This window comes from Bidens hawaiensis, unplaced genomic scaffold (genome assembly GCF_021521415.1).
Source record: "Bidens hawaiensis isolate Kalapana, Puna unplaced genomic scaffold, B.hawaiensis_p1.1 tig00004733_1, whole genome shotgun sequence".
Lineage (NCBI taxonomy): Eukaryota > Viridiplantae > Streptophyta > Magnoliopsida > Asterales > Asteraceae > Bidens > Bidens hawaiensis.
This window is the reverse complement of record NW_027491292.1, coordinates 1638465-1710553: the sequence shown is the minus strand read 5'-3', so window position 1 is coordinate 1710553 and position 72089 is coordinate 1638465. Positions and strand designations below refer to the sequence as shown.

Below are 72089 nucleotides of genomic sequence, written 5' to 3'. Positions count from 1 at the left end.
ACAATACGAAACGACGATCGACGAGGTCCGGTGACCAGAATCTGACGGGTGCGGACGGTGACGAAATTGATAAGCGCTTGACGGTTGGGAGTTTGAGGCGGAGGCGTGGTGGCCAGAGGATCAATTGAATTAGGCGGAGGCGGTTGCATGGTGGGGAATTGAGAAGGTGCTTCCATGGGGAATTGAGAAGCCCGGTGCTGCCGTGGGGAATTGAGAAGGTTTTCTTCACTTTGTACATTTAGCATGTAATTTTGATTTGTATTTGATCTTTATCCTATATATATATGTTATAAGGGAATGTTAACGTACAAATGAAATTAGCGTGTTAAATGTGAGAATCAAGTACAGTAATTATATATACAAGTAGAGTAATTATGTAATTACTCTATGATATAATTACATAATTACTATATTTGATTCTCACAATTTGCACGTTTATATTTAATTCAAATCCTCTCTCTCTCTCTCTATCTTTATATATATATGTGTGTGTGTGTGAGAGAGAGAGAGAGAGAGAGATTTATTTTGAGAACCACTTTGAGTTTTAAGAACTCAACGTAACAAAAAAAAAATTTTTGAATTTTTTTTTACACATACTAATATATGTAGGTTACATATACGTAACAAAAATTACAGAATTTTTTACACACCGAGTCGACTTATTACATATGTGTAACGAACATTTAAATTAATGTAATCACTGTACATCTTTATTCTCTCTTTTACTTTAATTTTTAATCACATTTAATATCAACCACATAATCTAATCTATTTAATTAAATGTGTGATCAAGAATGAAGTTCTTAAGTTCTTAAAACTTAACAAGTTTCTCAAAATATCCCTCCCCTATATATATATGTGTGTGTGTGTGTGTGTGTGTGTGTACGCGACACTTCGAACATTTGATTTTTAGAAACCAAAATCATAATTACACTCATCTGTCCGTCCCTCTCCCTCAATTCGTCTCCACCACCACTCGTTGAGATCAGGACACCTCCTTCACCAGCACCACTTCAATTGAATTGAACTGAAATACAACATTTGCAGACACCCACTTGCAGAACTTTAAATACGTTCCAGATTTGTTCATATGATGAAATCGATTGTCTATTGATGATTTCTTGATGATTACGAGATTATATGAAGTGATTTTAGCGTTCAATTTCGTGTTACAGATAGTTTAATTTCATATCTGAGCTTCTGAACGTTTAATTTCATATATGAGCTCTGATTAGGGTTCTGAACTTCTGAACAGAACTTCTAAACTTTTTTGTTCTGAACATTCGTTTTTGGTCAGAACGTTTAATTTGAACGTTTAAAGGTGTTCGTTTTTTTGTCAGAATGTTTAACTTGAACGTTTAAACGTGTTCGCTTTTTGTCAGATCGTATTAACTTGAACGTTTAAAGGTGTTCATTTTTTGTCAGACCGTTTAACTTGAACGTTTAAAAGTGTTCATTTTTTGTCAGAGCGTTTAACTTGAACGTTTAAATGTGTTGGTTTTTTGTCAGAACGTTTTAATGTCTTTAGTTTTGTTCTGAACGTTTAAACGTGATATTTTGAATCGTAATCAGAGTTTGATTGAATATAATATTCTGCAATTTCATAGTCGATTGATGAATCTAAATCCTTCTACACATCAATTTGATTTATTAAATCATCATTTTTTGATCAATTTGAAGATTCTTGATGTTCAACGACGTTTTATTTTGATTTTGGTTTTTGACTTTATAGATTTCATACTTTAAGCTCTGATAGGGTTTAGAAATTGGATGAGATAGAGCGATGAGTTCATAATGGATTTGTAATCGACGAATTTGATCATGAACTAGTTTGGGTTATCTACGAAACTGCCACCGCGTGTTTTTTAATCCAACGCTCTGGAAGGTCGCGTACGTAATGTAAGATAAGATATTATTGTACAATAACCCACCCCTATATATATATAGGGGTGGGTTCTAGTGAAAACTCCTCTTAAAGAGAAAACTTAAAAACTCCTAAACACTTTTAAAAAACTATTTTTAAGTTTTTTTTTAAATTTGTTTTTTTTTTAAGTTTCTTTTTTTTTCCATTATTCTTATATGTTGTTATTGGTTCAAAAAAAAAAACTTGTCGGTAACCTCGTCGGTAATATGTAATAGTGTGCATTGCATATATGCAAAAGTGTTTGTATTGCATAGAATATAACACTATTGCACATATTTGATACACACTATTGTATATATGCAATATAAGACTAATACACATATCGAATACACAGTAGTACGTATGTGTAATACAACATTAACGCACATGTGCACCACATCGACTTTTATTTTATTATTTTTTTTCCATATAATACAACACTACTACACATATACAATACACAAATATTGAATATATGCAATAAAACACTATTAAACTCAAAAATACATGGTAATACACATGTGTAATACAACGGTATCGCACAGTAATACGTATGTGCATTACAGCGGGTTTTTTTTATTTATTTTATTTTTTTTATATTTTTCGAGTGAAATATAAGAAAATATAAGAATAATGGCTAAAATAGAATTTTGAAAATATTTTGTTATTTTTAATTAAAAATAATTTTTTAGGAGTTTTTTAGTTTTCTCTCTAAATATGAGTTTTCTCTTGATCCTCTTCCTATATATATATATATGTATGTATGTATGTATGATATTTTTTCATATATCCCCCTACTAAGAGCTCTTATTACATATTTACCCAACTCTTAATAATAATTACATATTTCCCTTTATCTTGTAAAATTACCCATTTACCCTCCTTATAACTCAATTATTATCAAATCTGCCACCATCTAAATCTGAAAAGATAGATCAATTTCTTTCATTTCAACCATGGCTGGAAAACAAATCCCATAAAACCTTATTCAAACCATTGCAATTTCCTAATAAATCTTGTTTCATACATCCTAAAATAAAATTCCTACAACCGATTCTTACGCAATTTTCAGTTCTATCCTGTAAGCGCCGCAGCCGCCGTAAGGCATTATCCATCATCGTCGCCCCTATGTAAAGCAGACGCCGCTTGCCACCGGGAACCAGAAAGAGGCCGTCGCAACCCTTTTTTCGTGCAGGCCAACACCACCCGAAACTAACCGTCTTCGTTGCCGCTTCCGTCTCTGTCTTCTATTTTCAAGGTAGACGTTTGGGTGTGCCGGCGGTGAAGAGATGAGAGAAAGAGGTGTGTCCGCACTCTGCAACTTAGGTTTAGTTTGTGATTGTGTATTTGCATATAGTTTCAGGTGGCGTATACGCATATGATTATGCGTGTGTGTATTTGATTTAAAGAAAAAGAAAAGAAAAGAAGAAAGGTAGAATCTTCGATTATGTTATGGTTCTTATGCTTTGTAATCTGATGGTTGAGTTATTACCTGTATATGATTTTAGGAATTTGATGAGAAGAAAATATTAAAAAGAAAAAAGAAACCATTAATATGTCATAATTTCATTATGGGTAAAATAGTAATTCAATAGAAGTGATTTAATGAAATTGGTAAATATGTAATATATATGGTTTAAAGTGGGGAAATATGTAATTAACTTTTAATGTTGGGTAAATATGTAATAAACAATTTTAGCAATGGGATATATGTAAATGCCCTATATATATATATATATATGTTTAAGTTCAGAAAAGAAATGAGATTACTGCGAAAAATGCGAGAAATTAATATAGATCACTAGTTTTATTTTAGGTTTTAAATGTTTAAAAATAAATGAAAAAAATGCAAATACAACAATAAATGCATTCTCTCTCTTCAATTAATACAACTAATATAACCTTAATAAATTCCTCTCTAATTAATATACCTAACTAATTTAACTATATTAATTAAAAAGATAAAAACACTAATTTAGTTATTTATATAATTTATTTACCCCCTTTTCATTTATCCAACAAAAATACAATTTATTCATATAATATTATTTCTTTTTATTAAAAAACAATTTATTTCCACTCAATTTATTAGCATATATCAACACGTAATTTATAATAATAAATATCAAAACATAATATTTTTTTTCAATTGATATACTTAGAAAAATTATTGTGATAAATAATAATAAACATAATATCATTCAAATGTGTCCATTAAATATAAACAATAAATATACAGGTCACACAAAATTATATAACCTACATTTGGTTTGAGCAATAAAAATATACAAAATACAAAAAAATATACAACTTACATATGTAATTCGACATCAACAATTATATAAACTAGACAAAGATACGCATATCCTATACGTGTGTAGGTTATATGTTTTCCGAGTGTAGGTATTATGTTTTCTTATTCTTAGAACAAGTGTATGTTATATGTTTTTGTATAGGTTGTATATTTTTTATTGACATTTAATGCTAACATATGTAAGATAGTTTTTTATATTATTCATCCTAATGTACCTGCTGATGGATATTGATATATTGAGTTGGAAGAAATTGGTTTTGGATAGAAAAAAAATTAATGTATGAATAAATTGTATTTGTGTAGAATAAAATTTTTGAGTGTTATATGTTTTCTCACTTTTAGAACAAGTGTAGGTTATATGTTTTTGTGTAGGTTGTGTATTTTTTTTGTTGATATTTAATGCAAACATGTGTAATATAGTTTTTTGTACTATTCATCACAATGTAACTCTGTGTTGATGGATATTAATATATTGAGTTGAAAAAAATTGGTTTTGAATAGAAAGAAATTTTAATGTATGAATAAATTGTACTTGTGTATGATAAAAATTCAAGAGAGAAAAATAAGTTATAAAAATAAATGAATTCTTAATATTTTCCAATTATAATAAATTTGATTAGTTATATTAATTGAAGAGAGAGCATTCATTAATACTTTCCACATATATCTTAATGCATTTAAAACCTATAATAAAACTAGTGATCCAAATTCATTTCTTACAGTAATCTCATTTCTATCATGAACCATCCCCAATATATATATACACGATTTTATCCCCCGTATTACGGGGGTTGTTTTATATTATTTGTTTTTAATATTTATATATGTATATTTGGATTTTAATTTTATTTATTGCAAGAAAGTTAATAATTAATATATTTGAGGTTTGATGATAAAATGGTTTCACAAATAAATGATATGTTATAATCCGGTTTAAAAACTATCTGGGTTTGCTTGAGAGAATGGTTGTTTTACATTTTTTGTTTTTTAATATTTATTTTTTGGATTTTAATTTTCTTTGTTGTAAAAAAGTTAATAATATATTTAGGATTTGATGATGAAAGGGTTTCACAAATAAATGATATATTATAACCCGTTTAAAAGCTATCTGGATTTGGTGACCCATGACCCGCTTATGTTTTTTACTATAAAATTGTTTATTAATTATAAATAATATCTTTTTCTTTTTAAATTGGATATTAAATTTTAGTATATCCATATTTTATAGGATTTTCATATCAAATAATTGGTAAGATTAATTTTTAATTTAATGAGATGTTATAACCCGTTTAAGAGCTATCTGGTTTTGATAAGACCCATACCCATGAATTTGGGTTAAATCAATAAGAGACATCCATTTAAAAATTAAGCAATCTGGTGGCTTCCATAAAAGGAGGGAGCGGCCACATCGCGACATGTAGGATTTTAGGGGTTGCGTTTATATATATATAGGGTAAGGTTAAAATGAAAACCCACTTGAGTTGTGAAAACCCACGAAAAACCTATGTAACATCGTTTTTTTTTGTTACATGTAATATATATTGTAACATTTAATACAAAACATCGAAACATCAAAAAAAAAATGTTTTGCAATTTTTTAACATTTTTTACTAATTTTTATATATTTTTTTGGAGAGAAAAAAAGTTATATTTATATTTAAAATTTTTATTCACTTTAATTGTGGACCACAAAATTTAAACATTAATTAAAAACATGTGGTTAAGAATGGGTTTCTAGAGTTTTCATTTTATACTTAGCCTATCTATATATTTATATATATAGATATACATATATGTATATATATATACGTATACGTATACGTATATGTATATACGTATATGTATATATATACATATATGTATATATATGTATATACATATATGTATATACATACAACTATTATATGTATTATATATACATATACGTATATGTATATGTATGTATATGTATACATATACCTATATGTATATACATATATGTATATACATATATATGTATAAATATACATATATGTATACATATATACCTGTATATATATACCTATAGGTATATATGTATATACATACGTATACGTATATGTATATACATACGTATACGTATATGTATATACATACGTATACGTATATGTATGTATATGTATATACATATATATACGTATATGTATATGTATATATATACATACACGTGTATGTATATATATACATACACATACACGTATGTATACACATACACGTATATATATACATACACGTATATGTATGTATATACGTATATGTATATATATATACATATATGTATACATATACGTGTATGTATATACATACATATACGTGTATGTATATACATACATATATACGTATACATACATATATACGTATATGTATACATATACGTATATGTATACATATACGTATACATATATACATATACGTATACATATATACATACATGTATGTATATACATACATGTATACATATACATACATGTATACATATATGTATATATACATATATATGTATGTATATACACGTATATATACATATACGTGTATGTATATACATACATATACGTGTATGTATATACATACATATATGTATACATATACGTATACATATATACATATACGTATACATATATACATATACGTATACATATATACATACATGTATACATATACATACATGTATATACATATATGTATATATACATGTGTATATACATATATGTATGTATATACATACATATATGTATATATACATACATGTATATACATACATATATGTATATATACATACATGTATATACATATATGTATATATAACATATATATGTATGTATATATACATATATGTATGTATATACATACATATATGTATATACATACATGTATATGTATGTATATATATACATACATATATGTATGTATATATGTATGTATATACATATACGTATGTATATATATGTATATACATACATACATATATGTATATATGTACATACATATATACATACATATATGTATGTATATATATACATATATATACATACGTATATGTATATATTTACACATATATGTATGTATATACATACATATATATGTATATATATACATACATATATATATGTATGTATATATATATATATAGGCTAAGTATAAAATGAAAACTCTAGAAACCCATTCTCAACCATATGTTTTTAATTAATGTTTAAATCTTGTATATATATGTATGTATGTATATATATATATATACATACATATATATGCACGTCTCGGTCACCGAGGGTAATATGCACGACGAAATGTCCTGTGGCGCTGAGCTCCAACTCGAAACAAAGCGTGATGGTTTGTTGTATTACCTTAATCGTTTGTAGGTTTCCAATCGTGACGATCTTCGTACTTTCATCATGGACGAAGCTCATAAGTCGCGATACTCCATTCATCCCGGTGCGGATAAGATGTATTTCGACTTACGGTCCACATTTTGGTGGCCCGGTATGAAGAAAGACATTGCATTGTACGTCGCAAAGTGCCTTACTTGCGCTAAAGTTAAGGCCGAGCATCAGTGACCATCTGGTTTACTTGTGCAATCGCACATCCTGATTTGGAAATGGGAAGATGTAACCATGGATTTCGTGTTTAAACTCCCAACCACTCGAAACCGTCACGACAGAATTTGGGTTGTTGTTGACCATTTGACTAAGTCCGCGCACTTTATTCCGATCAATGAAAAGTTCTCGGTTGATCAACTCGCTCAAATCTATGTTCGACGTATCGTGTGTCGTCATGGTGTACCCTTGCGTATTATTTCCAATCGTGATAGTCGTTTTACTTCTCACTTTTGGTCATCCTTGCAAACCGCGTTGGGAACTCGTTTGGACCTTAGCACCGCCTATCACCCTCAAACCGATGGGCAATCCGAGTGAACGATTCAAACGCTTGAGGATATGCTTAGGTCTTGTGTTTTGGATTTTGGTGGAAACTGGGACTCTCACCTTCATTTGATCGAGTTTTCCTATAACAATAGTTTCCACACAAGCATCGGTATGGCTCCATTCGAAGCACTCTATGGTCGTAAGTGTCGTTCTCCGATTTGTTGGAATGAGATTGGTGAAACCCAAATCACCGATCCCGAACTTGTCCAAGAGACCAACAATCGAATTGCGCAAATTCGACAAAATCTATTAGCCGCTCGTAGTCGCCAAAAGAGCTACGTCGATAATCGTCGACGACCTCTCGAGTTTGATGTTGGTGATCGTGTCCTTCTCAAGGTATCTCCTTGGAAAGGTGTTGTTCGTTTCGGTAAGAAAGGTAAACTATCTCCTCGATATGTTAGACCTTTCAAAATTCTCGATCGTGTTGGTAGCGTGGCCTATACCCTTGAACTTCAGCAAGAACTCGCGAATGTCCATCCGACGTTTCATGTGTCGAATCTTAAGATATGCTTAACCGAGGAAAATCTCCACATACCACTTGACGAAGTGTGCATCGATGAATCTATGCACTTTGTTGAGAAGCCGGTGGAAATCATGGACCGCATGGAGAAACAGACCAAACGTAGCCGCATACCTTTTGTAAAAGTTCGTTGGGAATTTAAACGAGGCACTGAATTTACTTGGGAGCGGGAATATCAAATGCGAACTAAGTATCCTCATCTGTTTGATACGGATTCTTTAAACTAATTTCGGGACGAAATTTTCAAAAGTAAAGAATGCTGTGATATTCGTCAATTTTCGGTTCGTTTTTGTATTTGTAAACCCGACCCGATGGGTCGTTTCGACGTATTAAAATGTTTTGATAAAGTGATTCTCGACATTTAATATTCATTACTCATTGTTCGTTATTATTCAAGCGTTTATAAATTTTTGAGCCTTAAAGTAATCGAGCCGTACGCGTAAATAATCCAAAATCGAGAACTATATAATTAATTATAAAGTTTAGGGTTAAAAATATAAACTTGAAAACTTTATTTAACATAAAAGATATTTATACTATCATTTAAAAGTTCTTTAAACTTCAGGGACTAATAGTGTAACATTTTAATTCAAATTATATTAAAATAACAAAACCTTACCTAGCCCCTCCCGTTCCCCCTGTCCCGTATTTCCGGCGGGCCTCCGACCACCGGAATCCGGCGCCGGAGGTGGCCGCCACCCCTTAAAACTTTGTTTTTAAATCAAAAAAATTATATAAAAGTTAGTAATCGTTAATATAGCATCCTAACGAACTAATTAATTGCGTATTAACGCCGCGGATTGCCCCGAAATCCTCGCCGGAAATCCGGATAATCAAATCAACGAATTAATGTGAAGACGCTCCTCCACCTAGTATAAATAGACGCCTAAACTCATAAACAACTCGCTCATTCTCTCCAATCCCCCTCTAATACACAGATTTCTCTGTAATTTGGAGCTTCTTTATTTTATTTTCAATCAACTGGGTTCCGACCAAAACAAAACATATTAAGGTAATTGTTATATGCTTGATAATGTCGTTACACCAATAAACAAAACCCCTAAACTAATTGAAACGAACATGGAACAGATTCCTCAATTGAATAATTAGGGTTCATGTTCTTATGATGAAGAAGATGAATCTTAAATACTACATTTATATATATTTTCTTATACCTAAAATGAATTGATCTTGTAGTCCAACTGGTTAAGGCTGTGATGTTGTAAACACCAGACCCGGGTTCGAAACCCGGGTCAAGTGTCCTTTCTCTTCTTTTTGGTAACTGCATATATTATTATTAATATTATTGGAAACCTTTAGAAATTAATACTATATATATATATAATTAAAACCAGAACATTAACGAATGATTCACCTGGACCAGTTGGTAACACTCCGAGCTGCTAATGTCAAGACCCGGGTTCGAAACCCCGGGTCAGAACGTTTTTTTTTATATATAATTTATTAGTTTAATTATTATCTTTTAATTTACTTTAAATCATTTAAAAATCATAATAAATTTATAAAAACCTTTTTAAATTAAATAAAAATTTTCTAAATTAAATATAAAATATAACTCACCATTTCACACTTAGAAACCAAGTTTTTCATTCTCGTAAGCCGTAACTAAAAATCGTATATTAATTGCGACGTAAACTTTAATATATCAAAAATTTTCGTTAAAACAAAATTTATATTTTTTCAACTTGTAAACATTAGTTCAAGTATTTCAAATGTACAAACTTCATATCCCCGCCGTTAAAATACTTAAATAATGTTAATAACCGATTTTCCGTTAAGACTTAAATAATAATATTATAATCAAAGAATAGAAAATAATATAAAATGTTCATTACAAGTTTTACAATAAATACAATCCCGTAAGGTTATCGATTGAGTCTTGTTTCTATCTATTTTAGTTGGTATTGATCACACGCTTCGGCTTTCGTGACGTATTCAGTTATTGCATTCTTCAACGCTTACAAGCCTCTTTTATTACCTTAATCATAAGTTGAGTTTTCACAACCCCTTTTTAAATGTTTTAATGTTTTGGGGTGACATATGTATCCATTATGAAATTCAAGTATTATTACTTCGATTACTTACAAACTACAATTCAATCATGAACTTGTGTGCTTATTTGTTTAATTGTTACATACGTAGAATTCAAGTGGTTGCCTCATTAAGTATGATCATACGCCCCCTTTGCACTCAGGTCCATTTGTATCGAGTGGAAAAGGGACCTCATTATTCAAGTATGTTGGTAGCCCCAACTGGAATGGACATTCGTTTGTTCTTTACACTCAGGTCCATTGCATCGAGTGTAAAGAACCCTTATGTGCTTTTCACAAGTTTTCATGGAATTGTATGGTTTTTACGTAGTATTTAAACTGTGGAAATCTCACCAGCTATATTTATAGCTGGCCATATTTTATACATATGTTACAGGTACTGATGTGTTGTAAAACACACGTATTTTCCGCACCTTTTATTTACGTAATATATTATATTTTATATGTTTTTAACTCGTTTTAGATAGGTTTTACATTAGTTTAATAACCTTGTAGGTTTTGGGTGAAAGAAAGAAGAAAACCGGGACTTTTCGAGCATTCTACGAGCCTTTTACGCATACAAGTTCAAGACAAAGCTCAAGGCCCGACCCGTATGCATCATGGAGGCCCAAGACCATATTATATTATATTATATTATATAAAAAAAATAAAAACCCTAAGCTGCTACAGTTGCTGCGATCGGCCAGAAGGGAAAGGAAGAAAAAAAGGTTTTTCAAGCTAGGGTTTGGAGGTGTTGGCTGCTAGGGAAGGAAGAGGAAGGCAAGGACAAGTCTCGGGATTGTTCACCATCGGTTTTGGCAGCAAGGAACAGCCCCAATTCATCTATATATCCTTTCATTCATTACTTTGTTCATCAAACTTTATTTTCTTGATCAATTGTTAATTTGTTTTGCAATTGTGTTAGAGATTGAAGTGTTTATGATTGTTATTGATCGTTTAATGATTCTTATGATGATTGGTATGGGTTTAATGATGTTCTTAATTAGTATTAATGGCTGTCCAAAGATGATTATTGGCTAAACTTGTTAGTTCTACCAGGAGTGATGATTCTTGTTAGTGTTTGATGAGCTTGTTGGATTGTTTGATTGATAGACTTGAATTGCTATTGTAAAGTTTGATTTAGACATGAAATAGGTTGTGTTTAGTGGCTGGAAATTTTGGTGATTCATTGCATAAACCCCGTGTGTTGATTGATTAGTTTTGTATTGATTGATCGGTACATTGTTTGATTCTAGACTTTGTGTTTAGGGTTTGTTTGCGGTTGGTACAACCGTAGGGTTTTGTTGCGTGATTATTTGGATTAAGTACAGCGGTTAGACACCTTCTTTGAGACCGAGAGGTGATAAGAAGTTAGGGTTGTCTCATTACCTTTGCATGCTAGAATAAGGATTGCGCGAGAGCGAGTACGTTTCTTGTCAGGTTTAGGTGTTTGAGCGACTAGTTGATCTATTTTGGTTTAAGTTGAATTGTTCCTCTATCCTTGGTTGTGTAGTATTCATTGCCATTAGGGTCGAGTGTTGGTGAGACCGAGAGGTGATCCTTCATTAGAACACGTTAGCAATTGTTTCCCGGTTTGGTAGTTTTAGGCGATTTTGAGTAGTTTAGGCTTGTTGAGTGAGACCGAGAGGTGATCCAGTGAGCCCGAGCGATCCTTAGTCTTGCCATCTTTAGGAACCGGTGTCTTGAAGTCATCCAATCCATTAGCTTGTTAGGCCTACAATTTGATTCAGACCTAGGTAGACGTTTTTCTCCATCCGAAGTCAACTCAGTTAGTTTTCCGTTAAGTTTTCTATTTTTGGTAAGTTTTGTCAGTCAGTCTAGTTAGTTCAGTTAAGTAATTAAAAATCAAAAAATCAATTAAATATTATTCTAAGGTAGGTCTTGTCTAGGGTTAGTATTCGTTAGCGTCTTACGTGTCCACGTGTTCGATACTCGGACTTCCTAGGTCTATACTACTTGCGATCGGTACACTTGCCGGTTGTGTGTGGTTTTAGGATTTTCATTTTAATATTAAAGCTTAGTTGTGAGGGTCATTATTATAGGGTTATTAGACACACATCAGGTACCGTGATTAGAGGATGAACTAGAAGACACTTAGAATACCTAGGTTATTTAATAAACGAGACAATTGTTTTGATTATTGTTTATCGTTGAATTAAACTAGTACTGTTTACTTGATTGAACTTGTGTACTTGGCTATTTAATGAATTAATGTTATTATGGTCACTTAATAGTGCCACGTGTGTTTAAGCAATCTTTACGTCACACTCTGGCGTTTCCGCTTCAGCCGGGGTGTTACAATTGCCAACCCACATTTTCACACAAAACCTACATATCTGTAGTAGTTCCTACACAAACAACTATCATATCAACATCCCTACATAATATGAACTTTATCTACATAACCACAACAAAATACCATACACATATACAAATCACTAAATTTATTTCATGTAGACTACATAAATTACACAACATCGTTTACACCTACACGTTATATTTGTTTTATAAATCATGATTTGTGAAAGTATATAAAGATTTGTTAATATGCTCAGTCATTTGTAAATATGTATTATTTTAAAAGTGTAGGTAATTTGTATTCTGTGTAGTACTATGTAAGTTCATAATGCAATTTATGTAGGCAATCTATATTAATAAATTGAGATTATGGTTTTACAAAGAATGGAGGATTTTAATGGAAAGATATCGGGAACGTAATTTGTGGAGTATGTTAGGAGAAAAATGGAATATGAATACTAAATGTTTATATTTGTTACCATGATTAACTTCTATACACAAAGACCAACATACCATTTTTCTCTATATTAGTACATATTTTTTTCCAGATTATTACAAAATTGTCGTTATTAATTAGACAATTGATTACACATAATCAATGGCCCAGATCTATTTCTCATGCTTTCCGTAGTAAAATGACTTCTTTCCTGAACCATCCATTATATATATATATATATATTAAAAAAATACATAAATTTTAAATTGAACTAGCTATTGAGGCAGAAAAATAAAGTTCTAATGTGGAATGGTTGATTTTGTTTCATTTGATTGTGCAGTTGTCGAAGGGCTTGTAGAATATATAGGATTTGAATTATGGTGGGTGGCTTTTGGCGTCACAACTACTTTTGGTCTTGGTAAGCACTAGGATTGTTCATGGGTCGGTTTTGGGCTTAAACCGAACTGAAATCCGAGCATTTGAAAACCATTCGATTTTTATTATTTCAGTTTCCGTTTTGGTTTCGGTTCAATTTTGATTTTTCCAGTTTTAACATTCGTGCTTGAGAATTTTGGACCAAATTTATTTACCCGAAACATGCAGATAAAGGTTAGGTTTATATTGCAATTGATTTTTTTAACACACTAATTATTTGCTGAACAAAATTTAAGGATGAGACAGTGTTTTCAGTCAATTCGGCCTTATCCATTCCGTTTAGGGTTGTACAATGGTAACCATGTTTGACTCACAACATAATTAGGTGTTTATCTTAAAATTTATGTTATTCTCCATGTTATACAAAAATTGTTATTTTGTCTTTAATATAAGTAATTTTCTTATTTTCTTATTTGATTGTTAATTAGGTTAACGATCTATTTTTTTTCTATGCAGACTGGTTCGATGTGTTAGGAGTTGTTTTTTTACAAGACTTTTTGTTTGATATTCTAGCTCCGAGTTTAGTTGGGATCACGTTTTGATGAATTTTCATTTCTTCTTTTTATATTGGTCAATTCAAGATTGGCATCATCCTATAGCTTATGGCTTATTGTTTATTGGTCATTTTTATGACTTTGCATTGTAAGTTATAAACGGAACCAATTGCATATCATTTACATTAACTGGTTAGGTTCAAGCTGAAATGGGTTGGGAAGGGCCAAGTCAAGCTAATCATGTTAAGTGGTACAAGTATGTTTAGTTGATCATTTTGAATGTCTAGCCAGTGTAGGTCACGTGGATGGTAATCGTTTTTAATTAAAAAAAACATAATTATTTATCTATATCTATATGTCTAAAATGGTAATTATCACTTTTCCGGCTAGACGCCCGTTATATTAAATGCATCCAAGTCTCCGGCAGTGTCTTCACTTTGCATTCCAGCCATCCTTTCACCTCCTTCCCATTATATTAAATGCAAATGCAATTGAGATGCCGTTTAAGCGTTCCAGACAATCCAATTCAAGCCATCGGTTACAAACTTACAATCATTCCCGTTCACATACAAGCTTTAGTTATGATTATTGCAGGTTTTAAATTTCAAGCAGGGCTCAACTCTTTGCTTATTTAGGTATCTGTATCTCAAACTCTTTTATTATTTTGAATCCAAGTTTTATGTTGTAAATTCCTTCAATTGGTTGTTATTATGTTTAACATAACTTCAAACAGAGTTTAACATCTTTATCGAGTTCTATATGTTTAACATCACAAACAGAGTTTCTTTTTGGGTTCATTTTTCTTTACTTAGTGTTTCACAACCTAGATTTAGTTTTAATAACTTCATGGTAGTTTGTATTTATGTGATTGCAGACGCAGAAGTTGCGGTTCGTGGGGAATATGTATTTATGTATTTAGTATGTCCTGCAATAAATCAAGGGAAGTTTTAAATTACCAGGCTTTTACAAATTCAAGGGGAATATACACGGTGGCTGAAACGATGCCTGAGAGTGAAAGGTGGGATGCCTGTTTAGCAAGGCCCATAACAGTTTCCATGAACACTACACTCATCTTGGAGACGGGTCTTCAGGTGTCAACTTTACTTACAATCATGTATCAGGTTACTTGCATGCCGTCAAATTATTTGTGTATTGGCCCGTTAGTAGCCCGATCTACTGTGGTTGAGTCTTGAATGTATGTATGCATGTTTATGAGTTTATACTAATAAAATGGTACAAGTTGGTTTGAATTAAGGTTATAAAATGGATGTGGGTAGATTAATGGTGTCAATAGTTTGCTGTTTGGAAGGGCTGCTGATGATGGAAAATATTATAATAGCTAATTTTTATATTTTATAAACTACTTCTATAGCTAAAGGTTATGTGATAAACGGGTTACAAGTCATCACAACACATGTATAACCCGTTGGAGGTAATACATAAAAGTGTTGCAATGCTAGGGTATGAGAACTTTCAAGCATTACATACATTACGACTCTGTTTATACTACCTAATACATTGCTTGAATTATTAACATTTGAAGTGCTTCTAATTATTTGTTGATTTGCTGCAACAAAACATGCTGCAAGAACTAGCTGTTGTTTTTAAACCTTTTGTGAGAGATAAATTGTCACCAAGAAGTAAATGGTTTATGTTTCAAAGAGAAGTATGGACTTAATTTTTAAATTTATGTTGCTATGCAGCTAATTAGAGGAGTTTCAATCACAGTTGGTGACATACTTGTGGATTTGTATAGCCTTAATAAACAAGAGCCAAGTATAGCTTCATTTTGGCAACAACAGCATGAGGTACTCATCATTTTTCCATTCAAGTGAAAATCTTTCAATTAAAGACTCAGATCATGCTTGATTATTTTTATTTTTTATTCAGGGATCTGATCTTTATACTTCTGACTTTTGTGAAGGATCCCCATTTGTTGAGGTCTCTATTATACTTCCTTAGTTCCTTTCTCACATTTATATAATTTTTAATTGTTAGTCTCGTTGGCTCAATTGGAACTACACAACTTCATTGGAATCACTAACATAAGTACATGAACAGTGTTTAACTATTTTTCTGCTTTTAACAAAATGAACGTGTTTGCATTTGTTTATGTTCTTTCGTTAACAGTGCCAACGAACTGTTTTGAGTTAAGATTTACAGAAATAAACAAACCAAAAGAACTCGAAAGGAGCATGTTCCTGTTCGTTTGTTTAACTTTAATTGAACAAAGAATTGTGCATAAACAATTTAACAAACGGTGTAATTTTACAAATTTAACAAACGCGGGATATGTTGGGTTTAAGGGACGTTCTTTACTAAGCCGTACGTTGTGCATAAAAAATAGCAAAACTCTTAATTTTTATTTTAATTAAATTTTGTTTAATGGTACAATATGGCACGGATCAGATGACCTTTTCTTAAAAATGGCCCGATCTGACCCAAACCAAATTGACCATTATTAAAAAGTGGCCCGCTTTGACCTGAATGCTTGGTTTGTATGTTTCTTATATAAAGGTACTTACGAACTTTCCCCCGAATGTGTTGTTCGTTTAAAATCATAAAAGCTACTGTTAGCGTATTGTGGTATTACTCATAGATATTCTATGCTTGCAGGGAATTTCCTAGCAAGACAACTTGACGAGGACAGTAACGCCCTCGGGACCTTAGCTTTGAGGTACTTTTTTGTGTTTCACCATTCATATTCTCCAATAAAAAAGACCGTGTGTATAATAATATTGGATGCGCTTGCAACTTCTTAACTTAAGGATAATTCTGCCATTTTCCTTTGCATTCGATATGGTATTTTTGAATCTGCATATTACTATAATGATCTTATTTTTGTTTTAAACGATGGATTTATGAGGTTGTTTGCATTAAAAATACCCTTAAGTTCAGTTTCACACATTTCTTTTAAGTTAGTTTTTTTAATTAATTTAAGGGAAATTAAGTAATATAACTACTTACCCGCATATTTTATTTGAAGTTAAAGAGCAGATTATTAGTTTGTCTTATTTGGATTAAAGTGTTTGTGTCATAAACTGGTTTTAACTCTACATATCAACCTTCAAGGTTATGGAATATGAAATGTCAGAATATCATGCTCTGAAATTTGGAATCAATTGATTAGTTTTCATAATAGCAGTTCATTCAGATTCAGTAGTTGACAAGAAGCTAGACGGATAGGTTGTTAGTTTATTGTAGTTGCTGGTTGTTTGTATGCATCGTGTGATGTAATGGTTCTTTGTATTGTAACGAATCTGAAATGATATTATTTTTGTTATGAAAATGGTTTATAACTTATACTGATTAAATACAGATCGACTATATAGATTGCTCAAAGGCTTGACGCAATTAGAGGTGCACAAACTGGGTATTTTCAGGAATAGGGACCAGGTTGGAACCAGTTCCGAGTATGGTCAACAAAAGTCAAAAGCAGGTCGGGTAGGAACCATTCCGAATATAGTCGGGAATTTCACCAGGTTTTTCAGGTTTTTTTGGGTTTTGGCTAGGTCGAATCGGGTTTTCACCGGTATTTTCGGTTCCGGATCCGGGTATGGCTCCGAGGAGAAATCTATTACCTGGTCGTACTAGCGGTTTGGATACCGGTAGGAACCAGTTCCAGGTCGGGTCCGAAACTGGGAATTTTGTGCATCTCTAGACACAATACCACATGGTCAGTATTTTGATCCTTGATACATTAAACATATTACTTGAACATAATTATTTTTAATAATTGGGCCAATGTTGGATGTTGAAAAGAATATGAAAGGTTAACATAGTAAAAAACAAAAAGTGTTTAAATAATAGCTTGTAAACAATAGTTGGACCTATCGGATAATCAAGCCTGAAACCAAAGTGAATGAAATAAACAGTTTGTAGCGACTGAATATGGTGGACCAAATTGATGACAATGGCAAGTAAAATTATAACATTTCCATATTGTTATGATTCCATAACGTAGAAACTTGAATGTTGCTATTAACTATTAAGTCGTGGTTTCACAAGTTCCTTCCATAGAAGGTCTATATATTGAATTATTGATGTTAAGTATCACTTATTTTACATATTTACATTACATAGACTCCCCACACTGACGGTCCTGCTATTTAATTTCTAAAATATTATATGAATAAGTCAACTAACAGAAATTCTATATAATGATTGATAAAATAACATAAATGACTATTGTCTGGCAATTTGTTCATACTAAACCTATATGAATAAATTTTATAGTTTTCCTTGTTTTGAACTTGTTTACTTTTGTCATAATGTTTCACTTCAAGTTTAGAGATTATATATTCAAATAAATTCGTTTAGCTTCAATTGTATTCGTTTTTGTCTCTATATGACAACGCTTTAGACGTTTAATGTATGTAGAGAAAACTCCTGTCGTAGCACGCAAGTAATGTTGGCATCATAACCAACCAAATTCCTGTTACCTCCTTCTGCAACGCGCGAGCACTCTTACTAGTGTAAAATCAACCGTTTATGTAAATACATATTTTAAAATTCTTCAAATATACAAATATATAAGTTTACCTGACGAAGTTACTAATTCTACTCGTGCAGTACACGAGTACATAATCTAATACACAATGAAGTAAGAAAAAAGGTTTGTAACGGTTTTTAACAATTGAAAACTTTTCAACTTGCAATTGCAACTAGATAAACACCAAGAATTAAAGATATTAGTGGTGTGCAACTAAATTCATTAAAAGCTAAAGGGTATTTTTAAGTTATAAAATAAATCAACTTATCCATCCCAGTGTGTGACTGTGTAGACACATTGTTCATCAATTGCTACACCGGTGAAATTATTGAATGTGGGATTATTATATAACTATAGTGATCCTTATTAGTTGGTCTAGTGGTGTGGGCGTCTGTCTTCCACAAGCAGGGTCGTCTTCATGAATACCAAAAAAAAAAAACACCAAGGCCCGGGACATGAAGAACAAAAGGCCCTAATACAAAACAAAAGTTTTTTTTTTAGCAAAATGATATAACAAAAGTACAAAAGGAATCGTGATGCTCTTTTGGGATTTTTGGAAGCAACGTTCTCGATTAACTCTTTGTAAAACATGGTCTCTACCCATTCTTCTCGATTTGTGTATTTCTTAATTATTCTTCTATTTTCTCTTTTTATGTTTTTGACTACCGGATAAGTGTGTAGAACTAGGAGGCATAATATCTAAAAAAAACAAATAATAGCATAACTAATTAGTATTTAGTAATTAACTATCAAATATTCAATTATAGTATCAATTGAAAAAAGTTAACAAATATTAAAGTTAACATTTGCAAATATAAATAATAAGTTGGCTTTAACTGATAAGCAGGTACACGCACGACACAACCTAATTCCCTAAATTGATTGTAAGCAAAACTGTATCTACTCAATTACTCATTCAACCGTTCAAATACTTATAAATGCAAGACATGATGGAATTACGGGGTTAATTGTCGTTCTTAAAAATAATTAAAAAAAGGATCAAAAAATAAAAACAAACTATTATCCTAAGGGTGGAATGGAGATGATCGGTTGGCCCGTTGGTGAACCAAATTGGCCGTTCAAAAAAAAAAAAAAGCCTATAACTATAGTGCATTCAGTATTGAATAGGTGTTGTGGTGTATATATGGCCATATGAGTCTTAAATCTAAAATTCAATCAGAATGCTGTCTTGTGTTTGTTTTATAAACTGAACAACTTTTTTAAATGCCTATTTAATTACCATAGTGAGTCCAAATTTGTTAAATAAGTGTAACCAAATTACAAACGGTACATCTAACTCATTGGCTTGGTCACTCTATTTCAAATAGCTTTTGACTACGCAAGTGTTCCTCTTATAAATTGTGCGTCGAAACTTACATGTATATACTGTTGTTGGAACTTTGAAAATATAAATGGAAGCAAGTTTCTCTCAACCATAAAGCTCATGCATATACACGTTTCGTTTAATGATCCATTCTTACACTTAAAATAAAACTCTTTTATATATAGTATGCGTGCATATGTGAGTTTTTAAGCTTGGTGTCTTATGGGTGGTCAAAAAGCGTTCTTTTAATGGGTTAGAACTTGTAATACAATTCATTTGTATGCCATACCAGGGAAAATTACATGCAAAATTACATGTACGATGTAATAGTTAGATGTATCATTGTAATTAGTTTTTAAGCATGCTATTTTATTAGTTTTGGATGGACCGCATATTAGACATCTTTAGAAGGAAAAAAAAAACTTAGTTTTAAGTATAACAATCACAAACCAATGTAACAATCACTCTCTCTCTCTCTCTGTTAAGCTGAATAAGCTATAAGATCTGCACATACAAGAGTTTGTTACGATAAGTATGGAATATATTTGGAGAATTGTTTATCCTTTATGCATGATTGTATTTGATTTACATTCTATGTAATCTTCATCCCTATTTATAGGGTTGGGTTTGTTAATGAAAAATACGATTGTTAACTTGGTAATCAGAGCCATTCTTTCTTTCTCTCTTTAACCTAGTGGCACCCACCATCTCTCCTCCCTTACCGGCAGCCTACCACCGCTGCAACAGCCCCCGTCATCATGTCCGATAACCCCGAGCCTAAAGCCACGGCTTTATACCCGGCATACTCGGTTACGAATATCAACTCCAAGATTCGTACCCTTGATGGATCCACTCTCACATACTCGCAATGGACAAAATTGTTTAAGCTTCATGCCATTGCTTATAAGGTTCTCAATCACATCAACGGAACCAAACCACCGGCTAACACCACCGATGAATACAGTCCTTGGAAGGAGATCGATGCGTTGGTTTTGCAATGAATCTATGGCACGTTGTCCAAAGAATACCTGATCGAGTACTTGAAATCCAAACTACTGCACGGTATATATGGCTCAAACTAGAAAATATTTTTCTCAACAATAAAAGTGCAAGAGCGGGTACGTTGAACCAACAATTTTCCAACCTCACCCTCAACGCGTGCTCATCTCTTGCCGACTACTGCCAAAAACTCAAGGAAATCGCAAGCCAATTAGGTGACGTCGGGCAACCGGTACTTGAATCACGACTAGTCACACAGTTAGTTCAAGGTTTGCCTCCGGAATACGCGGTAGCCGGTGCCCTCATTCATCAACTAGCACCTACTTGGGATAACGCTTGCACCATGCTCCACCATGAGGAGATGCGGATTACAAATCAGAACCAAGTTGGAAGCTCCTCCGCCATGCTAGTAGCGACAACCGAACCACCCGACTTACGGGACCAGCAAAGTTCCACTCAATCTCGAGGTGGTCGTGGCCAAGGTCGAGGTGGCCGTAACGGTCATGGATCGAACCGTGGTAGAGGTCGCGGATATAATCAACAACAACATAATTCTTGGTCAAACAAATGGCCGCCACATTGGAGCATACCACCATCACCATACCCTGCCCACCCTTTTTCACACCCACACCCACACCCACACGGCCACACCCACGGTTCTCCGCATCTTCTTTCCCACAAGCCCAAGCCCACTATACTAACTACCAACAGCCCAACCCAAGCCCATACTATTCACAACCCTCTTCACAAGCCCAACCACCAGTTTCTGGACCACCACCATTTGCCGGGTACTCGGACTACACACTTTCAGACTTGGCACAGACCATGCAACAGGTTAACATCAATCAACATGATCCGTGGCACATGGATTCCGGAGCTTCCACGCATCTCACTTTCCCCACATTTGTTAAATTTCACCGTTTTATCTCCACTCAGGTTAACCTTAAAATAAAAGCCTTTCGGTGTGACCTAGGGGAGAATTTGACAACAATGAGTTTAAAAATTTTGCTTATCTCCATGGCTTTATTTTTCGTTTTTCGTGTCCTTAAACGTCCCAACAAAATGGACGATCTGAGCGCAGGATCCGACGATTAAATGACATCGTTCGGACACTTCTCACCCATGCAAACCCCCCCACTTCCTTCTGGGTTGAGGCGCTCCACACCGCCACATATCTTCACAACATATTACCCACCACACGCCTTTTCTACTCCACACCCCATTTTGCCCTATACTGTCTGACATCCAACCTACGACCACCTACACGTATTTGGATGCGCGTGCTACCCAAACATCGCCTCCACCCAACCACACAAACTTCACAACCGCTCCGTTCGGTGTGTTTTTCTCGGATATCCCACCGAATTTCGTGGGTATCGTTGTTTCAACCTGGCCACGGGCAAATTTATTATATCGCGCCATGTAACCTTCGATGAACTCACTTTCCCCTTCCACGAACAATCCACGCCCCAGTCATACACATTTCTCGAGGACCCACCTACCTATTTTCCTTTCAATCCTTTTACCTACACCTATAATTCCCATCCTCCACCTACTGTTCCTCAGCCTAATGCCCCATCTGATCCCCCCAAACAATACAACAACAAACATTAACAGTCCACATTCACCATCCTTGGCCCAATCATGTTCTCAACCACAACCCTTAGCCCGATCACCCTCCACACTCAATCAACAAACCTCTAGCCAAACAAATAGTCAAAACCACATGCCTCCACCCACTATTACACATCCAATGATCACCCGAGCTTGTGCCGGCATAATCAAACCGGTCGCCCGACTAAACCTACACACCACTACCAACCCCATCATCTCACCTATCCCAAAAACATATGCTATTGCCCGGTCGGATCCAAATTGGCGCGGTGCCATGGAAGATGAATTTAACGCTTTACAGAAAAATGACACATGGGAATTGGTACCGCGTCCACATGATCACCCAGTTATTATGTGTATGTGGCTTTTTCGATACAAATACCGGGCTGATGGTACGTTAGACCGGTATAAAGCCCTACTTGTTGTAAATGGGAAATCTCAAACAGTAGGGATTGATTATGATGATACTTTTAGTCTGGTTGTTAAACTGGCTACCATTCGTACTGTGCTTAGCTTAGCCGTTTCACGTAAATGGCCTACCCATCAGCTTGACGTTAAGAATGCCTTTTTGCACGGAAATTTAGAAGTAACCGTTTACATGCATCAACCCCCGGGATTTGTTGATAAAAATGCTCCGACTCTTGTTTGTCGGCTCAAACGGTCTCTTTATAGTTTAAAGCAAGCACCTCGGGCATGGTACAACAGGTTTTCATCTTATATTGTGGCACACGGGTTTTGAAGTAGTAAGTGTGACAACTCGTTGTTCGTTTACGCTCACGGGGGTAAATTAGCCTATCGACTACTTTATGTGGATGACATTGTTCTCACAGCTTCGGATCTGAAATTGCTAAGTACGATTATTAATACACTTTCTCGGGAATTTGCTATGAGTGACCTTGGTACACTGCATCATTTCTTAGGCATTAATGTCACACGTGACACCTCTGGTCTATTTTTATCTCAGTCTACATATGCAAAGGATATATCGAGCGTGCCGGACTGACAGAGTGTAAACCGTGTGCCACACTAGTTGATACTGGAGCAAAGTTAAGCGCCACAGATGGCGACTTGTTACCCAATGGTTCGGATTATCGGGCTCTCACGGGTGCTTTACAGTATCTTACTTTTACTAGGCCCGATATCACATATGCGGTTCAACAGGTGTGTCTTTTTATGCATGCTCCTCGTGACAAACATTTATTATTTATGAAGAGAATTATTCGATATATTAGTGGCACGATCGAATATGGAATTCATATATCTTCGTCACGGGTTGGGGACTTGAAGGCCTACTTTGATGCGGACTGGGGTGGTTGTCCGGATTCCCGACATTCCACCTCGGGTTATTGTGTGTTTCTTGGTGATAATTTGATCTCATGGTCTTCAAAACGACAACCGACTATATCTCGATCGAGTGCAGAGGCTGAATACCGGGGGGTGGCCAACGCAGTTTCAGAAACTACTTGGTTATCTTCTTGTTGAATTATATGCTCCGCTATCTAAAGCTACTATCGTTTATTGTGATAATGTTTCGGCCGTATATTTGTCTCAAAATCCGGTTCAGCATCAACGGACAAAACATGTCGAGATTGATATACACTTTGTTCGGGAAAAAGTCCGCCTTGGACATGTTCGAGTGCTCTATGTCCCTGCCGCTTTCTAGTATGCCGATATTTTTACGAAGGGTTTATCCCGTCAGCTATTCGAGTCCTTTCGTGATAGTTTAAGCGTTCGTAAAACCACCGCTCAAACTGAGGGGGAGTATTAACCGACAAGAGTTTGTTACGATAAGTATGGAATATATTTGGAGAATTGTTTATCCTTTATGCATGATTTTATTTGATTTACATTCCATGTAATCTTTATCCCTATTTATAAGGTTGGTTTTGTTAATGAAAAATACGATTGTTAACAGTAAATAGGTGCACAATATATGATTGGGGATTTGAGATGTAGCCCATGCCAATAATTTGAGAAGTAGCCCATGAAATAATTTGTTTGATATGTATTTAAACTATAAAGTCGTAAACTGATATTAGTATGGCTGGTAATTAATTCAGCTCTTCAAACTACTTGGCCCAAAAAAGGTTATCCACGATAAAATTAGCCCAAGTAGACTAGACAAAGAAAGTCCATTTAACAAATGAAACCGAAAGTTAAATGCCCAAATTCACTTCTCTAGCCTCCAATCCCATAATTCCCTTGTCTTGAGCCATGCTACCTAGAGGTGTACAAAACTGGTTTTAAACCCAAACCGAACCGGTTTATAAACCGAACCGGTTTGATCAACGGCTTGTCAAAACTAGTTTAGAAGCAATATAGGCCGGCCTGGTCACGTCGGTTCCGTCCGGTTTATAAACTGGTTTAACCAGTTTTAAACCGGTTTGGTAGATCATAAGAACCGGTCCTGAAACTGACAGTTTGGGTCGGTTTGGAAACCGGTTTGGGTGAAACTGGTTGTTTTTTACCCCTCTAAAGCTACCCATGAGCGTGGCAAGTTGGCAACTACACCCTATTATTCAATAGATGGGTTAATTTGTACTAGTAGGTGTGCCCGCGCGTTACGACGGGGCATAACGAGGAGTCGATTTGTAATGGGTCAGCTAATGTTTTTTTTTAAATGACAAGAAATTAGAGGACTAAAAAGTCCTTTTATAAAGTCCACTTAGTAAAGATTGACACAACCATTCAAAAAGTAAAGCTTGACATAAAATTGATTTTCTCTAGTGATTTTCACATACACCGTATGCATACATATAAATTATAATGGATGTCGCTATATGTAACTGGAATTTTGAAAATGTTAAAAACTTTTTAAATCTACCCTCATATGAATACTTTACTTACGGAGGTTGTTGTAGTGCGACTAATATGGAGTTCATTAACAATGGAAACGATAAGGTCATGCTTCAAAACTAAAACCCCGTTATTCCGACCCATTTTTATATATTTTAAACTTTTAAAGCCAAAAAAAAAAAAAAAGTGGAACAAAAAGTTGTAACATCACAAATTTCCATTTCAACAACTCAATTTGTAAATTGCAACACAAGATAAACATAGAGGCTGGACTGCACCTACAAAACACTACCATTGGTTTACAAAAGAATGTTTCTTGTTCCCAGGAATCACACATCAAAATAGATGCAATGTTGAAACTTCGAGAATGCATTTAGAATACACACACATGTGACCTGTTAGATTATTTGATCTGGTCAATGATGTCAGATATGACAGCGTCCATCTCCAACGCCTTCATCGGTCCAGATGGGTTTTTCATATCCTGCATATAACAAACATGATAAACTTTGATTCCATGTTAAGGTATGACAGGGTAGAATCTAGATCTTAAAATGCTTATAACTTTGTAATGTGTAAGTACAATGATTGGGTAGCTGATGAAAACAAATGCAGGATAAAATGTCACTTTCGTCCAATTTATAAAAATTCAATAAACTATAATGTGTTTTAATTATGAATGCAACACATTTGACTACTTTCAACCTGTTTGACCAATTCCTACTTAATTTAAGATAATAAAAAAACTAACAATCCAAATCAACTCAGTCATAGGTAAACGGGTCAAACAGCTACATGCATTAACATGAAATACAAAAAATGGACGCCATTAATTTGAACAAGAAAACTTCATTATCAAAAGCAATAGATTAAAGTCGGTGATGAGATTACCAGAAGACTGGCAACTTCTTCCCACCTTCTTCATGAACTTCAAAGCATCCCCTTCTCGCCTCAAATGATAAGGAACCATGTAATTTTGTCTATTAGTCATTGACAACAAAATGCATTCGGGTAATTTTCAAAAGAAAAGGCTGCAAAATATATAAAAGCACTTAACAATTCGATAAAACATGAAACATGCATACCTTTTCCAGATTAACAGTCATATTAATGCCAGATGCAATACTCTCTAAATCATTTTTCTCCTTATCAGCCATTATTTCAAACTGAATGCACTGTTTGCTGATATACATGGATAAAACTACATATGAAAATTTTATATGAATAAACACAAAAGTTAAAAAGTATGTGTTTCAATATGTCATTAAATACATGCCCCATGTTCAGGTTCGTTAATTCAACCCAACATGATTGCCACTAAATCATACTGCTTAAAACCCTCTATTTCCAAATGAGTTTATAACGCTCTTTCAAAGATGGTTTTCAAGTGACACGAGTAATCAAGATGACAATGTGAGACTAAACCGCAGCCCTAAAAAAGTCACCCGTAACTCAACAATCAATAATTTCAGAAAGTAAATAAATAAAAGGTATCATTCTACATATTAATACCAATTATAGGGAAAAAAATATGGTCACTAAGGGTATCATTTTTAAAAGCATAAATATGTTTATCATCTCTTTTTACAAAAATGGTTACCAGAATTTTTTAAAAGCATACATATTTTTAAAAGCCAGTTTAGTATAGTAAACTAAGACGACTAAATTTTAATAAGAAATTTATAAAATATCTAAGTCAGAATTGATCCACTGAAGCCCATGCAAGTTCAAGAAGTCAAATATAACAACAATTCTTAAAAATAGGAAAAAAACAAGTTTGACTTGATCCAACCTTCCAAAGTTAGCAAGTTGGTTTTCCATTTCATTTGACTCTATGGTAGATTGACCAATACCTTTAGAATAATTCAAATCTTTTAAAAAAATATAACAATACGTCTTATTTTTAGGACTGTTGATAGCTCTATAAATTCAATATTGCCCCTAGAATTAACTAAATTTAGTAGAAGGCATAAAGATCCCACAATTTGTTTTGTAGTCTATTAAAATAGAGTATGGTTTGTCAAAATCTTGTTGCAGCATTTGGTGTAGGACAAATTATGGCAAAATAGAATTCAAAAGCCAAAGTTGACTCATTTGTTATGGATAAAACCCAACAAAGCATGCACATTTATACGTCAAAGTTGGATCATTTGTTGTAAAGGCTGACCAACTACAAACCCGATGAAATCCACAATGTGAGAGTTAGTTTTTTCTACCAAAACAACAAGTTTACATTGAATAAGATAACGCTCGCAAAAAAAGGGAAAAAAATCATATTTGACTTAAAACTCAAACTTGTCCAAACTTTCAAACTTACCAGATGGTTTTCCATTTCCATTTCACTCAACTGTAGATTGACCAAAATATCCGCCCATGAGCTATTTCCACGTGATACCAAAAGACTCAAATAGAAAATTAAAAGGCAACAAAGGTTTTAGAGTGGATCAAAGATAAGGAATAATGTAAAAGTTCCCTAGTGGTGTTAAATGAATCATGTTTGTGGGTGCCTGTGACAGAGTATCAAAATCTAAAAATAACTCATTCTTTTAAAAACTGCATCACAATAATGGCAATATTATGTTGTTCATTACGTCTAGTACTTGTCTAAATCAAATCGTTATACCAATGAGATTCAGTTCTTTTAAAACGTCAATTCAATACACATTATAAAAATCATTATATGCCTAAACAGCACCTTGCAAAAACATATTTCATGTTGACAACTCTTCGCCCCATTTCAATTTATGGGTAATAACTTGCTATTTGAAAGTAACCAATATAAACGTGACAAAGTTTATTGCTAAAAAGAATGATGCACAGTAAAAAGATTAGCTAGGTTGAAATTTTAACAACTAAGTCATCTAAACTTAAGTATTTACAGCTAGATAAATCAGAATCATATAATTTGTACTCTAATTTCAAATCTGACTAAGGTTTACATATATTATTAAAAAATGTGGTTGATGAGTGTTTAGGATCAACCAAACTTGGTCCCTATCAAAATGAGGCATTTGATAAATTATTCATCAAGTCTATTTGCCACATACTAATTTTATCACTACTTAAACCACATACCTGATAACCGTTCTATCTTTAAAGTACTATATCACTGGAATATTAGTAAAGCTTCAAAACATCCGACTTTGTTGAGGTTATTAAGTTCTTTGGTACCTCAAACCAAATATAGAGTTATATATATGCTACATAAACGTTAAAAAAGCCAATAATATACCTCGGCTCATGATCTGCGGGTTCCTCTAAATCCTCATCAATTGCATCAATGATCTCGTTTTTTCAAAATATTTCTGTTCTGCATCACGATTAAAAAAATAGAATAAATTAAAAGTTTAGAACTTTTTAAAGTATCACAAAAGTTGTAAGACACATACCAATATAAAGTGACCCAAAAGCAACGATTTAATGCAGCGGTTATTGCACTGAGTACGGAACATGTCCAATTCCCCATCCCACTGTCCCACATTGCACATTGTGAACTTCTCAATTCATCAAAACACTGAAAGAATTTATCAAATTCAACCATAAAAACATCATATTATAAAAAAAAAAGTGCATACCAACCACCAATTTTCTTTGTAGGTTTAGCCGGTTTCAACAATTTATGAGCACTAACATTAAAAAATGGGTAAGTAAATCAATCTCATGTATCCCGTTAGAAAAAATTCTTGACAAATGACACACAAAAGGTATATAAAACCAAAAGTACATACAAAATAAATGTTATGCAATTGTCATTCAAAGACATAAAACTTGTACCATTGCGTTTGACATTCACCTCCAATATCTTCAAATTCGTAAATCAACCTAAATTAGCAAGAAATATAAATTAACAAGTTCTCTTGGAATGAGTTGAAAGCAAAAGCATGAACAACTTACTCAACTGCCAAAGAAAATTATATTATGTCCATATAATATAAAATTATAAATCTAAATGAGCTAAGATTGTTGGTTTGCATCCATTTTCAGCCAGCCAATAATCAAACAGAATCATGAAAAGTTATAATAGAAATGTTAACTCCCATTAAATAAATCGATCACCGATTGGAGAAAAATCAGTAGATAATTCTACCTAATTGAGCATCAAATCCTGTAATCCTAATCCCAGTTAAGTAATTCCTAATTCCAGGCATTTTATTAATCCCATTAGCACAGCTTAATTGGCTTCAATTCATGCCACATTGAAGAATCAAACACTATGAAAATTACCTTTGAAGACAGAGTTCGCCTAATCTACGTTCAGACGTCGGAGAATTATCAATTGGACTGTAACAACCAATTAAATATCAAAACCAAAATTCGCAAGTAAATAAAAGAATCACAAATATTCAAACTCACATCACAGCTTATAGCGGTGTCGTTTTAGTGTTGCTTCCATTGACTGGGTAAGAGAACTGGAATATAAGTTTTCTAAATGACTCACTTAAAGCAATTTTTTTTTTTGTGTAGACATGTTTTGACTGAACTGAAAAGATACTTTTTAAAAATGTTTCGTTAAGACCTAAACTCATTTTCACTCAAACTCAATGGAAACTAATGTGAATCGACAGCCAATTCAACGCTACCCATTTGTTTTTACATTTTTATTACTCCTTAAGCCTAATCTTTTGATTGTCGTTCTCCCTTGCAATACACTTTTCCGCTATTCCTTTTTCCAGACACAACTCTCGACTTGTCCATGATTTTGCTCTTGCATAAGCTCAACTATTTAAGCTTGCTTTTCGAGTCACAAACTGCCTAGTGTAAAAAATGAGATGAATACGTACACTAAGAGTTAAGCTTCACTCGTATTCTTATGAGCTCAAGCCCAAATTAATACTAGTTTGACTCAATTTGTTTGTTTTAACATCCATAAATTACTAAGGGTGGAGGAAATCGTCATTCTTGTAGTTCCCATTAGTCATTTTCTCATCCCAAAACCTTTTATTAAATAAAAATAAAATATTCTTAGATTGTACACTGAGACGGTTTGATAGTAGTCTAGACATATCTTTCGACATCACTCTATGCACACACCTAAATCTTTCATCCCGCAATAGTGGTACCATGTAGGTGGACAGTTTTCATTCCCACAGATACCATCATGAATGCCACCTCACCAATCCGTTCGTGTCCTGAAGTCAATTTATCGACCACTAATAGTTTTTTTTTTCAATTAAACTAGCTTTTAAACCCGTGTATCATACGTGATTTGTTAAATGATAAAAATTAATAAGGTTCATTATTTGAAATAAATATACAAAATTAGAGGTAAAAAAGAAATGAATTGTATATTACAAACAATAAAAAGTCTAGAATCTCAAGTTTACTAATTTGAGAAAATCTTTTTACATACAACATGTGTAGTTTTATCATAAATAGGTATTATTCAGTATTATTAGGACTATAAACATAATCAACATTTTTTATTTTATGTTTCTAATTTTTATTTTTTTTTAAATTCAGTTTAATAATTTAAACATTAACAAATCTCGTATATTACACCAGGTCTAGAGGTAGATGAAATAAACAGATGATAAAATGACTTTATTTAGGTTTACACGCCTAACCTAATTTATCTTATAATTATCTAAGGGTATATTGGTTTTTAACGATCCCAACTATTGCCTTTTGGTTACTGATGGTCCCGGGTCCCAATTAATGAATTGGCTACTGATGGCCCCAACTTTTAAAGAATTTGTTTCTAACGGTTCGCGACTGACAGAATCCTAACGCCGTTAGTTTTAGGTCGCCGGAAAAACAGTTTTGGCTGGAAAACTCAATTTTTTTCCCCGAAAACTCAACATTTTCATCCCAAACATCTTGGTAACTTTGTATTGGACCTTTAGGAACCTTTTTCAAGCCAAAGCCCCAATTATTGAGGTCGTCGGAAACCCTAGAACCATCGTCGGAATCAGTTGATGGTGCTTAAGTGGTGGCAGTTGGTTAGCGGTGAGTCAATTGGCGGTGTTTAGGTGGTGTTTTCTGAAAACAAATTTGAATTTTTCGGCCAAAAACGTTTTCCCGGCGACCTGAAACTAACGGCGTTAGGACTCTGTTAGTCGCGGATCATTAGGAACAAATACTTTAAAAGTTGAGACCATCAGTAGCCAATTCATTAGTTGGGACCAGCAGTTATCAAAAGGAAATAGTTGGGATAATTAAAAACCAATATACCTTCTCTAAGTTATAACCTTTTTATCAAAATGGTTTTGACCCATGACGTATAAATAGATGGGATAAATGAGAGAAGAGATTAGAAAATGTTAATGAAAATTTAAGCTAGAATTAAATGTAGTTAGGACAACTAAACATTATTATTTTTATTTATTAGAATAGTAAGATAAGATAAAATTTAACAAAGTTGTTAATTAGAAAAAACCAAAAAGCAAGACAATTTCCAATACATATATAAGAGAAACATATATAATCACTATGATTGCACACTCTAATAGTCTAATATAATTTAAGACAAAGCATTATCTACAACAATTATTTTCAAGAAACAATTCAGTTGAAAATGAAAGAAGCTTAGATCCAGGTAAGACAACAGTAGGTAAAGCAACAGGCTCGTGCCTCTCTCTTTATAGGAAGGTGCAACTTTCAGATGTGAACCACTACCAATAACGGATCATATTTACTAATTTGTGATCTGATAGTGAAATCTAAGAACCCTAATTTCAAAAAGGTAACAAAAGCTGATGATCTTCGATGACAAAGAAGTGTTTTATTTAGCCTGATAACGATTTTGTCTCAGACTTTAATGATTTTATGGATCTATGGAAATCCAAGGAGTTGCAAAAAGGTAGCAATATGGATCAGTTTTCAAACTAAAATCCACTGTTGTTAAAGTAACCCTTTAAAAAAGTGAGGGAGTGGGGGTGCAAAAGCATGTCTCTTTTGGGTGTGGGATGGCACACTTTTTTTAAAAATATAAGTAATAAAATGTAATATTCAGATAAATAGTTTTAACAATCGGTTCTAAAATAAGGGTAAAATAGTATTTTTACAAATTTAACGTTCAAAAAAAAAAAAAAAAAAAACATCCGTAGTATGTGTAACAGTTGAAATCAAATGTGTAATTTCTTAAAAGTTGGCACCAAATATGAAACCTTTGCATGTGATTTTCTCTTTACATGTGTTACATTTGTATTTGTTAGTTATGTGACACTGTATATTTTCAGACAATGACGTATGTATTTTGGAATGATGACATTACAAGCCCGAGGAAAGAGAAGTGACACAATGACAATTGTATTTTGGAAACCGGTGTATGCTTCTTGAAGCCTAAAATGTACATTATGTTAGCAATTCAGAATAGGAATTAAAGAATAAACACAATAAATTTGATAAATTTGCACTAAATTGATAAACTTGTTTATACAATAATGATCAATCTAATTAAAGGCCTGCTTAGGTATTTATAACCATATTAATTACATGCTAAACCCCTACACTTTATAAATATACATACTAGACATAAACTATACTTTATAAAATGACTAAAAAAGACCCCTAATATTTAGTTTTTATTTTCAACACTCCCCCTAATATTTGTTAATTATTGGAATTTTGGTGACCCGTCCCGGCCTGTAATATTTTTTTTGGAAACTCTACATTTTTGACTTCAAACACGTAAAAAAGCAATCCGACGTGTCTAGCTATTCGGTTATATGCTTACATAGCACACGCGTGTACATTGCGTGGAAATGATAAGGACCAAAATAAAGAAAGAATGATGAGTAGTCAGCAGGGGGGACTAGAATGATGATGAGGAATCTTTGTTCCTCTTTTACTGTTGCCTTTAGCAGTTCCCTATACTTTTTCATGCACACACATTGCTTTATAGTTGTGTTTTTGTGTTTATTTCAAGTGGTGTTTTGTGATGTTTTTGGATGTATGTTATGGGGCTTTCATCAGTGGATGATGACCTTGTAAGTCTGTTATTAGCATACCATGCTTACTTTCTAGAATCCCCATGTCTCTCCTCTCCCTTTCACTCATATAATTTCAAATTTATATATGTGTTTGTATGTGTTTGTGTCATTATCTTTTAAAGCTGTGTTGTGATCTAGAATTCTAGCATACCAATTTGCCTGCATTTCTCACACACAACATACCTTTTGAGACGTGTTATAATTATCAAAAATGTCGATTCTTGATATGGGTTCTTCTTTCTTGGACAATCTTGTAAGTTGTTTTTGTCTATTTTCGATTATTTAGTTACTTTAGCCCTTTTGAGATGTTTTATGGTATTATTATGATCTAAAATGTCAATTTATGATATGGGTTCTTCATGTTTGCCTATTTTTATTTATTTTGCCAGTTTAAAGATGTTTTGTGATCTAAAATATTGAATCTTGGTATGGGTTCTTCTTTCTTGGATAATCTTGAAAGTTGTTTTGTATATATTTGTTTATTATATCCATTCTTAAGATGTTTATGTTAGTTTTAAGATCTAAAAAGTTTATTTTTAATATGGGTTCCTTCTTGGATTATGTTGCAAGTTCTTTCCTCTGTGTTCGCTTATTTAGATATTTTAAGATGTTTTATGATCTTAAAAGGTGATATTCTATGGGTTTTTGATTTGGTAATTACTTTCCGCTTCTTTTCTTGTCCTACTTTAAAACACACACACACCATTTATCACTAGTGTCTTTAACTCTCTATTTTTCTTTATCTTTGGTGTAAATGATTAGGGGCGCAAATCTTTAAAACAACGCGAACGTAACACAAGTTTCATGGATCTGGGTATAGCTAAACGGCCATGTCTGCTTCGGGTTAACCCCATAAACACATCAAGGGAAACATATGGAGTTCGGGTTAACCAGTTTAACTTATTCAAAAAAAAGAAAAAACAAACAAAACTTGTGTTATGTCATAACTCATAACTTAAAAGTAGTTATTTATGCCAAAATTTCAAAGTTAAAATCGAGACTGGTGTTGGGTTTTCACTTTCAAAGTTAACATATGGAGTTCGGGTTGACCGGTTTAACTTATTATATGAATTTTTCTCTTTGATAAATCTCACTTCTTGATATTTATCTCCACTCACAGGAAATGAAAGAAGCGGAGGTGATTCAACTTAAAGATGACAATAGGGAGAATAGAAACAACTTGATGACCGAAAATGTGGGAATCAAGTCTTTTGACTTAGAACCCGAGCTTGACTTTTACCCGATTCAACACCCAACCGAACCCTCCCATGAAGACCGGCCCGTCCAGTGTCCGATGCCTCATTCTTCCAACCTCATCAGTGTAATCTATCCCCCCTTTTCTACTTGTTTTAGATGGTGTTTTGATACACATCTTAGAAATCTTTCCATCATATTTATTAAACACAACTAGAAGATTGTGTTTAAATTAGGGGTGTGAATTTTTAAAAACACATGAATCTAACACAAAATTAGTGGGTTTGGTTTTATTCTAAACGGTTTCGGGTCAAACCTGTGCACACATTTAGCTAAAGGGTCGTTTTCGGGTCAACTTGGCAGGTTTACCGATTGACCAGTTTAACGCGTTTGATTTTATACTTTTGTTAAATTGTGTTTTGTATCTTAACTTAAACTAATTGGATAATTTATGCCAAAGTTTAAAAGATGAGTAAATATCACCGATGGTTCCTATGATATGCTTAAATTTCGGTTTTGGTTTCCGATTTTGCCAAAGTTTAAAAGATGAGTAACTTTGCAATTGCAAACTTTTGGTCTAAAATGGCAATTTCTCAAAGTAGGGGGCAAAAATCGAGATTTGAACATATCACAGGAACCATCTGTTTAATTACTCTTATAAGATAAAGAAGAAATATGTATTAAGATTATGGTTTAAGCATAACTTTTTTACATACATTTGTATTTTTTGTTGTGATTTTGTAGTTTTAGAGTATTTCTTTGTAAAAATATAAAATAGTTAGAGTTTGGGCTTAAACGGGTTGTGTTCATGTCAACCAGCTAAAACTAGTGTTGTGACCGGGTTCATGCAACCAACTCAATTTCCGGTTCCATGACACATTTTCGATTCATGTCGAGTTCGACCCATCAACTCACGAGCACGACCCGTTTAAAACCCCTGGTGTGGATTCATTTTTGCAATTTCAAGTAATACTAATATCAAATAGTCGAGCTTTTGACCAATCCTATTATTATATGTTAACAATTACATTCATATACAGGATGAAAGAATGCAAGATGATCGGTTATTTGACCGCAAGAGGCCCGAAGCAAAAATGCTACTCCATAAAGAAAATAATGAACTAAAAGCTATAGGTCCGCCCGTTAGAATGGTCCGCAAGAGGCATCATGATCATACAAATATCATCATACCATTGCTGCAAACACCGCCGGTTCATCCTCATTTGCACCCATACGATGGATAAAACCACCTTCGAACGCTTCAACGAGTTGACATGTTTTAATCATGAATTAAGGTTTTAGTTGCTGATCATCATGACAGTTAACTTAACAGTTTAAATTGAATTAGATGCAGTTTAGTAAAACTTTTTATATGCATATATGTGTAATAGATTATTAGCTTTTTTTTATAGTAAGGTAATTCGACGATTGACTATTAATTTGGTAACTTCGTATCCTTAATTGAGATTGTGATATGAATGGGTTGGGTGACGGATAAAAATGGGTGGGAATGAAATAAACAACCGCGACACAAACACTTATGTTGGTCACAATTGGATCTTGAACTAGAGAAAAAAAAACAGAAAAATTGGATCAGATTTCTTCCAACTTTTCTAGTTGTATTTCTTATCAAAACTTATTTGCAATAGTGGTAGGGGGTACATAATCAAAGGAAATACTCACTATATTCATAGAGTGGGAAAACTCAAACTACTTGACATACAACTTTGAGACAAAAAAAATTTCTTACATTATCCTAAATTTTCAGCCTACTACTCTAGAGTTAGACCATTTGCTACACAAGTTATCTTTTTATGTTAATATAACAACTTGGCATTCAACTTGCTTATCTATGTCTTCTGTTTTTACCAGTTGTAAAAACAGAACTAAACAACAACATGGAATCACTAACATTCACCCCCCTTGATTCCGTTCTTCAAAGCTGTCAGGTCTTCAACTCCTAGCATCTCCCTCATCTTGATAAACTTGACTCTTGGACATGCTTTAGTCAAAGTATCGGCTTTCTGTTTATCTCCACTCACGTGCTTTATCTTCACCAAATTCTATTCCACACATTCTTAGATGAAGTGATCCTTAGTATAAATATGTTTGCTTCGTCCGTGAAATACTGGATTCTTCATTAACAAGATTGCAGACTAATTATCCACACTTAATGTTATAGCTTCCAAACTTTTCTAGATATCTCCTCTAATAGACCATTCAACCAGATTGCTTGATAAGCTGTAGTGGTTGCAGCTATAAATTCAGTTTCATAAGATAATAAAGCAACTGTATTTTGCTTTTAACTACAACATGCTATTAGACTATCCCCGTAATAGAACACCATTCATGTTGTGCTGTTACCATCCATTCAATCAGTCGCATGTAAATTGTCACTGTAGCCTTCCAGCTTTGCATTTCAATTTTTCTTGAAATGAATCCCGAAGTCAATCGTGCCTTTCCTATACCTCATCACATGTTTCACAGCTTGTGAATGTGATGTCCTTAGGTACTCCATAAAACAGCTAGTAATATCGATCGCTCAACTAATGTCGGGTCGTGTGTGTGTTAAGTACCGAAGACAACCAATGATTCTTCGATCTTTAGTAGCATTAACACATTTTTAATCCTCATCTTTCCCGAGCTTTAGACCTAGGTCCATAGGACACGTCGTAGGATTTCATTCCCATAAATTTGTATCTTTGAAATCCTCGTGGCATATCCAGCTTGCTTCAAAGTGATACCCATCTTGTCTTGTTTAACTTCTACTTCCAAGTAATAACTTAACTATCTCAAATCACTCATTTCAAAGCGGTATTGCACCTGTCTTTTGAATGCATTGATCTCATCTTTACAAGGTCCTGTTATGATTAAATCATCCATATAACTCCCATAATTAACGAATTAGTCTTGGCGATTTTCTTGTATATGGCATTTCTCATAGACAACGAGTAAAACCAAGTTCTCGATCGAATTTAATTCGTCTTGCAAAGAAATTCTCCACTCCTTGCTATCTTTGGCCTCACTAAATGAACCTGGTTCATCATTAAGTAACAACAAGTCTGGGACATCAAACCGAGGTGGGTTCGGAATGTTCTGGTGTTCAAACGGGTTGTTCGAATCATGAAACTAGTTATAAGGGTTGTCCAAACCGCCTAACCAGACTGTGCGCTATTCTGAATGGATTGTCATATTCAGTTACTAGGCTGTTGTTAATGTCAGAAACATGTAAACAAAAGGCTTCTTTGTTTCGAATAATCAAACTACAAATAGATTCATACAAATTATAGAGAACAAATGGGGATGAAGCCCTAATAATAACAAAAATATTAAAGACCACATTGTGACCGTTCTATCTTATCCTTTGATATGGAAAGCACAACCTTTATAGCCACAAGATCATTCCCCAAGTGACCTTTGGAGAAGAGATGATTATGGAAGAAGAAATCCTTTGCGTGATTGAGGGATTCGTACTTGTTTTTTCATTAGCGTTCTTTTGACAAAAGAACGTCAAACAATGCTCATTAAGGCTTCCAAGTTCAAGTCTTAGCATAAAGAGTCCTTCAACTTTCTAAGACTTGTAAATTTAGTCAAACATTAACTATTTTGTCTTGGCTACTTCCGGCTTATGCCTAACAACATAACTCCTTTCACGATCTCAAGAGCATTCCATCATCATGTAAACAAAAAATGCAAATAATAAGAGAACAATTATATGAATCACATGTTTGACTTTGAATTAAACTATGTATATATTTCAACAGTTAATACTAGCCAAATCAACCCCATTAAGTTCATTTTGGACATCAACATCTCCGCTTTGATTGGGCAAGATCTGGGACGAACCAAACCCGATGGTGTGGTCTTCGTCTTCAATGGTGATCTCAACCCAATCTTCTTTGTTTGCATTGAGTTATTTGGCCCAATCCCATGGTTTTATTTTTTCAAAATGAACATCCTTGGTAACACACACTTGTTTGGTACACCATTGATTCACTTCTATCAGCCAATTTTGTTAATTATATCGTGGGTACTTTAACGTTGTCGGTACAACCGAACACTTTCAAGTGCTCCAAATTTGCTTTCGTCCTTTCAACGCTTCATACAGGGTTTTTTTCCCAAAGCTTTTGTAGGCGTTCGATTCAACATGTAAACCGAATGTCGTACACCTTCTTCCCACAACCACTATGGTAGCTTCATTGCCTTCATCATCGATCTTGTTATTCCAAGTATCGTTTAATTTCTTCATTCGACTACACCTTATTGTTGCGGTGCATACGGTGCTTGGAACCCCAATCACCAATTTTTCTTATGTCATCATTCTCATGACCTCAAAGTTTTAATGCCCGAGATGAGCATGCCAAATCTAAGCCGCCTCGTTCATTTTTTAAAATAACATAGGTTAGTAAAACAACATGAAGGCACATTGTATAGAGCCGGTTTGGAGACCTCTTGACCTTTATTAACGTTTCTTTTGATCGGTCATAGAGTAAGAGAAAAATGTTCTCAATATTTATCTTGCATCCAACCTCATCAAGTTGCCCGAGACTCAATATGTTATTACATAAATCTGGAATGTAATAAACATTTGTAATGAGTCTTTGATCACCATTTTTACACTGCAGAATTAACCCTTTGCCTCATATTACAACTTTCAAACCATCTCCAAACTTTACACGCCTTATCATTTTTTCAAAGAGTTCACTAAAGTAAATTTGTTCACCAGTCATGTGATTGCTTGCACCATTATCTAAGTACCAAGTGCCTTTCTCGTTACTTTTTTTGGCGTATTCGCTAGGAAACACCCTTTCCTCATTCAACATTACCAAATCATGTGTAGACTTCACCATACTTAACATAGCATCGTCATCCTTCTTTGCCAAATTAACTTCGCCTTTGGTTCTCCTAGGGCCGGGCAATCGGCTATAATTGTAGCACCTTTTTACTATTTTATTCAGCATGTTCTCGCCTTTGATTATTATTTGAGGGTTGTCGACCTCCTTGTCCACGCCTGCAAAATCTACCACGCCCTCGAACACGGCCACGGTGATTGATCGGAGCTGATCCTTAGTCTCTACTGACTTGTTTCGTCTTAGATTTGTGTTTCTCTTGCCACTCAGATCTGCTTAGTAATAACTAACCAAAAGAGTCTTTGGTTGCCTCAACGGGTTTGATACGTTTTTCGTATGCTTTGAGACATTCGGCGATCTCCTTAAAAGACATAGTATTCAGGTTAGAATATTGTTCTATTGTAGCAACAATAGGAAGAAATCTGGTTGATGCACAAGTCAACAACTTCTTTACCAACACCTTTTCTTCAATCGTTGATCCAAGTGTTCGGAACTTGGACATGATCCCACAAATCTTGTTAGCCTAATCATCAATCCTATTAGTCTCCTTCATGCTTAATAATTCAAAATCTCGGTTAAGAGTTTGAATCCGAGCATGTTGTACCCTATCAGCACCAAGTACTGAACTTTAAGGGCGTTCCACACATCCTTAGCCTCCTTGTGACCTGCAACTTGCAACAAGAAAAAAATTTGGACCGGATTTTTACTAACTTTTATAGTTGTATTTTTGTTATAAAAACTAATTTGTAATAGTGGTAGTGGTACATAATCAAATGAAATACTCACTCTATCTATAGAGTGGGAAAACTTAAAGTACTTAACATTTAACTTGAGACAGCAAGTTGTTCTTAGATTATCCTAAATTTTTAGCCTACTACTATACAGTTAGACCATTTGTTACACATGTTGTCTTTTTTATTTTAATATAACAACTTGACATCCAAGTTGCTTATCTATCCCAAATTAACCCAAGGTTAAATTTGTCTTTTGTTTTTACTAGCTGTAAAGACATAACTGAATAATAACGCGGAATTGACTGACACCTTCCTGCGTGGATTAAAAGCATTATAAAATAAACGCCATTGCTCTAATTGATTTTTACGTTTTAGTAATGTTTTTAATATTAGGATACAAGAGTTAGTTTCAAAAGAGAACTAACAGATTTTTTTCAATGAAAGTTATAGACTTAAAATTGGATATAAAATAAAAATCACAAAACTCAATCATACAACATTTTAAGCATAGACCTAAAATATGCAGTGTATATTAATTGAACCCTTATTTAAAAGACTATTTTAATTACAAGCTTTAGAGAACTTTCAACGCTTATTAACACTTATTTAAGATGTTGTATGTTAATTTCAAGCTTTAATTAGAAAGAGCGAGGCCATACTTATTCAGCCGGGTTTGGGAACCCGTTAGGATGGGGTACGAATCGCCGAATTGAACTTTCTATGAACAATAAGATTATTTTGACTTGAATGGATTGTTTCTTATTCACATAATAGGTTATATTATATAATAACCATACAAGATATAAATCAAGGGATTTGATTTCTATACAATAAATGTGATGAAAACTAAGAAAAAATTATTAATATATCATTTGATTTTAAGGCATAAAAATAAGCTTGACATTAATTCAAATTTTTTGAATTAATGTATATCAATCTTGAGTGTTAATATGCCCTCGCAAGATCGACGGTCTTGTGGTGAGTCCGATATTGGAAATAAGAAGATTAAATCTTGCTCGTGGAATAGGTTTTGTGAGAACGTCTGCCAATTGATCGTCCCCAGCAATGTGTGTAACTTGAATGGAGAGATCAGGTACTTTTTCATGAACAAAGTGAAAGTCAAGTGCTAGATGTTTCATACGAGAGGGGAAAACGGGATTAAATGAATATTGCATGGCACTTAGATTGTCACATAAAATGGTTGGGATGGTAGTAGAGGTGAAACCAAATTCGTGTAATAGTGAATTCAGCCATAATATTTCGGTTGTTGTTGATGCTACAGTTCGAAACTCAGCTTCAGTGAACGAGCGCGCTATGGTAGGTTGCCGTTTGGAGCTCCATGCGATCGGGGGGTTAGACCCGAGATAAACAATATAACCTGTGGTACTTCGATAATTGTCTTTGTCTCCCGCCCAATCTGCATCGGAAAAGGCATGTAGTTGCAATGGAGACTTATGACGGAGTAATATACCTTTATTGATGGACCCATGGAGATACCGAAGTAGACGTTTAAGGGCATTCCAATGAACAGTTGTAGGAGCATTCATAAGGCCTGATATTCCGTTGGGGAGGGCAAGGTTGCAAAAGTCGCTAGGCGGATCCTAGGCGGCCGACTGGGGAGTTGGGTGTACTCGAGGAGTACTCGAAGAGTACTCAGAAATAGTGAATATAAAGAAAATTAATTTTTGGATATTAAATATATGTCAAATATGATAAGTATGCTAATATTTATAACAAATTAAGTGAATATCAATATAAATACGATAATATATATTTTTAAATACTAAATTATTCTAATTATTCTAATATTTGTTAATTATTAACTAAAAGAAGTGATATTTTTTTATAATATTATAGAACTATGAATTATGTTTTCTTTTTAAGTCAAAATCGGCCCAAGTTAACGGACAAGATGTGATTCTGGCTGGGGTTGACCACATCTAATCGATTCTCGGTAACTAGACGGAGTTGAAGAAACTCTCCTCGGCGCCATACCTTGTAGCGAGTACTCGGGGAGTACTCAGCCTTGGAGACCTACTTTTACAACATTGGGGGAGGGTATGGTTGTGCCTCCATGTAGGGTGATGGACTCGAAGCATGTAATTGGTGTAGACATCGGCTTACAATCACTCATATTGGCTCGTTGGAGAATGTATTGAATATATTTAGTTTGAGATAATAATAGACCAAAGGAATGTGGAATGACTTCAACACCAAGAAAATAGGGGAGGTTTCCTAGATCCTTTATTGAGAATTTATTTGCAAGGGAGGAGATGAATGTGTCGAGAGTTTGAAGGTTCGGTCCAGTTATAATGATATCATCAACGTAGACAAGAACGTAGATAGGAAAAGACCCAGCTGATCGTATAAATAAAGAAGAATCAGATATAGTGGGTTGGAAACCATTGCTGGTGAGATGAGATTTTAGCTCTTCATACCAAGCTCGTGAAGCTTGACGAAGACCATAGATAGATTTATTTAGCTTGCAAATGTGAGACGGAAATGATGGGTTTATAAAGCCGGGTGGTTGAGCCATGTAAACATTTTTGGTTAAGGTGCATTGTAAAAAGGCGTTATTGACATCAAGTTGGCGAAGATTCCAATTTTGTGAGATGGCTAAGGATAGAATGAGACGTAGGGTGGCGGGTTTGATAACCGGGCTAAAGGTTTCGGCATAGTCAATGCCTGGTCGTTGATGAAAGCCTTTGGCTACTAGACGCGCCTTTAAGAGGTCGACGGAACCAACGGGTTTGTAATTGGTGCAGAACACCCATTTAGATCTAACAAGATTGGAAGCATAGTCGGAAGGAACAAGGGTACAAGTATTGTTTTTCATCAAGGCATCGTATTCTTCGGACATTGAATTTCTCCAAAGAGGGTGTTTTAGAGCTTGTGTGATAGCGGAAGGTTCATTGATTGGACCATTGATTGCGGTGTATAATTGAACATTAGGATTATGATAGCGGGGGGTTCGGTTTTTGGATACGAGGTTGTGGTTTTAATTCGGTGTCTGTTGTGGAGGTGGGTTGATGTTGGTTGGGTGAAATATGTTGTGTGTTGTGTTCGGAATTAGAAGGTGGAGGTGTAATATTTTGGGTTTGGGAAATTGGTGTAGTAATTAATGTGTGAGGTGGGGTAATGGAATTTAGTACGGATGGGCCGGTTGAGGTTGAAGTGTTTGGGTCATTTTGTTGGCTATAGGGAGAAGTGGGGGTAGAAGTAGGATGAGATAGGGTGTTTGGGTCATTTGTATTTGAGATGTTTGCGTTGTTTGCTTCTGAGTCAAGATTGACATTACAAGAATTGGAGTTTTGAGTAGGGATATTAGTGGTAATAATTGGTATAGTGACGGGAAACCATTGAATAGCATCGAGTGGTGAAACTTGAGTACTTGTGAGTTCTTTACATGGAAATTGATTTTCAATAAAGTTGATGTGTCTAGAAATATGTATCTTTTTGGAAGTAGGGTCGAGTGCATAGTATGCACTTTGAGAGGGAGAATAGCTGACAAAAATACAAGGTTTGGATTTGGGGTGTGATTTATGGGGGGGGGGGGGGGGATTATGGTCTTAACCAAGGAAAACAAAGACAACCAAGACTTCTTATTTTTTCATAATTTGGTTATTTGTTAAATAATTTGTGATATAGTGAGGTGTTTTGGAGAGTAGGAGTAGGTAACCGATTAATGAGATAAGCGGCTGTGGTCATAGCAAAAGGCCAATAGGTTGTTGGCATTTTTGCATGAGTAAGTAGGGATAAGCCGCTTTCGACGATATGACGATGTTGACGTTTAGCATATCCGTTGTGTTCAGGTGTATGTGGGGGTGAAATGAGGTGAGAGAAACCATGAGATTGGAGGTGGGAGAAAAGTTGGATGTATTCGCTGCCATTGTCGGAGAATAATTGTTTAATAGTTGTTTGGAAATTAATTTTCCACAAGATTTTGAAAATGAATGAATGTAGATAAGGAGTCGGATTTATTTTTGATCGGGTATAACCATATTTATTTTGTAAAGTGGTTTACAAAAATTATATAATATTTGTAGCCATCAATTGAAGTAACTGGTGAGGACCATACGTCGGAAAATATTAATTTAAAAGGGGCATTAGAAGATAAAGTAGGTTTATAAAAGGGTAATTAGTGGCTTTTGTTTATGTGACAAGAGTTACAACTATCATTAGAATGTGAAATGTAATAAACAAAAGAAGATAAAACTTTTAGGATGGTAGGATTTGGGTGCCCCAATCTATGATGCCAAAACTTTGAAGAACTATTTTGAATTGTGAACGTAGAGGGAGGATGGAGAAATGTAGAGGTAAGCTCATAAATCCCATGGTTAGCTTGTCCTTTAAGGAGTATTGGAACTTGGATATTTGATAAGAAAAGTACTTTGAAAAAATCGAATTAGAAGATGATTATCGTAACATAGACGAGATATAGAAATAATGTTTCTAGACATTTTGGGAACGTAAAGAACTGTTTGAGTATGAGAGCAGTGGTTTGTGTGTGTATGAGAAGTGAACCAATATGAGTAATTGTAACATCCAACTTTTGTAAAATAGTATATAACAGAAAGTTTTTTTGATTACTATGTGTCGTTATTTTAATTGTGTGTGTTAATGTTCGGATAATAATGGGATTTGGAATTGTGAGTGGGTTGTGAGGCCCATAGCCCCCTATATAAACCCGATCCCTCCACCCTTTCACCATTTTTCTTTCCTTTCACCACACACACACACACACTCAAGAACACACACACTTTCTCTCTACTACCTGGATCCAAATCCGTGCAAAAGGAAGAACGAATCTTGGATGTAAACACCATAAAACAACAAGAAACACCACCAAGATCCTCGGGTCTGTCAAGATCCGAACCCGAGACAAAAAATTTAGCCGTGCACAGCTAAGGAAGGGTATCACCATTAACTCGGAGAGAAACCGACTCTAGGTGAGTTCTAGCCCCTTCATCTGCTATGTTTTCAGGGCTGTGTGCAACTCCTATGTGATAGATAATATATGTACTTGAATGGTACGTGTATGATTGTGTATATGAATGCTATTATTACAGAATGTTTATATGAACTAGTATGTAAATATGTTATATAACTAGAAGATATGTAAAGCATGCACGTATGATAAAATGTATGGATGATTGACGAGACATGTACAGTGGTATATGGTTATTCGAGACAGAAGGGACCAGACCCTTATAATATCTGTGATGTTAGAGACCAGACTTTTATAATATCTGTGATGTTAGGGATCAGACTCTTACAATATCTGTGATGTTTAAGATAGAATAGCTTATGGTATACCATAGGGTTTTATGAAAGAAAGTATGTAAGTACGTATGCATGTATACAAAGTATGTGTGAAAGAAGTATAGTAAGTAAGGTATGAATACGTATCTTCGGACACGTATGAGTAAGGATAGGAATGTGATGTATGTTAAATGATTATCTAGAACTCACTCAGCATAGCTGACTTTTAGTATGCACGCAGGCAAATAGGTTGAGGCAGCTGGCTTGAGAAGGGACACATGGAATAAGCTAAAGAGATTGGCATCTACAAATAAGTGTTATGACTGTCTTATATTAATGTTTATGAAAAGACAATTTGTATGTTTACGACAAGAACGAGTGTTTTGTAATGTGATGTTTGAAGTTTTAAATTATTCCGCGAACGTTTTAATTAACTCTGATATTTAGAACTGTGTTTATGAGTAAATCCAACACTAAAGTAGGGCTACCGGGAACGGGGCCTTACAAGTTGGTATCAGAGCATACGTTCGAGAGAAATTAGCATCCTACATGCTTAGACCCGAACAGAAGAATGGAACTTAAGGAAGAAAAGAAAGAAGATGCCAGTCCAAGAATGCCATGTGTCTCCCAAGAAAGCTTAGTAATTAATAATCTTGTGTAAGTTGATCATGATCTTGTGTATAGTAAAGAATGAGTAAGAAAGCTAACTTAGTAGCTAGATATAGAATTGCTTGTTTATGTGTGAAGATGTGAAACGTGTGATCGATCAACTATTATACGTAGAAACTAGCACAAGTGGACTCACAAAGGGGAGTGTGTAGGACACGGAGAGTATTGTGATCAGCTAATCACAACTGGGCACTGTTATTACCTGTTAGCCTTACTATCCCTGTTCTAAACAATTTCTGAAGTGATGACGTTTGTGTTTTCCTATAGAATACGAATGGCTGGTGCTAAGAAGACTGCTGGACAAGGAAGTCGAATGAGTCGCCGTGGTAGACCACGTGTTACCCAAGTACCTCCCGAGCAACCAATCATCGAGTCTGAGGAAGAGAGAAGCATGACAGTGCGAGATGAAGGGCATTAGCTCGACTCTGCTATCCAAGCTGCATCACTCAGGCAGTAGCTGCTGTGATGCAAAATCACCAACAAGAAAAGTCAGCCGCAAGCCGTACAGGAACTGTTGAGAAGACTGGGGAGGGTAGTAAGAAAGACAAAGAGACTGAGAGAGAGGAATCGAGTGAAGATCGGTCTGTGAAGGTCAATAATGGTAAGAGAGGCCGAGGTGGGTGCAGCTACAGGTTGTTTAAGGTTTGTGACCCGCCAAAGCTGTCGGGTACAGGGGATGCAATCGCTACTCTCCAATGGATAACTGCAATGGACAAGGTTATTCGAATTAGCGAGTGCCACCCTAACTAAGCGTGGGTTTTGCTACTCAGTCTTTTGGGGAAGAAGCGATGTTTTGGTGGGAATCGGTTGAGCAAATAAAGACACCTGCTGAGATTAAGGCTATGATGTGGGAAGATTTGAATGAAATGGTTATGAAGAAGTTCTGTGCAGATGCTAAAGTCGAGAGGGCGGAGATGAAGTTCCTGAATTTGAAGGCGGGGAAAATGATACACCGCGAATATATCACTGAGTTCAATCGTATGTCCAGACTTGTCCCTGACATGGTGAACACCGAGGCAAAGAGCGTCAAGTGCTACTTGAGGGGACTACCACAAAATGTCTGCACCTTTGTCCGGGCTAGTAAACCTGCTACCTTTGATTCTGCGGTCGAACTCGCGGAAATGGTTTAAGATGACCTGGCTGCGGATGATGTGGTGGTGGAAGGCAGAAAGAAAAGAAGTGGGTTGCTCCTGTCAAGCGACCTGGTACTCAAATGTGGAACCCCAGGGATAAGAAACAGAAGGTGTGGGAGAAAAAGCCATGCAAGACTTGTGGCAAAATGCACGGTAGTGAGTGCAAGTGGGGTAAGAGTAGTGTTGTGTGCAACAAGTGTGGGAAGGCCCATGGAGGGGAATGCAGGCAAGGGTCGAATGCCTGCTATAAATATGGAAAGGTGGGGCATTACGCTAACGAATGTAACGCGAAAGCCGCTTGTTACAAATGTGGGAAGACGGGTCATATGGCAAGGGAGTGCACTGAAGGTGAAGCTGGGGGAAGCGGTGTAACATTTTGGATTTTTCGTATTTGTATTCGTTTAATTTTAAACCGATTCAGGAATGTAATTTGGATCTTTCGAACTATTTAAAACTTGTATTTATTGGTATTTGACTTGGTTTAACTTATTTTCTAATTTCATAACTTTCATTTATGCCAAATAGTTCTTAAAAAAACCCTTAAAATCAGTTAAAACGGCTAAAATTCGCATTTATAAAAGTACATGGACTATTTTTGACCCAAATCTCGAAACTTATGCCCCAAGATAAGTTATATAATATTATAACATGTCCATTTTTTTACCTTAAATATTAAAAACGAACTTTTATTATTAATTGGTTCGATTTTGTTATTAATTGATTATTTTGTTTCCTAATTTGTTTTTAGCATGCAAATCACTTATTTTAGGCATAAATCTGGTGAATTAAGCTCCAAGAAAACTAATATAACTATAATACATCTCCATATACATAACCCCTTTATCAAGAACGGAATTTACAGCTTGTAACATTAATTTAATCATTAAAGGCCAATTCGGTTCTTAAACGAGTAAGTTATCATATTTAGATCGATTTAGTGTATCCTATATAAACATATCACTATTTCTCTACCACAAATCATCCCTAAACCCTAAAACACTACTCTCAGCCGTCACCCTCCTCTGACCCTCCTCAAACTTTTCGGTTTTTACTTATTGGCTGAAGATACGTTCATAACCGGTTGACTTTGCATACGTATGGACCTTTGACTCATCGTTTATGTTGATTCTTTCACTTTCTGGGTAAGTTGTAAACATAGAAATCATTCATATGTATTCCCTAGTCAATAACCTTCAATCAACTTCGGTGGTTAAAGGGTGTTGACTGGTCAAATCGTTTAAAACTCGTTAAAGGACAAAATAGTCAACTAGTTTGACTTAACGTTTTCTCATACTTCTGATCGGATTTAACGTTCGGTCCAGAAGAATTTTATTCTTGTAACGTGATTTTAAGGCTACTGACCAAAACCCAAATTCCAAATCGCTGTTCGGATTCTGGTCTGTACCAGCTCGCTTAAACGTTTAATTTAACATAACTAGAGTTCTACTCATCCGTTTGGATTGATTCCAGCGGCATTAAGTTTGTTTTTATTTATAGTTTCATATCACATAGTTTCATGTTCTGATTAGTTATCTCGTTTGACGTGTATTGGACAACTCGATTATCCGTTTACTCGTTTATTCTTAATTTATTCACTTGCCTTCCATCTAAGGTGAGTTTTATCATTCCCCTAATTTACTCGATTTTCATAAACGTTTTGGGGACATATGCGTATATAATACTATATATACATATCTATATATACATACATATCAAAATAGCAAACGTGTAATTGTGTGTGATTAATCAAATCTGCTTGTTATGTGCTTATGTGTTATTGTATTGATTCGCTTGACATATCCCCTTGGAGAGGGTTCTCATTCTATTGACCACCGCCCGATTCTCTTGGAAACAGTCTTATTCTATTTATTTGCTCATGGTTGATTTACCGGCGCCTGATTCGCTTGGCATTGGTTTAGTTGACAACTTACTTGCTTATGGTTTGATTTCATTACCGCACTTATTACGTTTTGCTTATTTATTATATTAACATTATTTTTGGTGTCAAAACTTGGTGGTAAACTCACTCAACATGTTTGTTGACAAAACTCCATTTTCTACGCATATGCAAGTTGCTTGTATTGAAGATTGAAGTTGGACACGTAGACAAGACCTTAGGATATAATCAAGATAATCGTTATATGAACTCATATTTGTGTATTTGAATTGTTTTCTATATTTGAATAATGTGTGTAATATTTGTAAATAATTAATTAGATATTGTCACATTTTATATATGATAGTATCTTCGAGCTGTGATCAATCGGATCACGCCTCGGCATTTCCACCTTAGGTTGGGGTGTGACAGATTGGTATCAGAGCCAAAGGTTATAAGATAGGTTATTAGAAATGGTCCTAGACATATGTTAGGAACCCTATACGTGCTTATCTAAACTGCCTTATGTGCTATTTAATAAATTGTTTATAGCTTGCTTAGATTAATTATTTAAACTGTATTTATCTTGTTTATTTGTTGCACACACACACAAATTCCGAGGTTATGCCTCAACTTTCAAAATATTTTTAAATCCTCTTAATTTTAGTAGATTATATTTTATTGTGGGAAATTCCTTAAGAATTCCCGTGTTTTGCTTTTTCACCTTGAAGCGTGGGGGTATGACAAATCTCGTACAACCACATAACTTTAAGTGGTACCCGTAATCGGCTAAACAGTTACGTGGTAAAATAACCGGATAAACGGTTATACTTCCAAATTTTTTGTTTTAAATTATTTTAAATGCTTAGTTGGGTGAAAAATCCATGGAAATCCATGGGCACTCCAACTATCCATTTCTTGAATCATTTTCAATTTGATTTTTGGGTTGGAACGTATCGTCCGGGGTGGTTCCCGAGTTACACCAACTACTTATATTTCATTCGTTGATTCGATATTTAGTTGAGTCGGTTAAATGCCATGTAACGCTCATGGTCCGAACAACTTCATTGATTCGATAATTTGTTAATTAGTTGGGTCAGTTAAATGCCACGTATACGCTCATGGGCTGAACAACTCAATTGTTTATTACTCGTTATTTGAATTGGGCCATCAAATTGCCATGGAATGCTTATGGAAGGCCAATTCACAAACTTTATGTTGTTTATCTAGTTGGGCCATTCAAATTGCCATGGAAAGCTCATGGGAGGTCAACCCATTTGATATGATTGGTTATTTTATTTTTGGAAAATTTTATAAAAACATTATTTACTTAAATGCTTCCAACTCATATATATTATTTTAATTCTTGACTCGTCCTCGAGTCTTCACTAATACTAATACATATACATACGCATCCCCATTATTTCATATCAACTCATTCCCACAACTTACCCATCATTTCATTAAAATTTCATCCTTGGTCCTCGTAGAATGTCTTCCCTAGGAAATCATCGTAATCAACGCCGTTCACCTGCTTCTCGTGATTGCTGTTCGACTACTAGAATCGATAAAGAGTTTGCTACTGTATTCCGTTAACCAAACGACCGCCAATCTCGACAAAACTAAAATACATTGAACAAGAAATCTTATACTAACTCATATCCGTTAAAATATTATTATTTATATCCATATCCTCAAACTATAAATTTCTAAGTACATTCAAATCCTTATCCTCAACTTTAAACTATAAATATTTTATTATCTCTTGTTTTCTTCAATATCATGATGTTTTCACAACTTATTTTCCACTTTATAAATCTTTATTATTAAAATTCAATTATTGTAAATTTTATTATTATTAAACTAAATTATGATTTCTCTAAATTTAATTTCCATTTTTAAATTAAAAATTTTCCATTAATTAATTTAACGTTTATTATTAAATTGACTTTTTGATTTAACCTTCATCGTAAATATTTCAACTCCCTACTTTGATTTTTTGAAAAATTTGGACGTTTTAAATGATAAATTCGTAGTTATTGGAATAGTCATGGTGGTTTATGCATTTCTAGTCTCGTATTTATCTCAATTTATTATATGCTTCACTTTAATTTAGAATTTATTATTTACTCAAATTTCCATTATTGATAATTCAAATTACTTAATTCCTAATATTTATAACGATTTTATGAAAAAAGAAAAAATCCACGAATTCCTAATTTAATCTAATTTAATTACCTACTTTATATTTTATCTAATTTTAAAGATTTAATTGGAATAGGACTATCTTCGTGGTTCGGGAATATCCGTTTCCCAATTTAATCTATTAACGATAAACATTTTCGCATTATCATTAATATTTAAATTATTAACTATTATAATATTTTAGAATATCTTAACTGAATTAGTCTAAATCTCAAAATCACCAACTTAAAAAAAAGCTATGACTTTATATTAATTTCTCTTTAAACTCATAAGTACTTAAAGTAACTAAACTCGACTCACCAAAACTTTCGTTAACTATGTTTACACTTATATTCTCAATTTTAAGAACTTTAGAATACGATCTTTAAGGACTCTGCATGCCATTAACTATTTGTTATAAACTAAACCTTTGCGTAATTCATCCCCTGAATAAAGTTTACTTTATCAAAGTTAAACTATTAGGATCTTGTACCTCCATCTCATTTCCTTATTCTCGATTATCTTAATAACATCTGTTTCACAAAATTTATTTTCCTTCAATTTTCAAAATTTTACTTTTATAAGCGAAAGAGGTTTTCAAAATCTCACGGTTTTATTAATTCAACTCGAACATTTATTAATTATCATTTGAAACTATATTTAGAATTATCAAAAACAATTGTTTTCTCTTAAAAATTTTATTTAAAAAAAAACGTTTTATAACCCACATGATGAAACAATTATGCGGACCATCCGACGATAAGAGTAATTATGGTCGCCAACATAATTATCCAAGTCCTTGCATGGAAATCATAATACGTAAAATTGTGTGTCATGATTTGGTTAGTTACAAGGTTAGTTACAAGGTGCAAGCTGGTTCTCGCGGATAGACCTCAGGTCGGGTTATCATCAGTTGAAGGTGAAAGAAGCATACATCCCTAAGATAGCGTTTCGGACGCGGTATGGACACTACGAATTCCTCGTGATGTCGTTTGGTCTAACAAATGCTCCCGCAGCATTTATGGACATGATGAGTAGAGTATGCCGGTCAATGTTGGATATGTCGGTTATCGTTTTCATCGACGATATACTAATTTATTCAAAGAGCGAGTCTGACCATGCAGAGCACCTGAGGGAAGTATTAGAAGTTTTGAAGAAGGAGAAATTGTATGCTAAGTTCTCGAAGTGTGCATTCTGGCTGTGAGAGGTACAGTTTTTAGGTTACATAATCAATCCCGAGGGAATTACTGTGCACCCAGCTAAGATTGAAGCGATAAAGAATTGGAAGACTCCGCGAAACCCGACCGAGATACGCAGTTACCTACGGTTAGCTGGCTATTATAGGAGATTCATTCCGGGCTTCTCCAAGATAGCCGCACTGTTGACCGACATGACCAGAAAGACTGTAGTATTCGGTTGGGGTAAGCATCTAGAAGAAGCGTTCGAATAATTGAAAAGAAAGCTCATGCAAGCTCCAATCCTTGTTCTGCCCGATGGTGAAGAGGATTTGGTAGTTTGTACTGATGCTTCGTATCAAGGGTTAGGTTGCGTGTTGATGCAACGAGGCAAGGTCATTGCCTTTGCATCTAGACAGTTGAAAGTTCACGAAAGTACATACCCGACGCGTGATCTAGAATGAGCAGCTGTAGTGCATGCTCTTAAGATTTGGAGGCACTACTTGTATGGTACTAAGTGCGCCATATATACAGATCATAAGAGTTTGAAATACTTCTACGAGCAGAAAGAGCTAAATATGAGGCAGAGGAGGTGGTTAGAACTGATAAAGGACTATGACTGTGATATCAAGTATTACTCAAGAAAGGCTAATGTGGTTGCTGACGCCCCAAGCTGGAAGAACGCAGAAGTCATCGCAACGGTGAAGTCTTATAAGTTGGTAATCAACTCAGAATTCTTTGAAGAAATCAACAAGGTGCAGTCAGAGGTACTAGTAGATGAAGGGTTGATGAAGAAAGAGAGGATCTTTGGGCAGTAGAATGAGTTGATAGAAAATACTGATGGTGTAAAGACCAGGTTTGACCGGATGTGGATTCCACGTCATGGGGATCTTAGAGATCGAGTCCTAGATGAGGCCCATAAGTCTCGATACTCGATCCATCCAGGGTCTACTAAGATGTACCAAGACCTGAAGAAAGACTATTGGTGGCCGGGCATGAAGAATGAAGTAGTAGAATATGTCAGTAAATGCCTAACTTGCTTGCAAGTCAAGGCCGAGCACCAGAAACTGTATGGAAAGATACAGCCTTTGGAGATACCGGAATGGAAATGGGAACACATCACCATGGATTTCATAACTAGGCTACCGCGTACAGCTAAGAATCATGATACCATATGGGTGATTGTGGACCGTTTGACTAAGAGTGGTTACTTTCTGCATATACGAGAGGCTATCTCGTCAGAAGTGTTAGCAAATATATTCGTTAAGGAAGTTGTGGCAAAGCATGGAGTGTCGTTGTCGATCGTGTCCGATAGAGATACCCGCTTTACTTTGAGATTTCGGAAGAAGTTCCATGAAGCGATGGGAACGAGACTGAACATCAGTACGACGTATCATCCTCAAACAGATGGACAGTCTGAGCGGACTATCCAAACCCTTGAGGATATGCTACGTGCATGTGTGTTAGACTTTGGAGGAAGCTGGGATGATCATTTGCACTTGGCAGAATTCTCTTACAACAACAGCTACCATTCGAGTATTGGTATGCCGACGTTCGAGATGTTGTACGGAAGGCGATGCAGAACTCCTGTATGTTGGGGAGAAATTGGTCAAAAAGAAATGGAAGCTTAGAAGTTGTGCAAGAAACCTCTTCAAGGTTTGATCAGATTAAGACAAGGATAAAAGCTGCGCAAGATCGTCAAAAGTCATATGCCGATAAGCGGAGACGACCGATTGAGTTTAATGTTGGAGACCACGTGATGCTTAAGGTCTCGCCTTGGAAGGGGATTATTCGTTTCAGGAAGAGGGGAAAGTTGAGTCCGAGGTACATTGGGACGTTCAGAATTATTGCCTGAGTGGGCAAAGTGGCCTATAAGTTGGATCTACCTGAAGAACTGGAAGGAATCCACTCTACCTTCCCTGTTTCCCATATGAGAAAATGTCTAGTTGATGATACATCTCACGTGCCTCTTCTAAACATTGAGGTAGACGAGCAGCTGAATTATGTTGAGTAGCCTGCTGAGATAGTTGACCATAAGGAAAAGCAGCTTCGTCGTAAGGTTATTTCCTTGGTGAAAGTGATATGGAAGCATCGTAAGGAGTCGGATGCCACTTGGGAAGTTGAAGAAGAGATGCGCAAGTTTTACCCGCATTTGTTTAGTAGTAATAGCTAGGTTTCGAGGACGAAACCTCTTTTAAGGAGGGTAGACTTGTAACATCCAACTTTTGTAAAATAGTATATAACAGAAAGTTTTTATTATTAACTATGTGTCGTTAATTTAATTGTGTGTGTTAATGTTTGGATAATAATGGGATTTGGAATTGTGAATGGGTTGTGGGTCCCATAGCCCTATATATAAACCCAACCCCTCCACCCTTTCACCATTTTTCTTTCCTTTCATCACACACATACTCAAGAACATACACACTTTCTCACTACTACCCGGATCCAAATTCGTGCAAAAGGAAGAACAAATCTTGGGTGTAAACACCATAAAACAACAAGAAACACCACCAAGATCCTCGGATCTGTCCAGATCCGAACCCAAGACCAAAAAGTTAGTCGTGCACAGCTAAGGAAGGGTATCACTATTAACTCAGAGAGAAACCGACTCTAGGTGAGTTCTAGCCCCTTCATTTGCTATGTTTTCAGGGCTGTGTGCATACTCCTATGTGATAGATAATACATGTACTTGAATGGTAAGTGTATGATACGTGTATGATTGTGTATATGAATGCTATTATTACATAATGTTTATATGAACGAGTATGTACATATGTTATATAACTAGAAGATATGTAAAGCATGCACGTATGATAAAATGTATGGATGATTGACGAGACAGGTACAGTTATATGGTTATTCGAGACAGAAGGGACCAGACCCTTATAATATCTGTGATGTTAGGGACCAGACCCTTATAATATCTGTGATGTTAGGGATCAGACCCTTACAATATCTGTGATGTTTAAGATAGAATAGCTTATGGTATACCATAGGGTTTTATGAAAGAAAGTATGTAAGTACGTATGCATGTATACAAAGTATGTGTGAAAGAAGTATAGTAAGTGAGGTATGAATATGTATCTTCGGACACGTATGAGTAAGGATAGGAATGTGATATATGTTAAATGATTATCTAGAACTCACTCAGCATAGCTGACTTTTAGTATGCACGCAGGCAAATAGGTTGAGGCAGCTGGCTTGAGGAGGGACACATGGCATGAGCTAAAGAGACTGGCATCTACAAAGAAGTGTTATGACTGTCTTATATTAATGTTTATGAAAAGACAATCTGTATGTTTAAGACAAGAACGAATGTTTTATAATGTGATGTTTGAAGTTTTAAATTATTCCGCGAAAGTTTTAATTAACTCTGATATTTAGAACTATGTTTATGAGTAAATCCAACACTAAAGTAGGGCTACCGGGAACAGGGCCTTATAGTAATTTTGAGAGATGAACCATCACCAATTATAATTTTGTCAGACCCATTATATGGTGTATGGTTGGCCAACATGTTTTAGTCATTTGTCACGTGATGTGTAGCTCCGCTATCCATTATCCATCTTGTTGTGGGTTGATTTTGCATACCCATCATGTTGACTTGTGGTGTTATTTTAGTGGTGGGGTTACGAATAGAGTGGGGTATGGCTATGTGTGGCATCAATTTATTAAAGGTGGGACAATTAGTAAGAGTATGTCATTTGGTGTGACACCATTTGCATTTGCCAAGAAAGGGTCGAATATTGTTATGGTTTGTCATCGTGAGTTAGTGGCTGAAACATAATGGTGGTTTGAGACTTGTAGGGGTTCGAAGAGGATGAACCAAGTAAAATGATAGCTGGCGAGCAAAAGAATGTAATGGCTGTTGTGGTGGGATTAGTAACAAGAGAAATGGTGGTTAGATCGATGCTGTGATACCATATGAACAATAAGATTATTTTGACTTGAATGGATTGTTTCTTATTCATATAATAGGTTACATTATATAATAACCATACAAGACATAAATCAAGCGATTTGATTTCTATTCAATAAATGTGATGATTACTAATAAAAGATTATTTATATATCATTTGATATTAAGGCATAAAATAAGCTTGACATTAATTCAAATATTTTGAATTAATGTATAATCAATCTAGAGTGTTAATACTTTCAACCCAATAGAACAATCTCCTTTATTATTATTATTATTATTTTATTATTATTATTATTATTATTATTATTTTATTATTATTATTATTATTATTTTCTCCCTATCTACCCACTGTATCATTTATGTCATAAACTTGTTAATATTAACGTTAAAGGTATTTTGGTAATTACTAGAACAAGAAGGTCAATCTTGATTAACTATTTTTCTTATGAAAACAAATAGGGTAGGCTAATGTTCAAAAATTTAAGGTATATGGTTTTAAATAATCTCAACTATCACATTTTGATCGTTGTCGGTTCTAACTAACGAAATGGATGGTGACAGTCCCACCTTTTAGCATGTTTGCTGCTAACGATCCACGACTAACGGGAAAACATTTTCGGCCAGAAAACTTCTTTTTTCGCCAGAAAACTCAACTTGAACACCATTTCTTTTTCGCCAGAGTTAACGGGGTTATTTGGGTCGAATTTAATTGCAAGTGAAAACAAAACTATTGGATGAGAACCGCATATTTAAAACTATTGTACTAAAACTGTATAAGATTTGGTCAAACCACAAAGATGAAAACTACTGTTCTCTCCTTTTTATTATTACCAAAAACATATGAGTTATGTTTGATGATATTTTACCTGAAATAACTCTCGGAAGATGAAGCAATGTCCATCCAAGAAATGATAGTAAAATCAGGATTAAGATTTTCATTAGGAACCAGAAACTAAAAACACAAATAAAAGGAAAAAATGGAAATAACAAAATGAAATTAAAAAAGAATATCAATATGTGGATTTGGAACAGAAAATGAGGCTTTGGAACAGGTTTTATGGGGCGTTAAAAGATCAAAACAGCCTTTTAAAAGCAAGATTGTTTCATCATTCGACGCTCCAGAACCCTGAAAGCGAAAAGGCCGTTATCAACGCCACCAGCCATGATGAATTGTGCATCGATTTCTATCGCACACAATGTGTGTTTTCATGGATTCTTGTTTATGATGAATATCTTTGGCCTACATTGTCAACCATCTCTAACAGAATAGAAAAGACTCACAACTTCAACTTTTGCTTGGTTGCTTCAAATCAAACCGCGATATCCAGCAAAGTCAAACATGCTTGTTCTCGAAGCAATGAATTGCCTTGTGATAGAGAGTTTTGATATTTATGGTCGTATATGTGATGGAATCATTTGTGTTCTTGTGAATATACATTCTGGTGGAATAGCATAAGCTAAAACAACGTTAAGCATTCCAGAAAAAGCAATCGTCCAAGGTAAAAATATGTCTTGATCGGTATCTTTACTTTTGCAAACAAATGGGTGTTATCAATGTGTCACAATGTCCTAAAATCGAGCAGTTATATGAAACCGACATTCAAGATATTGCAAACTTAATTACAGAGGAGTTAACGGATTGTAAGTGTTTTGGTCAAAAATTGACAATGGTAATTTCGTAACCAAATTAGTTTTCGGGACTAGGTGCTTGTATGAAATGAACGTAAAAGTACTTGAACACAAGGATTTGTTGCGAGGAAAAACCCTGTTATCCTTGGGATAACAAGAAAAAAAACCCTGGGTGGTGAAAACTATCATCACCAATTTATTAATAATAAAGTAATTACAAGTGGTGGAGCTTAATCGGATCGTGATTACAATGAGGGCGAGTACTAGTAAGTTCTCGAGTGCTAGAGTGTGTGTTTTATGATCCGTTTTGAGCTCTATTTATACAAAAATAAAACTAACTAGAATTCATATATTTAAGGAAACTATGGAATTATTCCAATTAGCTGTTAGCCCTTCAATCAGCACGTTTCCTTTCTTGTCACGCTTTATCAACTGAAAGTGCGAGTCTTTGGAAGATCACAATAACAATCTTTGACCTGGTAAACATAGAAAGAAGCAAAAATCGTGTTATATATATATATAATGTAATTAGGATACCGGTTACCTCTGAGGATACCGCATCCCAAATCGGCTCTGAATAATGTTTGCTGAGGATACTGAAAATCCGTGCCCTAAAAATTGTCCCCAAATTTAATAGCTGTAGATATAGATTATAGCTGTAAAATTTTCAAATTTTGAATTTTGAATTCCTGTATGTGCGGTGGATTTTCGATACACGTGTCAACCGTCTTGATGATTCACCAAACCCTAGGTTGACCTTATAATTACTTGGATAAATCATTTCTACCCATCTTCTCTTTTATCCAGGTAACTTCTCTCTTTTCTTTCTTCTGTATCTTAGCGAAATCATGAGTCCAAAGCTTTCATCCTCCGGTATTGAGGATTTTGTGTCTCAGAATCTCCTCGCAAGTCTAACGAATGAGTTTTGTATTTTTGGCAACATCGATATCGCAAATCTTCGGTCTCGGGGTTGCTTTCCTACTGGAACTGTTTTCAGACCATTTGACGCCGCTCTTACTTCTGATTTTATTTCAAAAACCTGGATCTGCTTTCTGTTTTTGCCGTTTAAAATCGGTTTTTCCTATCTGTTTCCTGCCTTTACCACCGAGTTCTTTTGTCAGAACTGGTCTTAGTTACGCCCAAACCATGCCCATGGTTTGGAGGACTTTATATGTTTTGGAGAAACTGATTGTTAACCATGCCCTAGATCTTACCCTATCGGAGCTTTCTTCTGTATATGACCTTCGCAGCCATGGGTCTTCAAGATATCATCTCAAAATTAAATCTGATCGATCTCCATTGGTTCTGAAAAATACCCAGAATAACGACCAGTGGAAGAGACCATATTTCTTTGTTAGGGGAGATTCTCTTCCACAGCCTGATACTCTTCCCTATCTCTGGGTTTCCAAAAGTAGGATACCGTATCTTGAATATATATCAATATCTTTTGTGACTGATGTATTTTCTTTTGTTTCTGCAGCTTTGAAGTTCTTTGAGATCACTCCTCCCACCAGAGAAACCGAGGATAAGCTTGCCTCTTTCTTTCTCATTGACGAGGAAGAGAGAACGTTTCATTTCCAGTCAAGTTTCCAAGATCCGTCTCCGTCCGTGAGCTCCGTTATGTCTGGTAAGAAATATTCAAGATTTTATTAGAATTTTTAAGGATCAGAGATACTAACCTGTGTATTTGACAGCATAGTATCCACCCGAAGCACTATCAAGAAGGAGCATGTCCCCAGCTCTATTCCTCGACCTGAAGGCAGCCGCGCAAAGGGCTCTAAGAAGCGGAAGAGTCAAAAGACCAGTGAATCCATTCCCGTGCACGATGTTGATTTCCACGATGCCATGAACAAGACTCAGCAGGTATTTTTTTATAATTTGTCATGATTTCTTATATCTTGAGGATAAGTTATATTGAGGATCTATTATCCTTGTAGGGCCTCGAGTACCTCTCCTCCCAGTTCGCCACTATGAGCCTCTAACTCCATGAAGCCAATACCCGCATCTCCGAACTGATGAAGATAGGAGTCACCAAGACCAGTCTTCTTGATAAGAAGACCAAAGAGCTAGAAGACGCGAAATTGGAGCTGTCATTGGCCAAGAAGGAGTTGGTCCATCAAGAGGCCGAGTGCTTGGTGAAGGTTTATGAGGCTATGGAGCGGGCTAAAAAGTCTGCTGCTATCTCCGTATTTCAATCCCGGCTCAAGATGGCTAAGGAGGCGAAGGATGCTGGTTTGGATACCCCCTTCTGGGATGTTGTTAGCTGGGAGAGGATACTGGCTGAACTTGATGGGGACACGGTGGAGGAAGCTGGTCCGAGCAGAGTGGAAAAGGTTGTGGAAGAGGCAGTGGATGTGGCGGCCAAGGGAATGGCAAAGGCGGTTGGTGGCAAGGTGCAATTGGGCGATGATGGTGGTAAAGAAAAAGCTTGAGCCCAATTTTTTATGTGTTTGTTTGTGGTTTGATGTTGGGTTGTAATGGTTGTTGAACAATTTTCTTTTTTCTATCTTAAACAATGGTATGCTTAGGATATTAGGATACATGGGTGGAGGGATCTTGATTTTCCAAGACGAAGCCCATGATATCTTGACTTTTAAACATCTGGCAATATTCGGGTGGAGGGATCTTGGCTTTTCAAGACGAAACCCGGGTGTTGCCTTTCTAATTTCCTGCACTTATGATTAGTAATAGCATAACCTTTTGGCTTTAAGTATTGTGTTCAATATGTCTGTTATTTTTTACATAACTTATCTGAACAGGTTTTGGTTGAAATATTACTTATCTTTCATTTTCTGAGACAAGTCATTTTGGCGATAACGTATCCTGAAAACATGGTTCTCAAACATTTTGAGGATTATATATTTTTAACTTTTTGAGAATAATGTATCCTGATCATAGAATGTTTCAACGGTTATAAGTTTTTAGAAAATATAATCAAAAGGATTATTAAGAAAAGTATTTTTAGGATAATGCATCCTTATGCCTTGTGTGAGTTATCACAATCAAACCAAAAGATTATACCTTGAAGTATAAATCGAGTGATAAAACTAAGTGTAAAGAGTACCTTCATGGAGATCATTTATAAATCTAATGGGCTTACATGCGATGTCCTCAATCATTGATCTTTTTAAGTATCAAGCTTTTGGGATTTTGCCAAGTTAAAAACAACTCAGTAACCTTCTTAGATTTAGCGATCTGTCAAAACAAAGTTAGATAATTCTGGCGATAAAGCCCATTAAATGGCGATAAAGCCTTTTCACTGGCGACTAGGCCTTTACTTTAGAGACATGAAAATGTCTAGACTTGAGATAAAACTGGGGAAGGTCCCGAACGTATGGACATGATTATGCCAAAAATTTAGATAACACGAAAGTGTTATAAACCTTAGATAACATGAAAATGTTATAAACCATTAGTGTGACACATCTGCCACTTATCTTAAGGATTCGGTATATAGCTAATAGCATACGGATTGTCAGCTGGTCTGTTAGCCTGCCTCGAATTATACCCGAATCATCGTGCGCTCCAGGCGTCGTTAGAAAGGTGAAGACCTTTAAACCTTTTGAGATATCTGGGATATCATATTCGTGCGCCCCTGGAGTTTGTTGGAAAGGTGAAGACCTTTAAACCTTGAGGAATATCAGGGATATCATATTCGTTTGGGAGGTGATCAGCCTCTGACTGTTGTCGAGATAACATATCCTTAGGATAACTGCAAAACACTAAGCTCTTGATGAGGGGTGGGTGCTAGCCTGGCTAACAGCCTTCCGATGCTTAAGTCAGTAAACTTGATTTAGAAATAATAAAGTTCAAAAAATGTAAAAATAGATGAGGAAACATACCTTTATCCTGAGGATACGAACATACCAGTTAAGGACACTAACAAAAACATGTTTTAAGGTAAATATCAATCCAAGCTCTTGGTATAGGAATACCTTCCATAGTGATTAACCTGTAGGCCCCTTTTCCGGCTTTGGCTTCAATCAAGTAAGGGCCTTTCCATTTAGGAGTTAGCTTTCCATCTGTCGGGTTAGTGGTATTCTGAAACGCTTTCCTTAGTACCATGTCTCCTACTTGGAATCTTCTAATCCTGATATTTTTGTTGTAGGACTTGGCTATTCTTTGTTGGTATGCCGTCATCCTGATCTTAGCTAGATCTCTGAGTTCATCGATGGTATCTGTTGGGCCTATACTTGATGGTTTGCACTTAGTTGGGCTTGTTTTTGTGTTTTGTATGTAAACCGAGATCATTATGGATCTCGGTGGGCTTTGGGTTTTTGTTGGGCTAGTATGTTGGCTACCTTATATATAGATATCTTTGTATAGGATTTAGTGGTTCTTTCAATTGGGTTTTGGCCGTCTAGTATCATTGGTGTATTAGACGAGTATTGTAAGCATAGTGCTTAAGCACCCGACGTTAATAATAACGTGTGTTTTGAAGCAGTCCTTTGTGTTCTATGTTTTCTTGATATTTGTTCTTGAATCATCTTGTGTTGGATTTCCGCACCAACATCGAGATTAGTTGATATCATATTGAAAGATCCTCCACGGGACTTACAATTGGTATCAGAGCCTTAGACCTATTTAGGCTCGTTATTTTGATATTAACGGATTCAAGATCTAATCGTTTGGTGGTGTTGTTGTTTTCCGGTGAGTTCTTAATCGGAGAAGAAAAAGAGGGTTTATTCTTGGTTAGAGATTTGGTCAATTTGGAAACAAATTTGAATCCTATAATTCACGGGATTCAGTTAGTTGCAAATCTTAATCAATAAATCCAGTTCTCAGGTAGATTTGGGTGTTCTCGGCTACAGTTAATAGTTCTCGGCCTTTAAACAAGGGTTTTCGGCTTAAAATTAGTGTTCGGCCAAGGAATAGTGTTCTCGGTGGTTCTCGGTCAAGATTCTTGGTTCTCAGTGAAGATTCGTTGCTCTCGGTCAACATTCAGTTCTCGGTGAAAGATTTTTTTCAGTCAAAGCAAACTGTGAACTTAGTTGGGCCTTATCAATCCAATTTGGGCTTTGTGTATTGGACTTTAGAGTGCTTCTGAACTTAAAATTACATTTAGACTGATTAAACCAAAATGGAACAATTAACCAACAGTAATATATCATCCAATGCTTCACTCCATCAAGAACTGGATTCCATAATGGGGACCACCACTCGTGTGCCTCGTCTACTGTCTCATGAGGGGTTCAGCGAGTGGAAATTTTGATTCGATAAGTATGTTAAGATGAAATATGCAAAAATCTAGAGAAGCATAGTTAGAGGACCCCAAATCATCACTTATCAACGTGAGAACTCAACTGAAGTTGTTGTGAAGCCTATTGCTATGTACGATGATGATGGTCTTGCTAAAATTGAAGAGGATGAAAAGGCTCTCTCAACCTTAACTATGGCACTCTCACCTGAGATTGCTCTGGGTTTTAGAGAACTTCAATCTGCTAAGGAGTTGTGGGAGGCGTTAATTGAGGTGTATGAAGGAAACGAAGACATGAAGAGAAGTCGCTAAGACCTGCTGCAACAGAAATTCAATATGTTTAATCATGTTTTGGGAGAGTCGTTGGAAACTCAACTTCAAAGGTTCATAGCTCTTGTGGCTGAGATGAGATCTGCAAGCATCTATCTCTAATCAAGTTAGTGAACTCACTGCCCAAAAGTTGGGATATGAATGTTGCTGTTATCAAGAAGACAAAAGATCTCAACAGCATGTCTATTTATGAGATGATGGCTACTACTAAGGCATGTGACATGGATGACAAGCAACGTGCAATAAACCATGCAAACTCCTACAGTGCAGCTGGGTACAACGTTGCTTCCAACAATACCCTCATCTTACAAGACAGCTTCTCAATGTTTAAGGCCACTCAGCAACTTCCACCCCAAGGAAACTTCCAAATGTTTACGTCCACTCAGGGCAATTCTTCTTCCATCCCACCTCAACCAGCTCCAGTATTTTTCAAGAAATCTGCTCAATCTCCGGCTGATAATGGTAAGCCTCTGTCATCTGGCGTTGCTCTTGGTCAGAACTCCAGTCAGATTCCCTCTATCCCAAAAGAAACTCAAGAGAACATAGCTCTAATGGCGGGGTTCATGAACTGCTACAATGCATTTCTAGTTGGTGATTTGGTTCAACCCGTAGTTGCTACTGAGCTTGATCAAATCCATCCAGATGATGTTGAAGAAATGGATATCTCTTGGCAAATCGCCATGGCAGTGTTTCGGGCCAAGAAATTCACTAAGAGAACGGGAAGGAACAATTGGAATATGCCAAACAATCAGAAAGTGGGTTTTAACAAGGACACTCTGAGATGCTACAACTGTCACGAGCCGGGTCACTTTGCTCGTGAATGTACAAACCCAGCAAAGGAAGAAAACATGGAAAGGGCGCTGGTTCCAGTGGGAAATGCTAGAGGAGAAGTCAGGGGTAGTTCGGGAAATGGTGAAAGTGGTTTGGTTGCTCAACAATTTTCCTGGGATGGTCAGATGGCTGCTCTCAACATTGGCAATCAGACCGCCAATTATGCTCACGTTGAGGATGCTTAGGAAGAAAATGCTGCTGAGAAGCAAATCAAGGAACTTCAATTCGCATTCATGGCCTTCACTTCTCCTAGCTCATCTGAGGTAAGCTTTCAACCATGTTCTCAAGATTGTGTTGATAAAATTAATTTATATAAACTCCACAATGATAACTTGATTAGAGACATGGAAAGAGTGAAATCTGAAAATTTTAAACTTAAGAAAAATGAAAAAGCTTTCTTAGATAAAATAGAAGCAAATCAAAAGGATTTTTCCAAGCTTAAATCTGAATTCAGCATAAACTGTTGTCACCACCTAGATGCCAAGCAGGAAATTGCTGAATTAACCGCTAAACTGGAAGCCTCCAAAATAGAGATTTTAAATTTAAATGCTAAATTTGAAAGAGCTGAACTTGATTTCAAAATTTTCGAGGGTTCCAGTAAAGTTGTGAGTTCAATGATTGATAATCAGTTATGGTGGAAGGAAAACGAAGGTGAGGGCATAGGATATAGTCGGGTACCCCCACCTTACAATGACAACTATGTTCGACTTCCTGTTACCAAAGAACAGGAAGAAAAGGTACAGGGCATGAAGTACGGTAAACAAGATAAGAATGACAAGTCTGATCCTGTGAATACAAATGTATCCACTTCAGGAGTGAACGATTCTAACATGTTTGCTTCATATGCAGAGAAAGTAATTGTTGAGGAATGGACTAATGAGGATGATGAATCTTGTGTTTCGTTTAATAAAGACATTAATTCTGATATTTCTTTAAAACTGCCTGTTTTGAATTCTTTTAGTTCGACTGTTTGTGTGGGCTCTGGTTTTAAGAGCAAAGACAATTGTGTGGTTAATTTTGTTAAAAATGTGAAATATGATGATGTGGTTTTTAATAAGAAAAATAAAAATAAAAAATTTGCTAAAAACTACCCACCACCCAAGTTCATTAAAGAGAGATGCTCAAATGAACAAAAGGGTGTCGAACTGAACAACATGTCTAATGGTAAACATCAAGCTAAGCGACCTGACCCACACAATAGGTCAAGACAAAAGGTTCACCACAATGATTTGTATATAAAACGTCAAACTTGTTATAATTGTGGGATTCCTGGTCATATTGCTAGAAACTGTCCACATCATCCATATGTTCCTTACTATGGATTTTATCAGATGAATATGCCTCGTGATACCTATCGACGAAATTTCGGGCATCATAAAGTAAATCCCTCTGACGGTGATTGGAACAAGAACAAATGAGGTAGGTTTAGTACTCATCAGACCAAGCCTAACATGTTTAGTAGAGGTGATAAAAACCATGATTCGACTTCAAAAACTAACTCGATTTCTAAATCACGGCCTGTCGGGAGAACAAATTCGTCTGTTCCCTCTACACGCAAACCAGAGCCTGAACCATCCATTCGTACACACAATAGTAAATCTTACAATGGTAAACATAAATGGATGCCTAAGTCTCCGGTACAGAAGGTTTCTTCTTCCATTTTAGATAATCGAGAAGATATGTCATGGCAGCCCGTAACGAGTGTAGATGAGTCAGGTGTACCCAGTGTTACTATGGACTGGGTGCCAAAGTCTAATTAATCCCGCACTTCGTGCAGGAGCAGCTATGGAGGAATATCATCAGAACTTGGTATGTTGATAGTGGCTGTTCTAGGCATATGACAAGAGACATTTCCCAGCTACGTGACATTCAAATTTTTAATGGTGGGTATGTGTCCTTTGCCGGTGGAGAAAAAGGGAAGATCACGCAGAAGGGTACTGTAAGTAACGATGTTCTAAAATTTGAAAATGTTAATTTTGTTCCAGAGCTGAAGCACAGTTTGTTGAGCGTGTCACAAATCTGTGATAAAGGGTTTTCAACTCATTTTACTAAGAAAGAGTGCTTGATTTTGAAACCTGGTATCATTATACCAAAAGAATGGATTCTTGTTCGATCACAAAGAAAAGATAATGCTTACGTGATCGACATGAACAAAAATATTCCTGATGAAATAACTTATTTGTTTTCAAAAGTGTCTGAACATAATGCCATGCTTTGGCATCGTCATCTTGGTCATGCTAATATGAAAATCTGAATCGTCTTGCTAAAAATGATTTGGTACATGGATTACCCGTTAAAGACTTTGTTACTATTGAAAAATGTGTGGCTTGTGCTTTGGGTAAACATCATCGAAAACCTCATAAGCCAAAATTGATTAATACCATTTCATCAGTTTTTCAACTATTGCATATGGACCTTTTTGGCCCGGTTCATGTTTTGAGTCTTTCTCGCAGCTCTTACTGTCTCGTTATTACTGATGACTACTCACGGTTTACTTGGGTAGTTTTCTTGTTAAATAAGAGTGAAACTGCAGAACTGATCAAGAGATTTGTGGTGCTTATGGAAAATCAGCTGGATCTGAAACATTAAGGAATTCGTTGTAACAATGGTACGAAATTCAGGAATGCATCATTGAATTATTTTTGCTCAAAAAGGGGGGGTGCTCCGTCAATACAGTTCAGCTCGGACACCACAGCAGAATGGTGTGGCTGAAAGGAGAAACAGAACTCTTATCGAGGCGGCAAGTACCATGCTGTGTGATTTTAAACTGCCATTATTCTTCTGGGCAGAAGCTATCAACACAGCCTGTTATGTTCAGAATCGGGTGATAATTAACAAATCACAAATGAAAACTCCATATGAGATCGTATATGGTCATAAGCCTACTGTTGCACACTTCAGAGCTTTTGGTTGCCCGTGTACTCTACTGAATCTCGAGTCTACTCCGAAGTATGGGGCCAAGGCTGATGATTGTTATTTTGTTGGGTATGCTGGTCACACCGCCTACAGAGTCTACAATAAGTCAACTAAACAGATTCTAGAATCCTATGATGTTCGTTGGTTGGAAGAAAACGAGACTGATGCTCGTGTTTGTCCGGATTGGTTATTCGATTACAATGAACTGTTCAAACCGTTCAATGTGTTTCCGGCCATCAACATAGAAACTTCATGTGGTGCTACAACAGATACTGAGAAAGAAGACCCACATGCAGTATCTCACATCTCTCCCATTTTGGATGATGATGTCACAGAACCACTTGATGACAACCCACCCACGTCCGTTAGTCAACCGAAAGAAGTTACGGAAACTGTGCATTCTCCAAATTCTTCAGAAAATGCTTTAACAGTTGAGGGGGAGAGTCTTATTCGTCAAATCTTTGGGAGCACCTTGTTTCCCGATGTCATTCCAAATGAATACGTTGCCAGCACTTCGTACTCACACAGTACAGCGGCTTCTGGATGGAAGAATCCCCTCACTGAAGTTGATGAAAATTTATCAAATTTATCTCCTATTGGAGATGTTCCCGAACAGCCGATTCTGACAAGAACTCAACGAAATCATCCTATTGAGAATGTGATCAGCCCTCTTGAAGCAGGTGTGTCCACCAGAAGTCAGACAGTACACATAAACAGTTGTTTGTTTTCTTGTTTCATTTCTCAGATTGAGCCGAAGTCGGTGGAAATGGCTCTTCTAGAACCAAGTTGGGGGGATGCCATGCACGAAGAGTTGAATCAGTTCGATAAACTGAAAGTGTGGAGGTTAGTTGAACTGCCAGAGGGAAAGAAAGCATTAGATACGAGATGGGTTTTCTGAAACAAGCAAGATGACATGGGAGTTATTGTTAGAAACAAGGCACGGTTAGTCGTTCGTGGTTTTCGTCAGGTTAAAGGTCTAGACTACACCGAAGTATATGCTCCTGTAGCTAGACTTGAGGCCATTTGGATTTTTCTGGCTTATGCGTATTTCATGGGTTTCACGGTATATCAGATGGATGTTAAGACCGCGTTTCTGTATGGCGAAGTTAAAGAAGAGATTTACGTGGATTAGCCACCGGGGTTTGTAGACTCTAAGAATCCTAATCATGTCTACAAATTGGATAAAGCATTATACGGTCTTCACCAAGCTCCTCGGGCGTGGTATGCTACGTTGGCGGCACATCTTCTGGGTCATGGCTATACAAGGGGGACCATTGATCAAACTCTGTTCCTTAAAACCGTTGGGAAAAATTTGATTCTGGTTCAGATTTATGTGGATGATATTATCTTCGGGTCTACCAGTGCTGAGCTGTGTTCAGAATTTGAAGAGGTTATGAAGAAGAGATTTGAGATGAGCTCGTTGGGAGAGATGACAACATTTCTAGGATTGCAGGTTCGTTAGAGCTCGACGGGAATTTTGCTGCATCATGGAAAGTACGTTGAAGATATTCTTGCAAAATTTGAATTTCAAGATTCCAAGAGTGTCGCCACTCTAATGGCAGAAAGGCCTCTTCTGTCGTCTGATCCTGAAGGGAGTCCCGTAGATCAAACGTACTATCGATCAATGATCGGGTCTCTGATCTATCTCACCGCCAGTCGTCCTGACATCATGTTTGCAGTCTGTCAATGTGCTCGTTTCCAGGCTAATCCTAAACTCTCTTATTTAATTGCTATTAAACGCATTTTTAGATATCTGAAGGGACAACCGAAGTTAGGTCTTTGGTATCCCAAAAACTCAGAATTTGATCTTTATGCTTTTGCTGATAGCAATTATGGTGGAGATGACATTGACAGGAAATCCACATTTGCCGGCTGCTAGTTTTCAGAAGATCCTCTCATTTCATGGCAGTGCAAGAAACAACAAACGGTGTCTACTTCGACTGCCGAGGCGGAGTATGTATCTGCGTCAGCTTGCTGTTCACAGGTTAATTGGATGCAACATCAATTGCTGGACTACGGTTTGGAATTTCTTAACACTCCCATTTTTTGTGATAATGATGCTGCTATTGCAATTGTTAAAAATCCCGTTCAGCACTCCAAAACCAAGCACATTGACATCAAAGTCCATTTTATTCGTGACTGTTACGACCGGAAACTGATTCATCTTGAACAGGTCCACACTGATAATAATGTGGCGGACCTATTTACAAAACCGGTCAGAATAGCCAGATTTAATGTGCTTGTGAATTTTCTTAAAATGCTTCGGTTCGAGGATTGTGTCTTTTTTGGGAATAAATTTGTACATTATTTTCTACATTTGTACATATTTAGGGGTAGAAAAAAAATAGTGTGTGTGTGTGTGTTTTTATCATTTTATAAAAATCAAAAAGTCAAAAATAGTGTGTGTGAATTAAAAAATAAAAAAATAGTGTGTGTTTGTTTATATTCACTCTCGCTTAAAATTATGTCGACTGCTCAAGTTTGAAGGACATATACTTGTATATGTTTGGTCTGGTAATCTACTCGTAGATTCACAGGATAGCTATTTATCTAAAGACTGAAAGCCTTCGGGGCGATTGTGATGTGTTTTATGTTTTGAATTCTTTCACATAAAATTATGTCGGTAATTCCAAGTTGGAGGGACACGTATTCTTATATGTGTTTGGTCCTGTTAACCACTTGTGGTCATACGGGATAGCCATTTACCTGAAAGCTAAAGAGTGACTGGGGTGACTGAGTTCTTAACATGTGTGTCTTCTGGGAAGTGATATTATTATTCAGCTAAAAGCTTTTTAGAAGCTTAAACTATTTTCCAAGGAAAATTGATCCAACCTTTGAGAAATGATAGATAAATTGATTTTGTGTGCCTAACGTGTGAAGTTATTAGGCTAAAAAGGCTTTTGATAAGTCATTGATGTGTATGGTAGCTTTCCATGATAACTAAAAGTTTGAAGTGATATAAACTAAATCTGCTAAACTTATTGTGGAGAGTCATTTTGAAGATGTTTGCATGTCCCTAGATACATCTCTCCGAATGATAGGCAAAAAAGCAATTACCCAGTCATACACGAGCCCGTTAGTGTCTTGATCGCCAAAAATAGTATATTTCATTTGAAGTATATAAAAAAAATTATATAATATTTATATATATGTGAAAATTATTGTCATTCAAATTGTTTTCCAAAAGCTTAAAGGGATCCCAGGGAACTACAGGGGTGGAGCATACAAATAAGTCCTAAACATCCTGAATATAAGGCTTGTAAGTCCGGATGACATGTAAGTCCAACGTTCAACCTTAAAGCTTAAAATCATTTTGTATAGAGAAAAAGTATTTTGATCAAGTACTAGGGGGTTGGAGTCAAATTAGGGTGATCTGGGGAAAGCCAAATACGCCTTGAGAATATATAAGGGGCATCATAGGTCCATAAGTGATGTCCATGTAAGCTTTATGCCTAATTGAATCTAATCATATCACTGGCACAATGAAGTTCGAGAAAATTACCTGCTATCAACCTTTTCACTATGTTACAATAATGCTGAAAATGAATCATTGTGAAAGTATCTTAATCAATATGATTTCATGTTCGGATCTTTTCATAAAAAGGTGTTGGTTGTTTTAAAATAGCTGAAATTTGATCCCAAATTAGATAAATATCTAGAAGACTTGTGATTCATGTTGTTGTTTTTTTTTTGTTTATTATTTTTAAATTTTTGTTTTTATCTCGAAACTACTCTCCTCGAAACATGTGTTCAAATTGGGCTTAATTTAATATTGGAAAACTACTTTGGGTCTTGGGATTGCATATGGTCATCTTATAATTTGGTTTGGGCCAAAGTTTGTGATGTGGTATCGTCTGGTTAGGTTTCTCTTGGTCCCTAAGGGTTCTCGGCCCATGAAGTTTGGAATATAAAGGGTTTTCTAACTCAATTATTATTATTACTTTCAAAGATTGTTTCTCTCTGAAGAAAACCCATCTGGCCGAAAACCCTAATACTTTAGTATCCTAATCAAGATTGTTCGCGCTTTAGTTTCTTTATGTTCGAGTACAGGTATGAGATCTATCGAGGATGCGGCATGTTACCACTGTGGTGGTCTTAAAAGCTTATTCCAGGTTCCATGGTGGATTGGAGACTTCGATTATTTGTAAGGGATGACACGGAGTTCTAGGCTGAATTCAAAGAGTTTCCTTTTTTGTCTCATTAGCGGTTTGACCGAAAACCCATGGTCAAACTAAGGGTTCTCGGTTGACTTTTGTTGACCAAGATCTCTTGTCCCTGACCGAGAACCCCTGTTCTTAGTGGGACTGGACAGAGATCATGCATCCTTTGACCGAGAACTCCATACTTTGACTGAAAATAGCCACCTTGGACCGAAAACTATTAAAATACATTATTAATCTTGTTTGTCACAATTAGTCTCTAATGTTTGAGAAATTAAAATTGGTGTTCTTAAACTCATGATTGTCACTCAAGTTATGTAAACATTTACTAACTTGACTCGTTTGTTGCAGTAATGGCTGATCAAGCTCCTCTAAAGTTCGTTGATACTCACAATATAGCTGGATATTTGTTTGATCCTCCTCCAGCACACAAGGAGTTCAAGTCCATGATCGTTGGCCTC

At 35.4% G+C, this 72089-nt stretch overlaps 1 protein-coding gene across 2 annotated transcripts; it reads left to right on the top strand.

Annotated features, from left to right (window-relative positions):
* Positions 1-33254: 33254 nt before the first annotated feature.
* Positions 33255-36085, top strand: LOC143627757 (uncharacterized). Of its 2 annotated transcripts, none has more exons than XM_077097511.1 (3): positions 33255-33560; positions 34684-34884; positions 35798-36085. In XM_077097511.1, the coding sequence occupies exons 1-3, from the start codon at positions 33522-33524 to the stop codon at positions 35999-36001; spliced, it is 444 nt and encodes a 147-aa protein (XP_076953626.1). In that variant the 5' UTR covers positions 33255-33521; the 3' UTR covers positions 36002-36085. The 2 variants fall into 2 exon arrangements, with proteins under 2 accessions (XP_076953626.1, XP_076953625.1); XM_077097510.1 differs by lacking the exon at positions 33255-33560 and adding an exon at positions 33669-33816.
* Positions 36086-72089: the final 36004 nt, after the last annotated feature.

Coding starts and splice junctions, on each gene's coding strand:
- LOC143627757 (XM_077097510.1), top strand. CDS start 33,775: ATGTCGATTCTTGATATGGGTTCTTCTTTCTTGGACAATCTT. Junction 33,817..34,683: donor CTTCTTTCTTGGACAATCTT/GTAAGTTGTTTT, acceptor CTCCACTCACAG/GAAATGAAAGAAGCGGAGGT. Junction 34,885..35,797: donor ATTCTTCCAACCTCATCAGT/GTAATCTATCCC, acceptor ATTCATATACAG/GATGAAAGAATGCAAGATGA.